Source organism: Pistacia vera, unplaced genomic scaffold (genome assembly GCF_008641045.1).
Source record: "Pistacia vera cultivar Batoury unplaced genomic scaffold, PisVer_v2 Contig609, whole genome shotgun sequence".
NCBI classification, from domain to species: domain Eukaryota; kingdom Viridiplantae; phylum Streptophyta; class Magnoliopsida; order Sapindales; family Anacardiaceae; genus Pistacia; species Pistacia vera.
Genome location: NW_022196456.1, coordinates 63,254 through 117,592, shown reverse-complemented (window position 1 = coordinate 117,592; position 54,339 = coordinate 63,254). Strand labels below are relative to the sequence as shown.

The 54,339-nt window shown below is 36.1% G+C and overlaps 8 protein-coding genes across 10 annotated transcripts; 5 read left to right on the top strand and 3 right to left on the bottom strand.

The window, feature by feature from the left end:
* Window positions 1-1,102: 1,102 nt before the first annotated feature.
* LOC116110665 (elongation of fatty acids protein 3-like) lies at window positions 1,103-2,300 on the top strand. Its single transcript, XM_031396888.1, has one exon. The coding sequence runs from the start codon at window positions 1,206-1,208 to the stop codon at window positions 2,112-2,114; it is 909 nt and encodes a 302-aa protein (XP_031252748.1). The 5' UTR covers window positions 1,103-1,205; the 3' UTR covers window positions 2,115-2,300.
* Window positions 2,301-4,916: 2,616 nt separating this feature from the next.
* On the bottom strand, window positions 4,917-6,424 carry LOC116110654 (E3 ubiquitin-protein ligase RNF185-like). Its single transcript, XM_031396871.1, has 2 exons — window positions 6,374-6,424; window positions 4,917-5,872 (listed from the first exon to the last, which is right to left on the bottom strand). The coding sequence occupies exon 2, from the start codon at window positions 5,836-5,838 to the stop codon at window positions 5,152-5,154; it is 687 nt and encodes a 228-aa protein (XP_031252731.1). The 5' UTR covers window positions 5,839-5,872; window positions 6,374-6,424; the 3' UTR covers window positions 4,917-5,151.
* Window positions 6,425-8,256: 1,832 nt separating this feature from the next.
* Window positions 8,257-9,426, top strand: LOC116110686 (elongation of fatty acids protein 3-like). The gene has a single exon (XM_031396910.1). The coding sequence runs from the start codon at window positions 8,332-8,334 to the stop codon at window positions 9,238-9,240; it is 909 nt and encodes a 302-aa protein (XP_031252770.1). The 5' UTR covers window positions 8,257-8,331; the 3' UTR covers window positions 9,241-9,426.
* Window positions 9,427-10,295: 869 nt separating this feature from the next.
* Window positions 10,296-14,679, top strand: LOC116110619 (probable 1-acyl-sn-glycerol-3-phosphate acyltransferase 4). Of its 3 annotated transcripts, none has more exons than XM_031396841.1 (5): window positions 10,296-10,602; window positions 11,721-12,335; window positions 12,569-12,699; window positions 13,518-13,771; window positions 14,656-14,679. In XM_031396841.1, exons 2-5 carry the CDS (start codon window positions 11,764-11,766, stop codon window positions 14,662-14,664), a joined length of 966 nt encoding a protein of 321 aa, XP_031252701.1. In that variant the 5' UTR covers window positions 10,296-10,602; window positions 11,721-11,763; the 3' UTR covers window positions 14,665-14,679. The 3 variants fall into 3 exon arrangements, with proteins under 3 accessions (XP_031252701.1, XP_031252700.1, XP_031252699.1); XM_031396840.1 differs by lacking the exon at window positions 14,656-14,679 and adding an exon at window positions 14,180-14,298; XM_031396839.1 differs by lacking the exon at window positions 14,656-14,679 and having other exon boundaries at window positions 13,518-14,032.
* A 1,906-nt stretch (window positions 14,680-16,585) lies between these two features.
* Window positions 16,586-17,650, top strand: LOC116110620 (pathogenesis-related thaumatin-like protein 3.5). The gene is made up of 2 exons (XM_031396843.1): window positions 16,586-16,703; window positions 16,902-17,650. Exons 1-2 carry the CDS (start codon window positions 16,655-16,657, stop codon window positions 17,582-17,584), a joined length of 732 nt encoding a protein of 243 aa, XP_031252703.1. The 5' UTR covers window positions 16,586-16,654; the 3' UTR covers window positions 17,585-17,650.
* A 1,719-nt stretch (window positions 17,651-19,369) lies between these two features.
* Window positions 19,370-20,433, top strand: LOC116110660 (pathogenesis-related thaumatin-like protein 3.5). Its single transcript, XM_031396881.1, has 2 exons — window positions 19,370-19,487; window positions 19,685-20,433. The coding sequence occupies exons 1-2, from the start codon at window positions 19,439-19,441 to the stop codon at window positions 20,365-20,367; spliced, it is 732 nt and encodes a 243-aa protein (XP_031252741.1). The 5' UTR covers window positions 19,370-19,438; the 3' UTR covers window positions 20,368-20,433.
* A 1,149-nt stretch (window positions 20,434-21,582) lies between these two features.
* On the bottom strand, window positions 21,583-28,704 carry LOC116110659 (leishmanolysin-like peptidase). The gene is made up of 17 exons (XM_031396880.1): window positions 28,227-28,704; window positions 27,289-27,642; window positions 27,061-27,201; window positions 26,825-26,957; window positions 26,583-26,696; window positions 26,412-26,485; window positions 26,255-26,329; window positions 25,678-25,770; window positions 25,483-25,543; window positions 24,803-25,135; window positions 24,219-24,345; window positions 24,025-24,124; window positions 23,614-23,683; window positions 23,385-23,537; window positions 23,205-23,300; window positions 22,726-23,048; window positions 21,583-22,179 (listed from the first exon to the last, which is right to left on the bottom strand). The coding sequence occupies exons 1-17, from the start codon at window positions 28,305-28,307 to the stop codon at window positions 21,928-21,930; spliced, it is 2,580 nt and encodes an 859-aa protein (XP_031252740.1). The 5' UTR covers window positions 28,308-28,704; the 3' UTR covers window positions 21,583-21,927.
* A 21,307-nt stretch (window positions 28,705-50,011) lies between these two features.
* Window positions 50,012-51,476, bottom strand: LOC116110687 (calcium uniporter protein 4, mitochondrial-like). Its single transcript, XM_031396911.1, has 2 exons — window positions 50,826-51,476; window positions 50,012-50,586 (listed from the first exon to the last, which is right to left on the bottom strand). The coding sequence occupies exons 1-2, from the start codon at window positions 51,426-51,428 to the stop codon at window positions 50,104-50,106; spliced, it is 1,086 nt and encodes a 361-aa protein (XP_031252771.1). The 5' UTR covers window positions 51,429-51,476; the 3' UTR covers window positions 50,012-50,103.
* Between the last annotated feature and the right edge of the window lie 2,863 nt (window positions 51,477-54,339).

Here is a 54,339-nt window from a genome sequence, read left to right as displayed (position 1 = left end):
GTCGATCTAGCCTTTTCCGGTCAGATCTACAGATCTGGCCGGAAAAGGCCAGATCTGGTCATTGACAGCTGTAGATCTGGTCGGAAAAGGCCAGATCTGGTCATTGACAGCTAAATCTGGCTATCCACTGTAGATCCTGCCAAAAAATGTCATATCGAATAATTACCGGTCAGTTCCGATCGTTTATACGTCGTTGTGACAGATTTCGGCTACCACCGACGGTGGTTGTCGGAATCTGGCAACTATAGGTGGATGGGGGTGTTTTTATTAATTTTTTTTAAATTTTTTTCTGAAGGTGTTTAATTAAATTAATAAACTTAAAGGGATTAAAATAATTAAATATAATATAATAATATTTCCTCAATAATTAAACAAACATATATTTTGAGAATAGGGTATAAAATAATAAACCAAAAGAGACCCTATATAATACATGACAATATTATGGTGTTCTATAATTTAAAATAATTGATAATTAAATATTACTTAATAATAAAAGAGTAAAATGATGTTTTATAAACTACTATTTCAATCTCTCCAACATTATAAGAATAGTAGGGGTAATTTAGAAACTTTGTTAGGGTACAAACTTTTAACCTACTTTACTTTACTGTCATATAGTCTAAACAATAATGATGATTAACACTAAATAATAATTATTGGATTGATAAATGAGATAGCGTTGATATGGACAATGAGATGATAAGCATTAATGTAAAATGACCATAAAAAACTTTAAAAACATGTTTAGCAAATGTACTAATTGATGAACAGATTTAAATTCAACTTTCACCCACAATAAAGCTGTTTTTGTACGTGAAAAACGTACATTTTCCATGACACAGACCGAGTCTTTTGTAACACAGTTACACTGGTAACTAGCGATATTCACATGACAAATTTGTCAGAATCGAATTGATCATTAATGTTTCAAATGCTAGTACTTATCCGTTTGATCAATAACATTTGAAAACTAATGACAGAAGCTTCTTCTGGTCATAAACCAAACGGAAGTGATTCCTATATATATCGCGCCGACCTCCGTTTCCGTAACAAGTCCAACTAATTCCTTGCTCACACATCTCGTTCTTACAAGTACAACAACTCAACTTTACATTGCTGTACGCTGGTTAACGGCAATATTAACCCAATATCTTTCTTTTTACTTTTCTCAAACCCATTCTTCCTCCCCAACCATTTCAAACATGCCATTTTCTACCATCCAAACAATACGATATTGGTTGTCGGAGCACCCAATCATCGTAAACTTCCGGTGGAACCACGCCCAATCATGGGGATCCACCTGGTCCTTTCTCTTTACAGCTATTGCCATCTACATAGTCGCCGCTATTTTCCTCCATCTCCTCCTCTGCCTTCTTCTCCGCCGTAACCATCGGATCCCACTCGGCCCGATCCCGGCCGTTCATAGCCTTGCTGTCTCCTTAATCTCCGTTGTTATTTTCGTCGGCATCCTCCTCTCAGCTGCAGCCGAGATTCGGGACACGCGCTGGTTCTGGCGTCGTACCAACACCACCACGTTTCAGTGGCTCCTATGCTTCCCTCTCGGGACGCGCCCCTCTGGGCGCGTCTTTTTTTGGTCCTATGTTTTTTACCTCTCACGCTTCCTCCATCTCCTCCGTACGTTCTTCAGCGTCCTCAAATACCGTAAACTGACTTTCTTTCAACTCTTTAACCAATCCATTCTTACTTTCATGTCTTTTCTTTGGCTCGAATTTTCTCAATCCTTTCAAGTCCTGGCCATATTGCTGACAACGTTATTGTACTCCGTGGTTTATGGGTACCGTTTCTGGACGGCGATTGGATTGCCTAGCGCCTGCTTTCCGTTTGTGGTGAATTGTCAAATGGTGTTGTTGGGATGCAATTTGGTTTGCCATTTTGGCGTTTTGTTCTTGCACTTGCTCAAAGGTGGATGCAATGGAATTGGTGCTTGGGGTTTCAATTCCGTGCTCAATGCTGTCATTTTGTTACTTTTCATGAATTTTTACGTGAAGATGCATTTGAAGAATAGAAAAAGTTCCCAATTGAGGACTGATGATGATGGCTCATCCAAACATTCCTCCTCTGCTCAACACCTTAAAGTAAAGGATAGTTAATTTGTGCGCTATAACTGTTGCTTTGATTTGAAGTTGGGTGTCATTCATTGGCTGGGTTTGGCTACCAGTGAATGAAAACGCCAATTTTTTTGGTTGTATTGTGTAAACTGTAAAGGCGTGATGTAATTGTAAAGCGTATATCAGAACGATGAGTCTGTTAATATTTGTCCCTTCTACCCTGTGTAATAGAGCAAGTATAATTAGGGTTTTAGCAAGGCAACATCAATGGCTTCCCAAACCAATGACTAATATGTGGGGAGTCAGGACAAGTGTTTTCTGTCTCTTTTTGCCCTTTTGTTTTGTACTCATCCTGAGATTTTTAATTGGCCTGTACTGTGTATCAAATAGTGGCGGTTAATTACACAACTCACAACTGGCTCTATTCTCTAACGAAGCTTCCAGTGAAGTTCTCATTTTCACCGTGTTGCGCATGAAAGGATATTACTACTGTTACCAAATACGATTCTAGAATATTTTGTCTAATTCTTGTACACAATATTTGTCTTAATCTATAAGAAAATTGAATTACATTCATTGAAGCCAGTATTCAACTATTCCTCAACGCCAATATAACATGTGACCACTGACCAGATAAAAGTATACCTTAAGATAGCAGTTTCAAAATTCGTGGCCATTAATGCCTTCTGAAAATATTGTTGACCTAATTTTGAGACATAAAATTTGTGAATTGATTACTAATAATAGAGTTTGAGCTAATCAGTTGGTTTAAAAGAATGTGAAAAGATTTGAATTCAATTTCAACATGAAAGCAATTTCAAATCAAGATATACTATCTATATATAAGGAATTACTGAAAACGTTTTAAATTTGTTTCCCTGATAAAATAAAAGCACCAAGTCAAACTCATTGATTCATTAGTGCCGTCTTTCTTGTTCGTGTAGTTCAAACTCCCGTAGGCCAGCTGTGTTGAGGCCCTAATTCGTTTTTGAGGACGGTGTAGAGACAACCTTACATAATGAAATTATTTATTGTTAAAAGTTAATTACGAATTGAGAACTGAGAAGTGCCTTTTATATTAGTCCCAACTGTATGATTGAGATGTCTACCAAACCAATAAACGTTGCCCCCGCGCTGTGGAAACTGTGCCACCAAAAAAACAATAAAGAGACAATTTCAAAAGGGCAATTTTTTAGACTTTGAATTCTGGAAATTTTTATATATTTTTAATAAATAATATAAATTATATCAATAACATGTTAATACTCAAAATTTCAGATTCTGTATCATGCATGCCAATATTGAATATGCGTTTCACTTGTTATTTCATACCCTATTCAAAAAATAACTATTTGTTTAATTATTTAGCAAATACTATTATATTTTTTTTAATTATTTTAGACCCTTTAAGTTTATTAATTTCATAAATACCCTAGAAAAAAAAAATTTAAAATTAATAAAAACACCCCCACCTCCCCGTAGTTGCCATATTGCGGCAATCATCGTCGATGGTAGCCAGAATATGTCAAAAAGGCCTACAAACGATCAGAATTGGCTAATAATTCATCGATCTGGCTGTTTCAGACCATATCCACAGTGGATCTAACCGGAAAATGTCAGATCTGGCCGTCGTTGACCGACAAGGACAGCCATATTTTTGCGACGGTCAAATTTGGCCTTTTGCGGTCGTTGACAGCCAGATCGATGCGCGTCTAATCAGATCCGAATGGTCTGCGTCGTACGTTAGATTCGGTGGTGGTGGTTGGAATCTAGCACTGTGGTGGATGGGGTGTTTTGTCATTTTACAAAAAAATTTATATATGGGATGTTTAGTTAAATTAGCAAACCTATGGGATTTTTTTGTAATTTTGTATTTTACTTCGTAATAATCACCATATTAACACCAAGCAGACTCATAGTATTCTATAATTTAAAATAATTGACAATTAATTATGATTGAGTAATCCATAATAAAAGGCGGCAATGATGTTTATGAACTTGTCTCTCCAACATTATAAGAGGTCGTGAAAAGAGAAAACTGCAGCAGTTTTCCAGTTGAATAACTCCCAAATATACACGCGTGTCGAACTTCTTCGAGAAAAGTATTAACACATATTTAAATTGATTGAGTTCTACAATGACCACCACCAAATTCAGCCACTGAAGGGCCTCTTAAATGTTAATTACAAAAGCAGGTAATCCAATCCAATCCCATCCATCAAAATTGCACAAATGTTAAAATCACAACTATAACTAGCAATACTTCCACATCCCTATAACACTTAAGGATTTTAGACTAATTTCAAAAGTTAACAGACACGTTAATATTTTGATAGATGAGCAGAACTTGCACGAGCTAATGTTATCAAACTTCACCATCGCCCCATCTCATTGACAAAAGGAGGAAAATTCAATTAAATTTACAACAGTTGTTAATATTTTGACGCTAGAGTCTACAGAAATATGAGTAACCCACCACTTATCTCCTACAACAACAACATGTTTACTTCAGCTTTAATTGGAATGCATATTTATAACAAACTTTTTCTGGTAAACCAAACAGTTTCCATAAGAAAATCAATATATAACTTTTTCTCTTTCTGACTATTTCCAGCACAACCAGAGCGCCACCTTCCAAATCCTCAAAAAAATAAACGAAAAGGACCACAAAGTGTTTGAAAGTAACTATAAAAATCAAATATTTTACAAACTGTTATTTGTCTAAAACTCAATGCTACACAGGGACAAATTAAATAGGGTATACTAAGCTGCTTTACTGCTGTTGATAATCGTGATCTACCATTGTAATCCATTCCAGCCATATATTGGGGGGAGAAAAATGGATCTTGAGAAACAAAAATTGCACAAGTTGCATTCCACATGCTAAGCACAAACATCAAAGAAACTACAACACTTCTAAAAGTATGATATAAACAATTTCTCAGTCACCCAAAAAGAAAAAATAATAACAATGAAAAGAGAAAAGAGTTAAGAGAATATGCACTAACAGATTTACAGACACGGCATAGATGACATGCCTCAACACCTGCTAGCCCTTGAGCTCAAATTGTTGATATACCTATTGCCAAATAAGAGCAAGAAGAACACAAAAACCAATAAACAAAAGCAGTCTCTTTAGATAATAATCTTGCTGCCCTTGACCGGTATGCAGAGGATATCCGTGTGCATGACCACCATGAAATGAATTAGTAAACCCATAAGGAAAGCCAGCAGCTGCCCCGTACATGGCAGGATCCGGGAACCCATGCACCTGAAGGTTAAACAACGAAGGAATGAGACCACCAAAAGCAGCAGATAAAGTGAAATTCCCAAATCTTGCCGTTGCCATTGGTGCAAACCCTCCCATAAAGCCAAAACCATGTTGATGTTGATGAAAATGATTTGGTTCTGGTGGAGGAGCAGTTTCTGGTCTCTGCCCTGCGGGACGATTTGGAATATTAACACCAGGGATGGATTTTGATCGCGGGTCAGCTGACGTTTTTCCCCGGCCATACAAAGGGACTAACTTCTCCTCCTCAATTACGGCCTTACATACTGGGCATTCTCGATAATTAGAGTGAATGTGGAGCCATTTGTAAAGGCACGGCCAGCAGAAAAGATGACCACATAAAGTCACAATCGGATCTTGAGCTAAGTCAAAGCAAATATTGCATTCAAAATTACCAGCATCACCATTACTGTTGCTGTTAGAGTAAGAAGGGCTTTGGGGTGACCTGCTTGTTGATTCCCCAAAACCACTGGCCATTGCTAATTTGCTACACCTCCAAACCCCCAAATACCTACGAGATCAAATTAAGACACGTATTAACACCAGGACTCTGTAAATGATAAAAATGTTCTTCAATTGGTAATACAGATTTTTTGGCATCACAATCTAAGATTTCACAAACAATTCCTCTCAAAAGATCAAAGTACTTTGAATAATGCAAATTACAACTAAAGGAAAATCAGGACCACCAATTTAAACATAGAAATATATTTAATTCCAGAAAATCGAACATTCCAGATGCGACAGAATTAAACATGAAATTTCCTACCAAATTATGAAATTTTCGGTGGTCTTTCTGATCACATAATAGCATAAACACGAAAAATTTCCAAATCACACAGACAAAACTCCACAGAATTAATTCGACCATCAATACAACAGATCTATCACGAAATTACCATGTCCATCGCACAAATACAACAAAACTCCAGCGCAGAAAGTAAAACAATATTAAAAACACTAATAAAGAGGATGCTTATCCAAGTTTAAAAGAAATTGAAAGATAACAAACCTTAAAATAGAGAGATCGAGCGAGCGACGCCAAGTCAACAGCAAGGATGAGAAAAACTCTTAAATGGTTCTAAGAATTTTGTGTTGTTATAAACGTTCCTTTTGCATTTTCAATGCTTAGCCCCCGGTTTAGGAATCTCAAGACACAGAAAAAATTGCGTAATCAATCCAGCTGGCAGAAATCTGATGGCTATTTGAACCAGATCTTTATCTTTCCGTCCGATACGTAATTCGTTTTTGATGGACGGTGTAGAGACAACCTTTACATAATGAAATTATTTATTGTTAAAAGTTAATTACGAATTGAGAACTGAGAAGTGCCTTTTTATATTAGTCCTCAACTGTATGATTGAGATGTCTACCAAACCAATAAACGTTGCCCCCGCGCTGTGGAAACTGTGCCACCAAAAAAACAATAAAGAGACAATTTCAAAAGGGGCAACTTTTTCTAGACTTTGAATTCTGGAAATTTTTTATATATTTTTAATAAAATAATATAAATTATATCAATAACATGTTAATACTCAAAATTTCAGATTCTGTATCATGCATGCCAATATTGAATAATGCGTTTCACTTGTTATTTCATACCCTATTCAAAAAATAACTATTTGTTTAATTATTTAGCAAATACTATTATATTTTTTTAATTATTTTTAGACCCTTTAAGTTTATTAATTTCATAAATACCCCTAGAAAAAAAAAATTTAAAATTAATAAAAACACCCCCACCTCCCCGTAGTTGCCATATTGCGGCAATCATCGTCGATGGTAGCCAGAATATGTCAAAAAGGCCTACAAACGATCAGAATTGGCTAATAATTCATCGATCTGGCGTTTTCAGACCATATCCACAGTGGATCTAACCGGAAAATGTCAGATCTGGCCGTCGTTGACCGACAAGGACAGCCATATTTTTGCGACGGTCAAATTTGGCCTTTTGCGGTCGTTGACAGCCAGATCGATGCGCGTCTAATCAGATCCGAATGGTCTGCGTCGTAACGTTAGATTCCGGTGGTGGTGGTTGGAATCTAGCACTGTGTGTGGATGGGGTGTTTTTGTCATTTTACAAAAAAATTTATATATTGGGATGTTTAGTTAAATTAGCAAACCTATGGGATTTTTTTGTTAATTTTGTCATTTTACTTCGTAATAATCACCATATTCAACTATCCAAGACAGACTCATAGTATTCTATAATTTAAAATAATTGACAATTAATTATGATTGAGTAATCCATAATAAAAGAGCGGCAATGATGTTTTATGAACTTAGTCTCTCCAACATTATAAGAGTCGTGGGGGGTAATTTAGAGGCTTTTTCAGGGTACAAATTTTTAACCTACTTTACTATCATATAGTCTAAACAATAATGATGATTAACAATAAATAATAATTATTGGATTGATAATTGAGATAGCGTTGATATGGACAATGAGATGATAAGCATTAAACTCAAATGACCATAAAAAACTTTAAAAACATGTTTAGCAAATGTACAAACATATGTATAACTAATTAATGAACAGATTTAAATTCAACTTTCACCCACAATAAAGCTGTTTTTGTACGTGAAAAACGAACATTTTCCATGACACAGACCGAGTCTTTTGTAACACAGTTACACTGGTAACTAGCGATATTGACATGACAAAGTTGTCAGAATCGAATTGATCATTAATGTTGCAAATCCTAGTACTTATCCGTTTGATCAATAACATTTGAAAACTAATGACAGAAGCTTCTTCTGGTCATAAACCAAACGGAAGTGATTCCTATATATATCGCGCCGACCTCCGTTTCCGTAACAAGTCCAACTAATTCCTTGCTCACACATCTCGTTCTTACAAGTACAACAACTCAACTTTACATTGCTCTACGCTGGTTAACGGCAATATTAACCCAATATCTTTCTTTTTACTTTTCTCAAACCCATTCTTCCTCCCCAACCATTTCAAACATGCCATTTTCTACCATCCAAACAATACGATATTGGTTGTCGGAGCACCCAATCATCGTAAACTTCCGGTGGAACCACGCCCAATCATGGGGATCCACCTGGTCCTTTCTCTTTACAGCTATTGCCATCTACATAGTCGCCGCTATTTTCCTCCATCTCCTCCTCTGCCTTCTTCTCCGCCGTAACCATCGGATCCCACTCGGCCCGATCCCGGCCGTTCATAGCCTTGCTGTCTCCTTAATCTCCGTCGTTATTTTCGTCGGCATCCTCCTCTCAGCTGCAGCCGAGATTCGGGACACGCGCTGGTTCTGGCGTCGTACCAACACCACCACGTTTCAGTGGCTCCTATGCTTCCCTCTCGGGACGCGCCCCTCTGGGCGCGTCTTTTTTTGGTCCTATGTTTTTTACCTCTCACGCTTCCTCCATCTCCTCCGCACGTTCTTCAGCGTCCTCAAATACCGTAAACTGACTTTCTTTCAACTCTTTAACCAATCCATTCTTACTTTCATGTCTTTTCTTTGGCTCGAATTTTCTCAATCCTTTCAAGTCCTGGCCATATTGCTGACAACGTTATTGTACTCCGTGGTTTATGGGTACCGTTTCTGGACGGCGATTGGATTGCCTAGCGCCTGCTCTCCGTTTGTGGTGAATTGTCAAATGGTGTTGTTGGGATGCAATTTGGTTTGCCATTTCGGCGTTCTGTTCTTGCACTTGCTCAAAGGTGGATGCAATGGAATTGGTGCTTGGGGTTTCAATTCTGTGCTCAATGCTGTCATTTTGTTACTTTTCATGAATTTTTACGTGAAGATGCATTTGAAGAATAGAAAAAGTTCCCAATTGAGGACTGAAGATGATGGTTCATCCAAACATTCCTCCTCTGCTCAACACCTTAAAGTAAAGGATAGTTAATTTGTGCGCTATAACTGTTGCTTTGATTTGAAGTTGGGTGTAATTCATTGGCTGGGTTTGGCTACCAATGAATGAAAACGCCAATTTTTTTAGTTGTATTGTGTAAACTGTAAAGGCGTGATGTAATTGTAAAGCGTATATCAGAACGATGAGTCTGTTAATATTTGTCCCTTCTACCCTGTGTAATAGAGCAAGTATAATTAGGGTTTTAGCAAGGCAACATCAATGGCTTCCCAAACCAATGACTAATATCTGGGGAGTAAGGACAAGTGTTTTCTGTCTCTTTTTGCCCTTTTGTTTTGTACTCATCCTGAGATTTTTAATCGGCTTGTACCGTGTATCAAATTGTGGCGATTAAATTACACAACTCATAACTGGCTCTATTCTCTAACGAAGCTTCCAGTGAAGTTCTCATTTTCACCGTGTTGCGCATGAAAGGATATTACTACTATTACCAAATACGATTCTAGAATATTTTGTCTAATTCTTGTACACAATATTTGTCTTAATCTATAAGAAAATTGAATTACATTCATTGAAGCCAGTATTCAACTATTCCTCAACGCCAATATAACATGTGACCACTGACCAGATAAAAGTATACCTTAAGATAGCAGTTTAAAAATTCGTGGCCATTAATGCCTTCTGAAAATATTGTTGACCTAATTTTGAGACATAAAATTTGTGAATTGATTACTAATAATAGAGTTTGAGCTAATCAGTTGGTTTAAAAGAATGTGAAAAGATTTGAATTCAATTTCAACATGAAAGCAATTTCAAATCAAGATATACTATCTATATATAAGGAATTACTGAAAACGTTTTAAATTTGTTTCCCTGATAAAATAAAAGCACCAAGTCAAACTCATTTATTCATTAGTGCCGTCTTTCTTGTTCGTGTAGTTAAAACTCCCGTAGGCCAGCTGTGTTGAGGCCCATGCGTGTAGTTTAGACTCACTGGCCCAATAATAGAGTAGAGTATCATTAGTTGGCATTTGGCAACGGACTTCCGGTGGCTTTCTACCACCTACCAATAGACAGCAACTATTTAACTTTTCTCATAACTTCAACCAATCATCTTCTCCTTCAAAGCAGTTGAGTAATTATTTTACTTCGTTTCTCTGCATCCGACTACATGTGATCGCTCTTTTTCTCGTGATACTCATCATCACCGTTCCCGTTCCCTAGATTCGGATTTTCCTGTTTTATTGGTCCTGCGTAGACTTTATCCCCTTCTGAAGAGACATAGAGAAACACAAGACTTGATCTCAAAGCTAAGAACAAAAAAGTTGTCTCTTTTATTTTTTGGTAACCAAAAAACTGTCTCTCACTTTACTCAGTTCGTGTCTACTCAGATACGAGGTATAACCCTACTCTTACTTTCTTTATTGTTCATTTTTAGTTTCTTATTCTGATAATTTATATTAAAAAATTTCGTTTGTTTTTCTCGCTGTAATCTAAATTTTTTAATCGGATTTGTTATGTACGACTGTTTTGGATCATAGTTCTTCTGAAAATGTTAGAATTGGATGGGATTCTATTGATTTGTTGTTTATGTCCTCAAAAAGATTAGAATCCTTGTCACTTGATCTCTTTCATCTACTCTGCGTACAAAACAAAATTAACCAAGATGTAGATTTAATTATAAAGTTACAGAGTTATTAATCAATCGTTCAATTTTCACCTACTCCTGCTTGTTAATTGTTTTCATGTTTAGATTTTTAAGATTTGACTCAGATTTCTTTACTGCAGTATGAGTTGCTTTTATTGTGTTGCTTTTTTGGTTGAACCTTTATTAAGCTCTGCTGGTTTGTTCATGGCTGATTTGAAGGAGACATGTGGCGATAAGTCCACTGGATTCTAATTGTATTGGAGGGGTGCCATTGCTAGTTTTTATTGCAGTAGTTTTAAAATATTCACATGTAGTTGATTCAATCGAAAAAGCACCCACACCCAAAGTCTTAGGCAACCATATTATGGATCAAACGAATGAACAATTTTATGGAATAAAGCTTATTGATCCATTTTGAAGCATTCATACAAGAGGATCTGTTCTGTCTTGTACCCTTCTGGTTTCTTTAAGCGATTTCAGTTACCAATTTTAAGTGAGTATTCAACCTTGACTCAACTGAATGGTTGAGCCTTAAAACTCTACTTCTCAACCTCAACTCAATATTGGCCTTACTACTTCTGACTAGATTCAGTAATCTCTAGATTTTCCTTGAGGATGCACACCACTGATCAGCCCTGGGCAATCATCTTATTTTCTAGTTGGACGGATAACACTAATTTTTATTTTTTATTTTTATTGAAATAACTTCATGTGCTACGACATTTCTTTTTCCATTAAACTTGACTAGAATTTGCATTTTTTAATTTTTAATTGACATGGATTTGTTTTGTATATTCTTGTAATTGTTCCTTTCCAATAAAACTTATTAAGAAACTGCTCAAGTAACTTTTGAGGCACATTATTGCAGCTGTTCTTAGGAGGCAGATTTTTATAGCAGTTTCTGGCAGGAAATGGAAGATTGCAGACCTCTCAAATCTGATAATAGATTAAAGCACCGTCCTTTGACTCCAATTAGGGTTTTCAGGGGTCTCTTATGTCTATTGGTGTATATTTCTACTGCTTTTATGTTTATAGTGTATTTTGGACCCATTATTGCCTTCATGTTGCGGCTTTTCAGTGTCCATTACTGTAGGAAAGCAACATCCTTCCTCTTTGGTCTTTGGCTGGCTATGTGGCCCTTCTTGTTTGAAAAGATAAATGGAACTAAAATTGTGTTTTCTGGAGATACTGTCCCAGCAAAGGAACGTGTGTTACTTATTGCCAATCACAGAACTGAGGTTGATTGGATGTACTTGTGGAATCTTGCATTGCGAAAGGAGTGCTTGGGCTACATAAAATATATCCTTAAGAACAGCTTGATGAAACTACCTGTCTTTGGTTGGGGATTTCACATTTTGGAGTTTATTTCAGTGGAGAGGAAATGGGAAACTGATGAACCGGTGATGCACCAAATATTATCCACTTTTAAGAATCCCCAAGATCCATTGTGGCTGGCAATTTTCCCTGAAGGAACTGATTTTACGTACTGTCTTTATTTCATCTACCTTCCACTAGCATGCATGTTCCATATATAATTCCCCTGCTCCTTCCTACCAATAAACTTCTATGATTATTTAGGATTGATACTTTTTCTTCATTGACCCAATGGGTCAAGAATGGCTAACAATTACAGATTACTTCATGAAATGCATCATTTAACACAAAGTGTCTTGGAGGATTTACATCGTTGTCTTTATTTCTTTTTCTTTGGTACAGTGAAGAGAAATGCAAGACGAGTAAAAAATTTGCAGCTGAAGTTGGACTTCCCGTGCTCACTAATGTGCTGCTTCCAAAAACAAGAGGTTTTTGTGTTTGCTTGGAAACTCTGCGCGACTCCTTGGATGCAGGTTTTTTTTCTACATTAGTCTCCTCTAAATGTAGTTTCTCACTGAAAGGATTGCAATATGTAGTATATAGTTGATAAGATATCATGCATGCTCATGTGCGTACCCAAAAACACTACCAACCAAACATATGATCTTTTTCCTACATGATCATGTGGCAAAATGGCCCTTTTGCTCCAAATCATATAATAAGAGCAAAACCTTTATTGATCACCTTTGTATATATTCAAGTGTTTATGCTAATTGTATACTGTATTAACTTCACTCAAGTATTTTGGAACCTATAATGCTACTTAGGATGCCATAGGAATTTATTCTACAGCTTAGAGCTTCCTTAGCTTCTTCCATTGACTGTGCTGTGATTTAGTAGTTATAGATTTTAACTCCTGACACTTCTTCTTCAGATGGGAATTCATATATTTTATTTTTGTATGGTTCTCCTTTAGGTATACCTCTAGTATTAAGTACTAGTAACAATGCAGTCTTACCATCTCAGCACTAACAAGATGATGTCAATAAATTACAAATCCCTTTTGCATCATCGTTGGGAAGTAAGTTGCTTAGCGAAAGAAATGGAGAGCTTGCTGTGGAATAAGTGAGCAACATATTAGGGGTTGGATAACCAAGTCTCCAATGATATATAATTTTAGAACAGTGGTCGGTATAGTCATACCCTTATGTATATGTGCTGGAATGGTTAATTTATCTCTTCCCTGTTTTCTATGATGTGAAAATTTTTGTTTTGCATTTTTTTTTTTTCAATAGCTGCTTCTAAAAGTTCTGTACAGCTCTCATTTTCTCACTTTCTCACAAAACTGCAGTTTATGATGTGACTATCACATACAAGCATAATTGTCCTTCCTTCTTGGACAATGTCTTTGGTGTGGATCCTTCAGAAGTTCACATGCATGTTCGACGTATCCCTGTTAAGGAGTTACCAACATCTGACTCTGAGGTTGCTGCTTGGTTAATGGATGCATTCCATCAAAAGGACCAGTTGCTTTCAAATTTCAAAGTTGAAGGCCATTTCCCTGACGAAGGCACAGAAGCAGAACTGTCGACTTTGAAGTGTTTGGTAAATTTAATTGTAGTAATTTCCTTGACTGCCGTATTTACTTATCTAACCTTTTTTTCATCCATTTGGTGTAAAATATACGTAGGTTTAGCATGTGCTTTTCTTGCTTCTGCCACTTATTATAACATTCGTCCAAGGCCAGTCCAAGACTTGGTTAAAGAGATGTTTTATTGCAAGAAAACAAATTAAATATGTTATTATAAATGACATTGAAATTGCAGATGACAACAAAAATTATTGGTCATAAACCTGATTGCTGAATGTTTGAATCTCCTGTTGTTACTTGGATTTGAAAACTTACCTAAGAAAAATTAATCCTGTCTTTGAAGATGGCCTATATGTACTATGGTTACTAACAAAACACAGACTGGGGCTCAGTTGCAAATCTAATGTGTCTTCTGGTTGCAGGAATGGTATAGTTAATTCTTCCTACAGCAGATTGTATGATTCACCTAGAAAATCCGGTAATTAATTAAGACAAACTCTTGATGGTTATAATTTTTCTCTAGTTTTTGTTAATACCTACAACTATTTTTTTTTTCCCTATATATACCTTTCATTTACTAGAAACCCAAAAAACAATATACGTTTTTCATATTGATATTATCAAAGTTTTATATTTATGTGATCTTAACATGTGTACTAAACCGTTCTTTGAATGCACACATTAAATTGTCCTAATGTCCTACACAAATATAACACTCAACGAATTGCTAAATCTAAAGTATTTCAGTACTTCTGTAAAATCACGTCGTCTAAGATTATGAGAATGTCTGAAGTTATAGCCATTCAAAAGCATTACCACATGTGAATAGTAATGACTGCAACCATACAATCCTTTGGCCCAGAAATTCAAAAGTTCATTTATTTTTTGATAAAAGCAGGAAAAGTAATTTATGAGGTCTGGTGTGTCGGTAATGGAAGACGCAGAAGAAGGTGAGCAATTATTGCCTGTTTTAGTTAATGGGTAGGAAGATAAGGCTTTACCTGCCCATGTCTTTTTCAATACTCATTTACCTATAGGTTTTGTCATCGCTTCAACATCTTGTTTACCTTGAATCCACTTTAAAACTTACCAACTATAGGTTCCTATTGCCGACGTGCAAAGTATGTATGATGATATATATGAAAAACTGGTGCAGATCATGATAGATTTTGAATTTACTGTTCATGGACTAACCAATTTGATCCATTGTTAAAAAAGTGAGACCTAAAATGACTACGATAACAAATTATGAACTCATCAATTGTTATCTAAATATTCTAAAAAAAAACTCAATAACTGTCATCTAACTGTTTGATCAATTTGGTTAAATGAAACATTTGGTTTGGTTAAACAAAACATCTGGTTTGAATTAAAAGAGTTTGTCGTCCGTCCTTACTTGTATTAGGTTTCTTACCGTTGTTGCTTGTATTAGGTTTCTTTGCTACTATAGGTAATAAGCTATATAACTTTATTTTATTTCTTTTTTACTTTCCCAAACCAGAAGAACATTCATCAGCTCTACCTCATCATCTCATGGTTACCGATTTTGGTTCAGCATATTTGTATTTTAGCTATATAATTATGTGTTAGATACCTGCTCCAATTAATCCGCAAGGTGTAGAATGGAGCTTTGACAACCTTAAGGAACAAGTTTCAATTTGGACACTTACTAAAGAAGTATAAGGTTACCGTGTTTGAATCAATGGAAGTGGACAAATTAGGTAGAGAGGCACATGAAATAAAACGCGTTTCAGTTGTATGATATTGATAGGCATAGCAGCTGATAATTGCTACGTTTCTCCTCAGTAAAAGCGATAATAATATGGAAATGTGGTGGTTGTTTACTTAAATTTGGTTTTGGTGAACAAAGGCTGTAAAAATTATCCTTGAAATGTGTTAGTTTTTTTCGTATTAATTGGTCACCAAATCTTGTCGAACTGAAGACTTTGTGTCTAAGGAACTAGATTCGTAACATAACTAACCATGTCATTGGATTAAATATCAAATTCAACCACTTGAATGATGGGGTTCACATTCATTTTATTAAAAATTATAATTTGAAAGTGTTTTCCCGTATAAACGAAATTAAATACATTTAGTTGAGGCATAATACTATATATAAAATATTTTTATAAAATATGAATTGATTTTAAATTAAAAATAAATTTTCGCCGATAATCTTTTAGAGAGAGGAAATAGGAAAAGATTACGGGGAGTGTGATGCGTGAAATGTGAAGTGGGTAAGGAGAGTGGGAGGGTGTGCAGGGAGGTGATGTTTGCCACGTGGGAGATCATCAATCTTCACACTTGGACGACACCCTTCACTGCCTCCACTGTCTAGGGATTCAGTCTTTGTCACGTGACTTGATACTTCTTCTGCACGTGCTTCCCTATCTGTTTTTTGCTCTGAATCCTTGTTATTACCCAATCTATAACTATTAAAATCTAACTCAAAAGTATTTGAATAACAATTAAAAGACTGTAGCTTGTATGATTTTGCACATTGGAAATAGGGACTACTTTGCCCTCTGCCTTGAGATCTCGTTACTGTATAACTTTTTTTCTGCTCTTTTCGGGACTAGAGGATTTAAAGAAGGATTTATTAATTGAATTATCACCAATAATATTGATCATGCAATCCAAACCCTGAAGGAAGAAATAAATTAAGGGCATGCAGAAACAGAATCAATAATTTAGTGTATACACTTAAAGAGGACCTCATCACGTAAAAATCATAGGACAAATAATTAATATGCAAGCAAGATAGGGATTAGGGAGGGACCGCTATATAAATACCACATCATCTTCTTAATTTTAACTTCCACGATCTTTCTCAACTACAACCACTCTAACCTCCATATTTATTTCTTCTTTTCTCATTCATCTCACAACCAACAATGGCGATTAACTCCACAACTTGTCTTCTTCTACTTCTCTTCTCATTTGGTAATTAATTCAACTCCCTTCCTTTCGCATTACATCCAAATCTCCCTCCTTCTACCCTTTTATATTCTAATATGCTTTACTGGATTCTGCTTTTGATCTGTTCGCTTTGGGCAAACATAATATCTTTTAATTTGACAGTTAAAAGATCATTTTTAGAATTTTATTAGCTGTTGTAATAACAATCTGCATTGTATACAGGCATTCTAGGTTCTTCAGCTACTGTTTTTACCGTCCAGAATCAATGCAGCTTTACAATATGGCCCGCAACTTTCTGTGGCAACGGCATCGCCACTCTCGGCGACGGGGGTTTCTCATTAGCCCCTGGTGCATCAGTCCAGTTCCCTGTCCCACAAACTTGGTCCGGTCGGATATGGGCTCGAACCGGCTGCAACTTCGACTCCTCAGGCAATGGTAAATGCGTAACGGGTGATTGCGGTGGTTTGCTAAAGTGCCCAGGCGGTGGCGCTCCGCCAGTCAGCCTCGTGGAGTTCACTATCGGCAAGGACGCTAATGACAAGGACTTCTACGACGTTAGTCTTGTTGACGGTTATAACGTGGGGTTAGGCGTAAAGGCAGTTGGTGGAACCGGAGATTGTCGATATGCGGGTTGTGTTACTGATCTTAACGGTAAATGTCCGGCGGAGTTACAGGTGACAGATTCAGGTTCTGTTGTTGCATGTAAAAGCGCGTGTGCGGCGTTTAACACTCCTCAGTTTTGTTGCACCGGTGATCATGCTACGCCTCAAACATGTTCACCCACACAGTACTCGCAGTTGTTCAAGAATGCTTGTCCCACGGCTTATAGTTATGCTTATGATGATGCTACTAGTACTTTTACTTGTTCTGGGTCTGATTATTTGATCACTTTTTGTCCCAGTTAGATGAATTTACTTACAAGATCTAATGTTATGTTATGTACTTATGATGCATACACTATTTTGATTTCTGGGGTTTTGGTGATTGGTTTACTGATAATTAATTACTCTTAAAAATGATAAGGAAGTTCGATTTCTGTTTGCGTTTGGTTGATTTAGTGTGATGGGAAATTAATTAATATGAAAGCATTCCTTTCACTCTTTAGTCTCATGTTATTGGAGAAGAAGACGATTTTGGGGTGTTGATGCTGGGGTTGTTGAATTGCCTTGGACTAACAAAAAGAAAACATATACCTATCCAAGTGTATAATTTAGGATTAAGGTCCAACATAATTTGAATTATTAGATTTGGCATAAATGCTCCGTTTATTATGTATTATTTTGGTAGCATTAATGCTTCTCTTTTAAGCCCCTAACCTATCACACATTAGACACTCATGCATAGACAATTATTTTGAAAACAACAAATCATGTTATTAAATTGATGAAAACATTATATATATATTAATTGGTGAGCGGATAGACTTATACATTTCTGAAATTATTGGATTATTTTGGGTAATTAATTTAAACAGAAAGGATTGGGTAAGGGTGTATGTGTTGATAGATTTGAGGAAGGCAACATTTCAGCAGTGCGCTGTGGTTAGGTCAATTGAAACATCATTATCTTAATTACATAACTAACTTAAAACTGCAAAAGTCATGTGCATTTCTTGCATTCACATTCATGTATGTATGTTTGACACAAACAATCAAGTTAGCTTATCCGATTCTTAATTGCAAAGCAAAAGCAAGTTCACGTCTTGCATGTAATCAATAATATATAACCAAGCTTCTTCAGTAGAGAGGAGGCCAGTGATTTGGAGTTTGGACAACACAGTATGTTTAACATTCTTAGCATTCTACAACAGCACGACCTTAATGAAAACTTGAGCAAGCTTCACCAAAACAAATTGATTTTGATTTAATTGCCTAGCTTGATTGACAATTTGAGACACCACATTTCAATTTTCAACTAGATCTAGCAAGATATAGGATTGGTTCACAAGATTGATAATTCTATACGAGATGCAATTTTCCAAAGTGGCTGACTAAAAAATTGCATCTAACAAAGAGCTCAACATATGGATTTTATTTTGCAACTGACTTTTGGATTTCTATGAACCATACGGATTGTGCTAATATCCCATATTCTGCATAAAACGGTACACCAGTTATGGATAATAATAATAATGCCTCCAGATAAAAACGTACGAAAGAGTGTTACTAAATACTAACAAATAAAACCTTCACTGCCTCCACTGTCTAGGGATTCAGTCTTTGTCACGTGACTTGATACTTCTTCTGCACGTGCTTCCCTATCTGTTTTTTGCTCTGAATCCTTGTTATTACCCAATCTATAACTTTTAAAATCTAACTCAAAGTACTTGAATAACAATTAAAAGACTGTAGCTTGTATGATTTTGCACATGGAGATAGGGACTTTGCCCTCTGCCTTGGGATCTCGTTACTGTATAACTTTTTTTCTGCTCTTTTCGGGACTAGAGGATTTAAAGAAGGATTTATTAATTGAATTATCACCAATAATATTGATCATGCAATCCAAACCCTGAAGGTAGAAATAAATTAAGGGCATGCAGAAACAGAATCAATAATTTAGTGTATACACTTAAAGAGGACCTCATCACGTAAAAATCATAGGACAAATAATTAATATGCAAGCAAGATAGGGATTAGGGAGGGACCGCTATATAAATACCACATCATCTTCTTAATTTTAACTTCCACGATCTTTCTCAACTACAACCACTCTAACCTCCATATTTATTTCTTCTTTTCTCATTCATCTCACAACCAACAATGGCGATTAACTCCACAACTTGTCTTCTTCTACTTCTCTTCTCATTTGGTAATTAATTCAACTCCCTTCCTTTCGCATTACATCCAAATCTCCACCTTCTACCCTTTTATATTCTAATATGCTTTACTGGATTCTGCTTTTGATTTGTTCGCTTTGGGCAAACATAATATCTTTTGATTTGACAGTTAAAAGATCATTTTTAGAATTTTATTAGCTTTTGTAATAACAATCTGCATTGTATACAGGCATTCTAGGTTCTTCAGCTACTGTTTTTACCGTCCAGAATCAATGCAGCTTTACAATATGGCCCGGAACTTTCTGTGGCAACGGCATCGCCACTCTCGGCGACGGGGGTTTCTCATTAGCCCCTGGTGGATCAGTCCAGTTCCCCGTCCCACAAACTTGGTCCGGTCGGATATGGGCTCGAACCGGCTGCAACTTCGACTCCTCAGGCAATGGTAAATGCGTAACGGGTGATTGCGGTGGTTTGCTAAAGTGCCCAGGCGGTGGCGCTCCGCCAGTCAGCCTCGTGGAATTCACTATCGGCAAGGACGCTAATGACAAGGACTTCTACGACGTTAGTCTTGTTGACGGTTATAACGTGGGGTTAGGCGTAAAGGCAGTTGGTGGAACCGGAGATTGTCGATATGCGGGTTGTGTTACTGATCTAAACGGTAAATGTCCGGCGGAGTTACAGGTGACAGATTCAGGTTCTGTTGTTGCATGTAAAAGCGCGTGTGCGGCGTTTAACACTCCTCAGTTTTGTTGCACCGGTGATCATGCTACGCCTCAAACATGTTCGCCCACACAGTACTCACAGTTGTTCAAGAATGCTTGTCCCACGGCTTATAGTTATGCTTATGATGATGCTAGTAGTACGTTTACTTGTTCTGGGTCTGATTATTTGATCACTTTTTGTCCCAGTTAGATGAATTTACTTACAAGATCTAATGTTATGTTATGTACTTATGATGCATACACTATTTTGATTTCTGGGGTTTTGGTGATTGGTTTACCTATAATTAATTACTCCTAAAAATGATAAGGAAGTTCGATTTCTGTTTGCGTTTGGTTGATTTAGTGTGATGGGAAATTAATTAATATGAAAGCATTCCTTTCACTCTTTAGTCTCATGTTATTGGAGAAGAAGACGATTTTGGGGTGTTGATGCTGGGGTTGTTGAATTGCCTTGGACTAACAAAAAGAAAACATATACCTATCCAAGTGTATAATTTAGGATTAAGGTCCAACATAATTTGAATTATTAGATTTGGCATAAATGCTCCGTTTATTATGTATTATTTTGGTAGCATTAATGCTTCTCTTTTAAGCCCCTATCACACATTAGACACTCATGCATAGACAATTATTTTGAAAACAACAAATCATGTTATTAAATTGATGAAAACATTATATATATATTAATTGGTGAGCGGATAGACTTATACATTTCTGAAATTATTGGATTATTTTGGGTAATTAATTTAAACAGAAAGGATTGGGTAAGGGTGTATGTGTTGATAGATTTGAGGAAGGCAACATTTCAGCAGTGCGCTGTGGTTAGGTCAATTGAAACATCATTATCTTAATTACATAACTAACTTAAAACTGCAAAAGTCATGTGCATTTCTTGCATTCACATTCATGTATGTATGTTTGACACAAACAATCAAGTTAGCTTATCCGATTCTTAATTGCAAAGCAAAAGCAAGTTCACGTCTTGCATGTAATCAATAATATATAACCAAGCTTGTTCAGTAGAAAGGAGGCCAGTGATTTGGAGTTTGGACAACACAGTATGTTTAGCATTCTCAGCATTCTACAACAGCACGACCTTAATGAAAACTTGAGCAAGCTTCACCAAAACAAATTGATTTTGATTTAATTGCCTAGCTTGATTGACAATTTGAGACACCACATTTCAATTTTCAACTAGATCTAGCAAGATATAGGATTGGTTCACAAGATTGATAATTCTATACGAGATGCAATTTTCCAAAGTGGCTGACTAAAAAATTGCATCTAACAAAGAGCTCAACATATGGATTTTATTTTGCAACTGACTTTTGGATTTCTATGAACCATACGGAGAGTGCTAATATCCCATAGTCTGCATAAAACGGTACACCAGTTATGGATAATAATAATAATGCCTCCAGATAAAAACGTACGAAAGAGTGTTACTAAATACTAACAAATAAAAACATGAACCAATTTCTTCTCTTTAAAGGCCTTTGGCCAAATCTTAACTCACTCTGGAGAAATAACTCACCTTTTTTTTTTTTTTTTCTCTTTTCCCTCTCTCTCTCTCTCTCTCTCTCTACAAGGGGCTTTCATCTTCGAAAGCATAATCTCACCCAATTTCTTAAATGACTTTTGGGCCCAACCACAACGAAAACCTACATCTAAGGCATTAAATGCCACCTTTTCCTACAATTAAACCCTAGAAAAATTACAAGCCAAATTATAGAAAAAAAGGGGGTAAATACTAAATCGGGCTACTTTTTACAACCATCCGAAGAACTATTTTTAAACATAAAACAAACCGACCAAACAAGGATAGTCTAACTCTAATATCACCAGATCCAGTGCACTGACCCTCTCCGTCCTCTTTACTGCTGAAGAGAGTCTGGTCTGAGCAGTCGAGCGATGCTCCACAAGCTGAATTGTATGACTCACATGCCGAATGGCATACCCGAAGCCTGTTGTCTCCATCACTGTCACACTTCTGGATAGAGATCTGGGTATTCAGAGACAACATATTAGTTGTCAGATCTAAAAGACATTATAAAATTCAGATAGCCAAAATGTCATCCATGTCTGTTACATGATAAAGAGAACAGTCTCTATTGCAAAACAAAATGCTTGAACAGAAAGTTGAAGAAAGCCTTAGTCCCTTAAAACAAGCCAAATAATTTAAATTCTTATTCTAAAGCTTTATAACCCAAAATCTTAAGAGTTTCCCGCATTAGATACCCATTCATAGGTCCTCCAGTGGCTGATGTACTAGAGACTAAACCATAAAAGGCTGAAAATAAAATACAATATGAAAGTATTCTCAGTTTTCTAAGTTACGAAAGATATGAAATGGATTGTTGGGTATAATGCCTATGAGAATATCAAATGGAGTTCTTTCATTCGTGGAGGGTATTGGAAAAAGAAAGAAACAGTGAAGTGAAAACAAATTATTTGCAAATCAAAAGATTTAAAATTTTGATGACAGAAAAAGGATGGGGAGACATGAAAACTCCTAGTAATAATACGAAACAAGAGAAAGGTCACTTACCCAGCAGGCTAGTCGCTTGGCAGCCTCATCACAGTTGCTGGTCACAAAAAGATTGAATAACTTCTGAGCCCCACCACCAGGGAACAAACGGTGGTAGTTGGGCGTCACAACAACTTCTTCCAGTTGTTGAAGTATACTTGGTTCACTGGGTGCACAGTGTTGCCCAAGGGCATCTTTCTGCAGCACATTTTTGCAAACAGAAAGACTAGAGATGAGCTTGGAACTGTTCTGACAAGTGTATCCTGCATAGTCAGAGCAACGAAATTCGCAAACTCCATTATCACAGACACCTCCATGGAGGCTACATTGTTCGTCACAGACAGCTGCAGATCACCCAAAAGCACCATGTTATTATATAATTGATATGACAAAAGGCAAACTGCGCTAATTTATTGTGCACAAACACAGTTGGACCACTGCTTAAGTTGGCTTACTAGTTGACAAATAGAATAACTTTCTAAAAAGGATATTTTCATTACCAGTAGAGCAGTCAATGCCAGTGTGCCCATTTTCACATTCACAGACCCCACTTGAAAGGCACTTGCCATGTCCATTACAATTGCCAGGGCAGGATCCTGCAAAAAGGAATAGTCTTCAGTTGAATCACAAAAATGATAACAGATAAAGAATGTATTACAGAAAAGGATATAAGGGCTCACGTTTACTACAATCATGACCATGAAACCCTAGAAAGCAGTGGCATTGTCCATCGACGCAATCTCCATTGAAATTACAAGAATCGGGGCATTGCCCAGAAATAGAAATTGGACCCGTGCTACAGAGTTCATGGTAGGCTGGGCAAATCAGTTCACCTACAGGTTCAAAACTTGACGGTTTAATAACTTAATTTTACTCGAGGGAAATCAGTAGATAGATCAGCATTGTTACCGTTGAAACCAGGAAACTGAACAGGTCCACCAGCTTCAGGACACACTTTCCAACTACCATCCACAGCAACCTAAAAAGAAAATGATCTGTGTATTATATTGCCAATGACATTGCAGCAAAGATAGTTAACAGATTTTAAGTTAAAAAATTATCCTTGCTCTATTTACCATTCTATATGAAAGGCAAAATTGGGAATTGCTTGGCCAACAATGTAGAAGATTTTGCAATGTGAAGATAATTGCAGGTTTATGAAAGCAATTGCATTTTATATATAGAAATCTGTTACTTTATCACAAAAGTCAGGAAGTAGTCATATTTGCCATAGGCTGCAAAGCCTGCTGTAATTCAACCCATGCACACTGATGAAGCATTTTATGAGAACAACATCCAAACAATAGCACCAAACTGTACCTCTAATGAGTTATTTACACATCTGTGCTGATAACAACCATTTCCTTGTGTCATAGAACCCCGTACAAACCCAGTACGTACTAATGATGAGGCCATACACCTACATATTGACGAAGAGAAACTTAGGTATTGTTGTGCAAACTTAATAATTGATTAATAAAATTTGTTAATAAATTCAAAGCACATGATCTCACCTGGAATTACTCCCTCGCACTTCACCCAACATTCTGTCAGGTGCCCTTGCACTGTTAGTGTCTGTACATGATCCATCAGAATAGGCTACAAAATATGTGCAATAATCAGCTAATGAGGACTGACCACCTGCAACAACCACAAAAATATGTTAACACCAAGGGCAAAATCAACTCACGAAAAGAGATCTGTATGCTGTAAATTATTGCATCTGTCTTATTTTATATCTATATTCTTGAACATTTATGCATATAAGATGTGTAAGAAACAGAGACAACATATTAAAACAATATACTGATTACGATCAAATGCTGAGCAGGGCAGCAAGAAATGAATTCTCAATATCCATCATAGAATCATCAAGAGACTGCATAATGAACAGACCGCTGTTGTTGTAGAAGTTGTGACCCTTTCTATCAATTACATATATATATTTTTTCAAATTCCATGCTATAAATAACAGTATTTAAGCAGCATAAACATGTTAGAATGTACAGTTATTTAACAAACATAAAAATGCCAAAAATACATATCGGAGACAAATTTATAAAAAAATAAAAATTAAATTGAATGCAGAAGAACACACCTTTGTTAGCCTGCGGAAAATAGCGAGCCCATTGAGGCAGGTCACCACTATAATTTAAAATTGGGCAATAACCCTCTGCCTCCCTGTTATATGTACATCCAGATAACTGGGTTGTATTGCAATGGTATGCACCCTTCCAGAAGTTGCAAGAGGAGGTAACAAAGTCAGTTCCTTGGTTACGACCCCAGTCGAGACGGTCTGCCATGCTATAATTAGCCTGGTACCAGCCACTATCTTCCAATAAAGCCAGTGTCATTTTTGACACCACTGATCTTGTGTCCACTGAACCTGTCATAATCTCATTCATCAGCAGCCTCTTCTCCCAGTGAGATCCTGAAGGCAGGAAACAAACACTAGTTACTAAATTGTTAGGTGTGCCTGCAAACTTAATGCACACACCATATAATTTCTGTGAGCAACAACAGTTGCAAATCTAGTAGCATACAATTTATTTCCTGTGGTGAAAGCATCTTGCATCACATAACCAAGCAAATCATATAAACACCATAACATGTCTACACCATAACATGTCTTGCTAATCAGTTTCAAGGTGATATCACCTCATGTTCATTAAAATGTTCAACAGCTATACATCTATTGACAGTTGAAATTGATTAAGCACAGCTAGGAACAGAGAACAGAAAGGAAAATAATAACAGAAAAATGAAAAAAATAAAAACCTGATGTTCCACGCCCTCCTCCATCTTCTAACTCTAAACCAGTGAAATTTTCAGAGAATGCCTGCCAATATAACACTCATCAATAGGTTGTTGATTTACAGAAGTTTAGAGCCATAACATTATACAAAGAATATTCTCAATGTATGCTTCTCAGAAGAAAGAGATATAACACTGGCTTTATGGAGTGAGAATTACCCCGTAATGATAACGTGAATGCATGATAACATGAGGAAGCACCACACGTGTCACCACCCGCCCTAGCTTTTCATCCATAACTTGTTGAGTAACCTGCAAAAGGAGGTGACAAACATAAGGAGGTTTAAAATTAAATTTAGAAGAAAAACGAGCAAGGTCCAAATTTATTTCATAAATGCATAAATAAATTAATCAGTATATTTGTGTACCAAGGCCGAGAAAACAAAGAAGAAGGGTAATTTTAAAGGCAGCACAAAACAATAAAGATTCCATCAGGCTTCAGTTTAAGGACACATTTGAATATTTTAAATTCAGTTTGGCTAAAAGCAAATATACATCACTAGAACACTGGAGCTGCAAACATTTAACAGTTTACTTTAGAAATTTTTCATCATAGATGATTTGTTAACTCCTGCTATGTATTTTAATTCATAGGAAACTGACAACATTACATCTCCAGAAATATGGTTATGAATTGTTGCAAAGCCACAAGACTTGTTTATATTAATAACCAATACATGCACATTTCTTTGTCATCATCTCTAGGTGGCTAATAGAGTAAATGCCACAATATTACCTGACCACGCCTTCTTTTCCTCTCATCCCTAAAATGGGAAAAGGCATGGGGATCAAAGCCAAGAACATGCATAACCTGGAGAAGAACCAGTATGCTGATCAGTGCAAATAGTATTTTTAATATTTCCAAATTTCATTAAATTTGAAAACCAACTGACCTCATGGATGAGAGTAGCTGAAAGCAAAGTCTCTGCTTCAGCAGTCAAATGGCGAGGAGCAACATTCACATGTCCTTCAAAGGAAAGGCACCATAGTTTTGATTTCAGAATTCTATTGTACACATAAGCAAGATATAGCTATAAAAGGAAGAATAACCATCAAATGGTTACCAGCAATTGCACGGCCCCATTGATCACGCTCACATGCCACTGCCCATGCGAGAGTATTCCCAGTGGTAGGTCTTGTCGTCACCAGAAGAACCAAGTCTGCATTAGCGACACCCTCTGGATATAAATTTAAAAACAGAATGGCCACCGGTGAGTTCTCAAATGTATACATATGAAGAAGGCCATAAGCCCAGAAAGTTAACAAGACCAACACTCTCAAAATCAACACAACTGCAGCACAATACCTTCAACATATTCATGTGGAAGTTGTACACCTCCATCTTGTCCACATGCAGAATATCCACTTAACCGCAAGTTCCCTTTTACGGGCTCAACTGCTAAGGCTCTCCTGAACCAATCTGCTGTCTGCCCTAAAGCCTTCATTAAATTGCTTCTAAAAGTTAATGTTTTTGTTTCATCATAAACTCTCTGGCAAGAGCACAACAACAGTTGGAAGCATGAAAAACATAAAAATTAAAACCTTGCGAAGACGATGCCTTTTGTCCTCCCCAGATATATCATCCAAAGTGCAGTTATACCAGCAGTCACCATAGATTGGAGGATCAGCATGAGGATTGCAAGATGGAATACCAGGAAGAGTATTAACAGGAGGCTCCCCAAGCTGATGAAAGAAAGAAAGCAAACCCAACATTAGTTAGAGTATGGCCCATGTAGAAACCAACAGTTACCAAGTTACTAACAAGCCAACCTTCACTATATCACCAACTTCTCGACAATCTCTATCAGGTGAGTGACCAACAGCATCGTAATTCAAATATATTCTAATAGGCTGCTTTACATCCTTCTGTTGTTCATGCAAATCAGAAATCTGGAGCAATGCCCTTCCTTTACGACGAAGTTTTGATCTACCAGACTCCTTATAAACTTGTGGGGTGATCGAGTACACCTTGCGACCAGGTCGCTTCCTTTGTTCAAGTATCTGGTCATGGATACATGAATGTGATACGATGTTCTCACTTCCCCGTTCTGGATCTTTCCATCGCACTTGGCGTTCTTGGGATTTAGCATATGTAGATTCAAACCATAACAATATCACTAAAATCTGAAACAAAAAAGAAAAAGAATATATGTTCTGAAAAAGCAAGAGAATTAAAACGAATTTCTGTTAGGCAGCACGAACAACAAACCCCAAACTAATTTGCCAAGAAAACACAGCAGATCTATTAAAGTAAGATGAAAAACAAGTTATCACCAGAAAAAAAAAAATATATATATATATATATCAAATTTAGTAACTTTGTCAGCTTACTGAACAAGCACATAATAAGACTAATGGTTTCAGGCTTGACCCAAAGAACAAATCAGATTACTACCCTTTTAGTTAAACCCCAAATTATAGCTTTAAAAAATCAAAACCAGCTAAAATTTCAAAAGAATGCGACAATTTCTGCCACAAAATTATCTCCTAAACTGCTAAACGAAAAAGGAAAACTGGGTTACCGAAACAACAGCTTTCCGAGTCACACTTGGTTTCAAAATTAACCCAAAATTTATTATTTCCTGAATCTGACAATTGCTCGAGAGTGAAACTCTCACAAAATAAATCTCAAATCTCTTTTACCTTCCCCAAAGTTCCAAAACCCTAAATGCCGAAGAAAGTAAAATTGAACAGCTAACTAAGCTTACCTCGAAAAGAACGGCAGCAAATCGAAGCTTACTATCAAATCTGCGTACAATACATGGACAACACCGAATAATTAACTCCATGAAATGGCGAGAATGGTAGCTCCAACACTCTGAATTCCATCAAATCGCCGGCGATTTTTCGATCGGCTTGAACACCAAAAAAAATCGCAGGCTATCCCATTTGTATCGCTTAATATGAAAATCAAAAAAATTAAATTAAATAAACCCAACAACCTAGTTTCAATCTGTACAAGTGATTCTCAATTGGAAAAGGACAATAAACATAATCGAACAAGAATTAGTAAAAATAAAAGGTCTGGAATCGTGAGAAACTTGTTGAAAATTGAATGTCTTATAAAGTAACTTAAACCCAAAGTATTTTGAGTGTTTCCAATTTCTGCTGTTTCAGAAATTATAAACAGTTACAGTAAACAAAGGAGATAGGTGACAGAAATCAAATAGATGAGCTGGTGGGGTGGGGTGGGTAGAGATGATTTTTTTATTATTATTATTTATTTATTGGGTTTTATAATAACGATAATTTATTCCCGGACAATGATTTGAAATATCAAGACATAGCTTATTAAATACCCTCTTCGTTTACTAAAATTTCAAAAAGACCAAACACTGAATTTGTGTATAATTCAAAACAAACGTTGATCAAGAATAACATTATTTTAATTACATTTCATAACAATGCGAAAAATATTAATTTAAATACCAATCACATGTTTCTGAAATGATATCCTATGGTTGGAAAATATGAAAATACCTTTTAAATGGACCATTTAATTAAAGTCCATGAGAAACACTCATATCTATTTATTCAATAAAATGACGTAATGCATTGAAAAAGGCAAATTGTACAAATTATTATAAATGGTAATAAATTTTTTTGTCAGTTTTGTACATCATTCAATCTCAAACTAAATAGTTAGATTTGAATTTATTATTACTATTTTTTTTTTAAAACACATAATAAATTTAAAATGGATGATTTTTGAAATTGTTACTTTGGAGGATCTACTTGCATGTAAGATTTATCAACAACTTGACAAGAATAGGATACTCTTACTAATCAATGTTTTAAAAAATAAATTATTGAATTATGAAGATATATTGAAAACATTTGAGAACTACTTTGAATTATTGAATGGTTTGACAAGAATTTTTTAATATATTATTCAAAAGATCTTGAGTTTGAGTGAGAAAAAAATGGTAAGATTTGTTTGTTGTAATAAATAAGAAGGAATGAAATAAAAAGCATCCAATGCGGTGATTTCAGTCATCGTTTTAAATTAAAAGCCCGCTGTGTGAGAACACGAATTATCCAGTTCCAGTGCATGAGAGGCAGGCAATAAATAAGTAAATAAGTATCACATGCCGTACGAGTGGTAGCTTTTAATAAATTTTGAAAAAACAAATATAAAAATTGGTTGGTCCACTTTTTCAGCAGCACTGATGTCAAGTTTATAAGACAACTAGCCAATTCGTATGGACCCATCGTTCTTTTATTTTATATTACGTCTTTCCTTATCCTCAAATATTAAAAAAGTTATTAGCATAATCTCCAGGTCCTTCCTGTTGGGGTTGGGGTTGGGGTTGAAGTACTGGAATTTGGGTAAGCAAGTTATGTGAAATAATAAATTAGGATTAAGAGAGTTGGTGAGGTTTGGTATTTAGATGACCTAGCCCATAAGCTAAACTTCGACGTTTTATCGATATTTTCAATTTCTTAATAACTGTATTTGTTTACCAATGTTAGTTAGAATACAGATCATCTGAAACAAAGATTTACGCGTTTGTTTAACTGCATGATTAACCTAATTAATACTGCACTAATATTCTAGTCTTAAAACCCCACCTACCCAAGGCCAAGTCTTACCGGACTCAGGCCCCCACCACCATAAATGCTTTTGAATATGCATTCCTGCTGACTATTCATCTGCATCTGATAATTAATTAAATCGAATTGGTATTATTATGACAAATGAAATTTGATCTACATATCAATTATATTAGGGAGAACAACTTATACATACCCAAGATTTATCATAACGATAAATTGGTACCCAAAAAGTTTTGAAATGATAAATAGGTACTTTCCGTCATGTTCTGTTAGTGATTTCTGTTTATTAATAGTGAAAAGACTAAAATGTCCTTAAAAGTTTGAATTTTAGTTTTTTATAAATTTAAAAATTTTAAAAAACCCCCTAAGTTTACAAATTTCACTAAATACCCCAATATATAAAAGTTTTATAAAATAACAAAAACAGCCCCCACCGGCAAGTGCCAGATTCCGGCCACAACCGCCGAAATCTGGCCGGAAAGTTGCGTTACGACACAGACCCATCAGATCTGTGTCGTAACGCGTCGATCTGGCCTTTTACGGCCAGATCCGTGGCTGATCTGGCCGGAAAAGGCCAGATCTACGGCTAGATCTGGCCGTCGACGCCGCAAAACTCCATCTGCGGCGTCGAAGGCCAGATCTGGCAGTAGATCTGGCCTTTTCCGGCCAGATCAGCCACGGATCTGGCCGAAAAAGGCCAGATCGACGCGTTACGACACAGATCCGACGGGTCTGTGTCGTAACGCAACTTTCCGGCCAGATTTCGGCGGTGGTGGCCGGAATCTGGCACTTGCCGGTGGGGGCTGTTTTTGTTATTTTATAAAACTTTTATATATTGGGGTATTTAGTGAAATTTGTAAACTTAGGGGGTTTTTTGAAATTTTTAAATTTATAAAAAACTAAAATTCAAACTTTTAAGGGCATTTTAGTCTTTTCACTATTAATAAACAGTAATAAACAGAAATCACTAACAGAACATGACGGAAGGTACCTATTTGTCGTTTCAAAACCTTTTGGGTACCAACTTGTTATTACAGTAAACTTTGGGTATGTACAAGTCGTTCGCCCATTATATTATTTATTCCTCTCATATATTGTTGTATTAATGCTCAATATCATATTACATAACAAGACCCATATGCCTGTATTTGTTTTTTGTTTGGGAAAATAGGACAAGTATGAAGTATCTCACTCTTTAACAAAATATACATATATAGTTATAAAAGTGACAGAATATGGTCGACATCATAAGATGTAGACAATTAGGATTAATTTATTTGATCAACTTATTATTGGATACTAAGGAAAGACATTCTGAAAGTGACATGGGTCTCATTATATTTCTTTTTAGATTAGGCGGTTTGCATGTTGAAACACACAATCATATCATAAATAGTAACCCAAATTGGACTTTGATATAACGACCCATATACACTTAGATGTACTTTTGCAACCAGTACTCAGCTGTATATATATATATCAACACCTTAACCACAAGTTTGATTTGTCAAGGGGGAAAGAAAAATAGAATACTTTTGCATTCAGTATTTAATGAATGCTTAAATGCTCATTGACATATATTATATATACCATCCCTAATTTTATAATTGTCAACTTTAAAAGAAAAGACAGGTTCCGGTTCCGGTCTCCCTCGGTGGTGAATGTAAAATAAAGGTTGGTGGACAAAAAAAAAGTCTGGTCATGCGGAAAAAGTTTCACAACTAGATCCACCTTCGGATGATAATTAAAGTTAATCTTCATCTTTGATAATGCTTTTTGTAACTTTTAACTTTTGGATTTTGCGAATGGGTTTCACATTATTTCAGCAAATTCTTTAACCATTAGGTTGGTTATTGTCAATAACTGGGGAGTTTCACATCCAAAAGGCTATCCCATTAGGTGGAGGGACTCTCCTTTATAAGTCCAAGACCTTCTTAATATGCTTCCAATGTGGATACTTCCAAAGTAGGATCCATGATATTCTCTCTCACGCACCCAATCCTGGGTGGACACCGAAAGACGGATCTGTGACACTATACTAGCAAAAGGCTCTAATATCATTGCCACACGCTAGGAGTTTTACACCTAATAGGTTAACTCATTAGATTGAGTGACTCCTCCGTTATAAACCCAAAATTTTCCCAATGCGCTTCCAATGTGGGATCCGTGACACTATACTATCAAGCCATGATTTTTTTTTTTTTTTTTTTAATTCTTCAATTCAATGGTTAATAAATCAAATTAACACATGTAAAGAGGTATGCGTGTCTGCGAAATTGGAAATTTCTTCTAGTAGGTGGCGCGCCATTTACAAATGTCTGCACTTTGGAGTATAATTTTGGCATGCTAAGACAAAAGGTGATCGCTTTTTCATTTTGTGGTTAAAAAGTTAAAGAATGGATGTAGGGGTGCACAATGGCTTTTTCATTTGAACAAAACCAGTGGTAATACTTTTAGGACATGAGATTCTCCAGCTTCTTTAGCTATCGGCAAAGAAGAATTAACAATTACCAAACAAAATGTGTTTATCTCTAGATTCTACAGGATGAAAGAGGAAAACATGTAATATTGCAATGGGGTATATGTATTATTGAGATAGGGGCTACAAGAAGCCAAGAATTATAGAATTTCGAAAGTTCATGTGCTGTACTACATGACAAGCCATAACTTCCAAAGAAAAATAAAATCAAATTATTTGAAACGTAGAAGGAACTGATGTTAATGCTGCCTCTTTAGCTGGCACTTCCACATAATGTCTATTTATGAGTAATGCTACGGATACCGAAATTTTACACCGAATTTTTGTATCGAAAGATATGGCAACCAATCAGACATAACCACACTGGAGTCTTTCGTGAATGAACAGCCGTCCAATATTTATGAACGTCCGCCCATATTTAATAGACTTCCGTTTATATTATATGGACAAGTGTCTATTTACTATAGATGGACGTCCATATAAGATGGACGCCCATCTAAAAAAATTTAAAAGCAAAATAATGGACGCCAGCCCATCTTATATGGACGGGTGTCCATATACCTGCTTCATGTTTTTGCTCCTAAATTAAAACCACAATGAGCAAAATTATGAAAGTGCTAGACTACTGTAAGTTGGGGTCATCTTGATTCTTGTCATTTGCAGTGATACACGGTGATTGAGCGCTCACCATGCTCGACACATCAGGTAGACACTCGTCTATGTGCATGCGCTCTCTCGCCTATTCTAATCCAATTTCCTTTTATCTTCTTATTGCCCTATAAATAATCTCTATCTAATTCTCTTTTTCTTCATCAAGAAATAGCGATAATGGGTTTGCGAACAAAGTTTTGTTTAACTTTTTTTCTCATTTCTGTTTTGGTTCTGTATGCCGGTTTAGCTCTGGCTAAGACAGACCCAAAGCTGAAACAATGCAAGCACCAGTGCAAAGTCTAGAGGCAATATGACGAGGAACATAAGGAGTAGTGTGCGAAAGAATGTGAAAAGTACTACAAAGAGAAGAAAGGACGCGAGCAAGAGGAAGAGGAAGAAGAAGATGGATGCGAGCATTAAATAAATTTAAAATTTGTTAATATTAAAAGATGGGCGCCCGTCCTCTTATGAGGACGGGCGTCCATAAACAATTTAGGCCACATTTTTTTAGTTTAAACTATGAACGGGCGTCTATTCTAGGTGGACGGCCATCCATATAATATGGACTAAAATGGACACCCGTCCATATAATATGGACAGGAGTCCATTTCAAATGAACGGCCGTCCAATAACAATGGACGGTCATCCATATTTGATGGACGGCCGTTCATTCATGAAATATTTGTTAATGTAATACGTGGCTCATCTGATTCAGTTGACACGTCGTTTAGTGTAAAAATTTGGTGCAAAGCGTCGGTGTCCGTAGCATTATTCGTCTATTTAATTAGTTTGGTACTTACGGCTCCTTTTCACTGCATAAAGTTGAAAGGTAAATCAAACTATTAGCACGTTGACTAATTCTGAGGGAGAGTAGGTACCAAGTTTTTCTCTTAAATCTTGGGAGTCGGGGGAATTTGAATTTGAGACTATGCGACTTAATCACAAGTCCCAACACCCACTCGTATCACTTGAGCTATCCAAGAGTGGATATATGACCTAGGTAAATGAGTTTTGTATAGATTTGATATCTAATAGAATTGCTTATGATGACCTACTCAATTATATACATATACATATATTTTAATTGTAAGTACTATAGGCAAATTTGTTGGAATGTAAACACTTATTGATAATTGATGAAGAAAAGGCAAGCAAGAAGGAAAAAGAATTTAAATTTTAGGCAAATTTCTAGTTTAGGAATTTGTAATTGAGAATATTTGTTTTCCTTTTACTTTGAGTTTTATTAAGAAAGAAGAATTAGTTTAGGATTTTATTTAGAGTTAAAATAGGATAATGAATTAAATTAGAGGAGTCTTATTAGGATTAAAAATATGAATACTAGTATAAAAAAAATGTCATATTTTATCTATAAATAGAAGGGTTAGAACCAATTCAAAGTTATGAGAGAGAGAAGTAAAGAAAGAGATGTAACGACTGCTTTCTACTCGTATTCTCATAAAATATGCATAGTGAAATACATGTAAAATAGCATAAAAGTTTGGCCCAAATTTTTCTTTTATTAAACATATACATTCTTTATACAGCTGTATCATATACAAAAACATCAAAGGCAGGGTGGACAGTGTAGCAATTTCCCTTCGCTTGCCGACGCCCATCCGATTGTGTCCTCCTGACCTAGGTCCTGCAAAAACATAGAAAACAACGGGTTGAGCACAACTAAGGCTCAGTAAGTAAATCCTCTACTCATCTATCCCCGTAACTCTCTCTCTGATTATTTCCTTACAATTCTCATTTACTCTCTCTTTTATAATCTCTCTGTTTTCTCTTTCTCGTAACTCTTTTCTACTAACTCTCTTTAGTAAGTCACGGCCCAATCTGACCGAAGGCACGGCTGGGACTCACTCCCACTCTACGTGACTTATACTCATTCTAGCTGATCGGACTCGGTTATGCATGGATTCAGAACCTTTGGTCATGTGAGTATATAATATATCTCTCGGGTACTCTCGGGTATAGCCCTCATCCGCATGCACTCTCACGGGCTACACCACTTCTCTCTCTTATACTCATGCCGTTCTCTCAATGCGGCGTACATGCGGGAATACTTTACCCTTACTCACAGGTTCTCCATCGCACAACCTACTCTATTCTCTTGATTAGCACTACTATCTCTTTGTTCTCTAGTGCTCAATTTCTCTTTCTCTTTACTAATAAAGAAGCTTATTCTCAACATTCTCTACTCTTTCTCAAACTAATACTCATAGTGCAACTTATACTAAAAAATCCCTACTCTCTCTCAAGCTATTACTCAATGCACAACTAATGCACATGGGTGGTTTATGCTCATTGATGCACTTAGGAAATGCCAATATGAAATGTTACAAGAATTAAGGTTCACAATTCAGGCTCACTTTTCTCTTAGGCATTTCATCAAACAATTCATGTGCATACAAAATCTCTACTATAATTACTACTCTACTACATTCTCTAGCCATCCAAAATTGGGAGAAAACTCCCTCAAACAACCATAAACCCTGTCAAGGAAAACACTTCCAAATAGGTTTACACAACATCTTCCAAACTTCAACTCAATTTCCACTTCTTAATACACATTCAAACACTTCTCATACATAAAGTATATCCAACCACCTCAAAATAGAATCTCATCTCAACTCAATTTTTCAACAAGCACAATACATACTCATACATGCATATATCTCTACTCAATTTCTACTCAAAAACTTATTCAAATCTCAACTTGGTTGAATTTACTTACCTTCTGAAAAAAGTGATTTCTCTAGCACTTTTCCTTTCCCTTGTTATCTTGTCTTCTCTCTACAACTCAAAACAACAACAATAGCAATAACAACCAAATAAGACTTCAATATAACTATAAGCAAACTCACATCTAAAGCAAGAATCATTACCTTAGGATGCTTTAAATGAAATCTCTACTTAAAATTACCTAAAAGCTCTCTTAAATCCCTTAGAAATATTGGAACAATTGAAAGCAAAATGGAGAGAATTGAGAGAATGGATATGGCGGTGGAGAAGAATGAAATTGAGGGTTTATTACACTTAGCCCTTTTTAGCTCATGAGAAAATCAACACTTCCCAACTTTGCCCTTGATCTTCTTTGAAAATTCCATCTATATCCTTTGATTCATTACACTCACACCCCCATACTAACCCATTGTCCATGAAATTTTCTTACAATTTACTCCCCACTTTTCCTGCTAATTAGGGGTAGAATGGTCATTTAACCCTTATGGAAAAATATCTAGAAATCTCAATACACATTTTAGTTGGCTTGTCGCCCCGGCGAAGAAAGACAGAGCCTACACCGCCTTACTCAAAGCCAACGTCGCCGCGGTGAAGACTACCCTTCGCCCCAACGAAGACTGAAATTCTAAAATTTCTCAAATCTCACCCAATTTCAAGGCAAACACTCAACCAACTCAACATACAAACTCAATTAAAGCTGAATCAATAAATATTTAAGCAAAACAGCAAATCTTAAATACGTACCTCAAGTGGGGCGTTACAAGAGAGAATGTGAGGATACAAGTGGTTCTAATGTAAAGGTACCATATGGTAGAAGGCTCTAGGTATTGGGTTAATATCATAGGGTATTAAACACCATAAGAACGAGATATTTGACTAAAGAATTAGAGGATCCAACGATCGCTCAGAATGAAGGTTGATAGCGTGATAAACACTTGTGTTATATTTATATTATTATAGTGAAAACCCTCTCATCTGTGCATGTAGGCGAGTTATGACTAACTACATAAAATATCGTGTGCCTTTGTATGTTGTTTTATCGTTGTTCTTTATTTTGTGTTTTATTAAGAAAGAAGAATTAGTTTAGGATTTTATTTAAAGTTAAAATATGATAATGAATTAGGGGATGTTTGTTTAAGCTTATGAAAATTAGCTTATAAAAATTTGAAATTTTAAACAATTACGTGTTTGGTTAAAGTACTTATAAATGACTGATAAGTAGTTGACGTGTTTGGTAAAATGTGGCTTATAAATACATTTTATTATAAAATGACTAAAAATGGTATTACATTAAATAAGGGTATACTATGGAATTTTAAAATTAAACAAAGATAATGTGTTAATATACTTGGTCAAACTAAAAAAAAAAAAGGGTTGGAGGGGGGGGAGGAGGGGTGGAGGTACTTTTTTTTTTTTTTTTTTTTTTTTTGCTTATAAGCTCAAAAAAGTTATAAACAAACAAGTCAGTTTAATTTTAAAGCTTATAAGCTTAGACAAACACCCCCTTAGAGGAGTCTTATTAGGATTAAAAATATGAATACTAGTATAAAAAAAATGTCATATTTTATCTATAAATAGAGGGGTTAGAACTAATTCAAAGTTATGAGAGAGGGAAGTAAAAAAAGAGAAAATGTTAGGATACAAGTGGTTCTAATGTAAAGGTACTATAGGGTAGAAGGCTCTAGGTATTAGGTAAATATCATGGGATATTAAACATTGTAAGAACGAGATGTTCGACTAAAGAATTAGAGGATCCAACGATCGCTCAGAATGAAGGTTGATGATGTGATAAACACTTGTATTATATTTATATTATTATAGTGAAAACCCTCTCATCTGTGGATGTATGAAAGTTATGTCTAATCACATAAAATATCGTATGCCTTTGTATTTTGTTTTATTGTTGTTCTTTATTTTGTGTTTTTTTGCTCCTCCAATTTCCAACAAAATTAATGTGCTTATTTTGATTTGATGAGTCGCTGCTGCCAGAGAGTGCCGAATTTAAAATCTCATAATGGAATTATAAGCATGCAAGTAGCTAAAGGCTTTGGAATCAATTGAATTGCGCATAAAATTAAATATTGAAATAATAAGAAGCTATGTCATTGTTATTGGTTTCCAAATATTGTCAAAATCCAAGTAGATAACATCACATAATATTTGGTTGGTTTGGTTTGTATCGTATCGACGAAAAAAGGAAAGAAAAGTTGGTGCATATCACATAATATTTGGTTGGTTTGGTTTGTATAGTATCGAAGAAAGAAGGAAAGAAAAGTTGGTGCTTGCTCCATTAATTGCGTGGATTATTAATGCCCTTCTGGCCTAACTATATCATCCATGGAGATGGAGGAGCTTTCCACATGCAAACTGTGACGCTTCTATCCACTACAAACCACATGACCAGTTCTAAAGTACTTCTGAATAAATGAAAGGGAAAAGGGTATCTCTATAGATCTTGATCATGCATAAAGATAGAAATTAGTGATCTCCGGGCTGTTAATCATCATCCATCAGCTTGAAAAAGAAAAACTGATAAAACTTTCAAAATAACCAAAGTGGAAGCTTATTAGTCTATGCTGTAGAATGGATGACCTAATGAAATGAAAATCCAAATAAATGGAGGGAAGAACATTCAATTATTTGTGATTAGAAAAACATGGCAGTTTCCACCAAACCTCTCTCCTTATAAGTGGGATTTCTATCTACTCCACTGAGAACTGGCTCCACGCTTGCTGCATCCGAAATGGTGGAAACCAATTCATCAAAGGTTGTTTTACACTACCATCGACAGAGCAATTAACGCTGGAAACCAAGGAAATGTTGTGACAAATTAAGATTGAGCGAGACCGTGACAAAGACAGATAAATAATTAAAATTTAAAAGTATGCACGTGGACTAGTTAGCATGGCCCATTTCTGGGACAGTAGAGGACTGCTGAGGGTTTAAGTTTGGGTCCAAGTTTCGTGGGTCAGATGAGTTAGTTGTGCATTCGAGGATGAGGTAGAGTGGGCACCAAACCTTAATAAACCCAAATGATTTTCTTCTACTCAACCTCAATGCCCCGATAAAATATAGTTGGAAGATCTTTTTCTTTAAAGAGTGATAAGAAAAAGGAACTAAGCATGGATATATCTTTCCACCGAAAGCACCTGCAAGGTTGATGAAAATAGCATTGCTTGAGCGTGTGAAATTCTGGTTAAAAGATGTTCTCAAATGATGCCTACTCAGGTCCCAAAAGAAATATATATACGCAATAAGAATTTCAGGCTCATAACTTTTGAGTTGTAGAACTCTTGTTTTCCTTAAATTTTTGGTTTCGCCTGGTTGATAAATTCGACAGTAACTTCATCAATTACTTTTCGAACCTTTGTATTGACTCTTGAGCATCCGTTTGAAATTGTAAAAGTCACCATTTTAAGCAACTAAAATTGTTTCTTTCTATTGTATGTTTATCTAGTGGTTTTTTTTTTTTTTTTTTTTTTTTTTTTATGATTGGAGATGTCCAAGTCAATTTATGCTCACCTCAACTAATCTCTTGGAATTCTAAAACTATCGGCTAGGTAAGAGCTTCAGTAGTCATTCTTATTAAGAACCAAGATGAATCAAACTCAATACCTATTGAATAAACACCCAAGAATCCTAGCTGATCACTCAACCACCCAGTGGTGGTTATCTAGTGGTTTGTTTCATTTATCTCTTATGGATATCTTTTTCTATCCCTATTCAAAATGATGAAAAAAAATATCCTAGAAATAGGTTATTTGCTTTCATCCTTAAGGTTTCAAGTATATTACCGACCTCTAGTATTATGTGATATAAACAATTTAGTCAAATTGGGTAAAATTTTCAATAAAAAGTGTACAATACCCCCATTGTCTTATACACATGATATTAAAAATTAATAAAATAAAAAAAAGATACGATAGATATGACAGAAAAAGTCATTTTTTATTAAGAGTATTGATTATATATATAATAGGGACAACTTTTAGCACATTACTTTTTTTTTTTTATATATGTATATTTTCTTTATTTCTAATAGAATTAAATAATACAATAAGGGTAATCTAGAATTTTTATTGAAAAGTCTTACTGACTGAAATAAATTGTCATACCCTATAGTATTAGAGTGAGCGTGTAAATAACCCCTTTGAAATTATATTTGAACAATTGTTTTAATGAGATGGGTTCATATATGTTGGGTTTCAAAATCGGTCTTACTCCAGAGGGCCCAATCATTTCATTGCCCACCCGGCTGTACATGCTAAAAGGGACAGGCTTAGTCACTAGTTTGTTTCTGTCATCCAAATTTTACTCTGAAATTATCACTACAATATCAAAATTGTATTACCTCCTGGGTTTTATGATAACAAAATAGCCAAAAGTAGATCAATTATGAAGAAATTTCGCCTCGATTGGACCATGCCGTTTTGCGTGATAAGATGCTGCCCTCTGATAAGATTTTGGGCTTGGGTTTTAGTATTAAGTACACCAACTTCTAGCAACGCTCCCAACTTTCAATTTGCAGTTAAGCCCAATAAGTCAATACCATGACTGACCTGTATAGATATGGGCCTTTCATTGAAGTGACCTAAATCAGTGGCTGTTAGATGTTGTCTGGGGTTTCTGGGCTTCTGTCATGGGCTGGATGATTCTTCTTAAAATGTGTTGGGGAGAATCGGTGGGGCTGATGCAGTTGTTGCGTGTAATTACAATTTTTATGTACAGATTTGTGGTATACACAGGCTAGTTATAGTGTATATTTTTTGATGGACTTTGCAAGAAAAGAGGGGATTTGGTATTGGTTCATGAATCATGGACTAAAGTGGGGTGATGTTAGTGTCCGGGACATGCAAAAGGGGTATTGCTTTGCAATGCATTTTGTTGTTTCTCTCTGTCTGCTAATTTATACGGAGGTACTCTTGGAGAGAAGCAAAATATTTTCGACATGTTCCCACCCAAGATTTAGCGAAATTCAAGGTTAGTATCCCTAGTTTCATAAATTCCAAATTCTCACCTTTAAATGAACAATGTTTTATTTCTTTTAACAATTAAAGGCTAAAACAATCTTTTACTATATTTTCAATTTCTTAAAAAAAATCTCTCCCAACTTTGTGTCTCTAGTCGACGCCGGCCCCAGTCCTTGGCACCATCTTCGGTGTCAAATTGCAACTCCCTTGCTCTAGTTCACCTCCTCGCCATCCTCCTCGTCATTCCAGGTCTGTTCATGTCGCAACTAACCCTCTTCCTCGCTCTGTAGTTAACAAACAGCTTGACAGGCATTTGGGCGAAGATTGATTGGGTTTTTGTTTAGGGCAATTTAACAAACAGTTGGTGGGAAAAATGGAGTAAGGGGAGAAAAGACTTATGGTGGTGGTCGAAAAACAAATTACAACTCAAACTCACAACCAATCAAACAAACAATCAACACACTTCCAAAATCAATCAAAACCAACACCAATTAACAACAAATCAACCTTCAATTTTACCCAAAAATCAACAAAATCGCGAAACCCTAAGTGGGGTGGTGGCTAGTGAATGGTGAGCTACCATGGTCAGGGATGATAAGGGTTTTGGTGGGGGTTGGCCGATGAACACAATGGTGGTCTCAGGGAAGGTTTTTAATGATGGAATCAACCGGCAAAGGGGAATGTTCGTGCGACACAAATGGGAGGGTGGAAGTTGACCATGGTGGGTTCAAAAAGTTGAGAAGGTTGGGAGTTTCATTTGGGAGATCAAGGGATTGAAGATGGTAAGGTCAGGTGGTACAAACGATGCCAAAATTCAGGCCAATTTGGCCTAAGATCGGCAGTCGCACGGTGAGGAAGTGGGTGTTGGAAGAAAGCCAGTCAGATTTTCTATTAAATGGGGCGGGGGAAGGTGCAAGAAAAGTTGGGGAAGAGTTCCTACCTTGATTGGTGAAGAAAATAGATTAGGAGGCAGCCAAAAGGTCGATGACCATGAAGATGAGGAGGGGAGATGAAAAAGAAGGTCTAAAGCCAATTTGGTAAAAGCCCTTCTACTTAAATGTCACAACCCATCTGTCATTAACGACATCCATTTAAGGGTGGAAATCTGAAATTTATTAAACTGAGGGTACTAACCTTGGATTTCACTAAACCTTGGGTGGGAACATGTCGTTTACTTAATGGTCAAGGAGGTTTATTCACTTCCTTGAGTTTTTGGGTTCAAAGTTCAAATCTTAAGACCACCTACCACAATAACATTATGATTTATTTGGTCTTTGGGCTTGTAGAGTGTTCAATGGATCCTGGGGATTAGTTGAGATGCGTGAAAGTTACTTAGACACCCCAGTTACCAAAAAAAAAAAATATATGTTGCCTATTTTGCATGATAATAATAACATAAATGGAGATATAGATATTGACATTGATCTTGAAAATAGGATTACTTGTAGTAAGAGGTTTATGGTTAGGACTGATAGAAGAGTTTTTTGGGATTATACTATTCCATTTTAATGTTTAGTCTGATGATTGAGGCTAGTATGTCTTTGTTGGAGAATACCCCCGAGCAAAAGAATGATTGTGATTGCAGAAAGGAAGAAAGGATTTTGATGACTAATGATTCCCCAACAGCTAGCAACATCGTGTATGGTGTTCTTAAAGCCAAAAAAGTAGTCAGGAAATTAAGATGGAGAAGGCAGTTTGGGATCTTTGGGAGTCGTAGATGGACTCAGCGTATTATTTGCTATAATCCTTTTAACATGTCAATTATGTGGAGTAGATACAGAAATTATCCGCTATTTGGCTACTAGGTTCATCTTATTTCTCGCTGGTTGGGGACTATTATTGTTGATGCGTGATTTTAACACCAACGACTCGCATGTGCAAAGTGCTAAGATGTTCTTAGAAATTACACGTGATGTGATTGATTCAAGAGTCAAGACAAGGTTAATCAATATTATTGAATGCAAAGACTGAACGATAAATGAGAAAGATGATTTTTAAAATGGTTTAGATGCTTAAAGCGATTCCTATGTCCACTGTTTCTTTTATATATGAGAGTTTACAAGAGGTCGCGTCTAACAAACAATGAACAAAGGTATAATAACTGATTATTCAGAGAGAATATCAAGTCAGTCTCTTTCTCGTAGGTTATCTTTGCTCTGAAAATAAAGATTACAATCAAAATCAGAATCAAGATCAGGATCCAAAAAATGAGAGGGGGAGTCCTCTACTTATAGTAGCTGAATTAAAGGTAATTATTACAAATCTGCAACTGGGTAGGTGCCGTGTAAGTTTTTCCTTGCCTCCCATTGACTGATAACTTAAGAAATATCCTCAAATTACGTGGGGCTTTGATAGGTGTGCAGTCTATTAGACTTTTTGCAATATGGTCCTACACGTCTCACATAATTATATTTTGGTCCTTGCTGATGAGGTCATACGGTTGTGTCTCTTGAGCAGTTGTCTTTGATAGAAAGACAACTGATATAAGAAGGAGACTTTACAGGTCCCCAGTAACGCAATTTTTATTTTTAGTTTTCAAAACCATCACTCTAAAATTGCAGTCAGTGGAAGATCCTATAATTTTTAAAGGAGCAAGAAGATCAAACAACAATTGCTATGGTTAGAGGTTTGTCATTTACTTCCGCATATATTCCATGGAGATTTTATATTGAAATTGATTGTATTATCACTTTTATATGAATATTGGAATATGAATGTATTTTTTACATTTGGTATCAGAGCATTATTTGAATCTCTGCCTAGCATGAAGTTGTTTGTTGCAAATCTGAAAGATATTGCATAAAATTTGGGATTTTTTCCATTAAAACCTGTACTGTAAATCAAGCATAACTTTTATTATAAATAGAATCTGTTTTCGATTTTGGGTCGTTGGAATCGTTGTTGAAAAAGCTTTCCAACGGTATATTATTTGTCAAAAACAGAGTTCTGGATGCAAAGTTATGCTAGTTTAAAGTTTTGGTTAGAAATTATTGTTTGGATGTTTTCGGAAGCCATTTTCGGCACCGATTTAGGACGAAATTGTCATTTGGGATGTCACCGATATAGGTTATATGTCCACATTTAAGTTTCCCCTTTAAATGCCGGAAAAATGGCTAGAAACAAGCTGTTAAAAAGTTGCGGAAAACGTGGGTAAAAAGTTGCAAAAACGAGTCAAGAAGAACCGACCCAATAGGATAAACTGGTCAAACTAACCCGATCAAAGTCAACAGTCAAAACGGGTCAACCGACCCGATCAAACAAGCCCAAAACCCGTTGGGTCAACCCACCCCGGTCAACATGGTCAACGGTCCAGACCGGTCAACGAGCAAATCGGGTCAACCCGACCAGGTCAAAACGGGTCAAATCGACCCAGATTCGGACCCGGCACGTGCTGGCGCGTGAAGGAGCTTGTGCTTGCGTCAGGCGCGTGAGGATGTGTGCCTAGGCGCGTGAAGGTTCTGTGAAGGCGCGTGGGAGTGTGTGCTGCCTTCTGGCGGCGTGTGAAGGCGCGTGGGGACACGTGTTTTAGTAACGATGGCGCGTGGAAGACAGTGACAGCTTGTATGATGGTTTTTTATGTCATATATTGCTTTGTTATGCATAAATAATGTGTTATTCTTGTATTGATTTGTGTTATATTATATAATTCATGTTATAAATTATTTGATGTTTTATGATCATATATATTTGATTAATTTAGAGTAGAAGAAGCATCTAAATTATGATAATATATGCATTAAGTAATATTATTTATGATCATATTAATGTTAATAACATCGTTTTGTAGTTAATCATATTAATATAATCATTTTACCCACAGGGAATGTTATATTTTTATTATTAATTAGGGATGAAATAGAATTTTTTCTTATTTCTTAATTAGCCCACAGGTATTATGAAATATTAATAATTTCTAGTTTCATCATTAAAGAATAATGAATCATAATATGTAATGTCTTTACCCACATGGAGATTTTATGATATGTCGATTCATTTATGATTTATTATTTGTTTTACATTAGTATGATTTATTATTTGTTTTACATTAGTAAATTTATAATTGTTATTGATGGTTTGTGCCTTATAATTTATTTAGTAAGCATGTTTATTGATATACCTACAGTTGATCAAACTTTGATGATGGTTGAGGATAAGGTTCCTAGTTTAAATGGTGATAACTACAAATCCTGGAGAGAGGCTGTCCTTCTTCATTCAGGGTGCATTGATCTTGACTATGCTCTTTGTAAGGAAGAGCCACCTATACCTACAGATACTAGTTCTCAAGCTGAGATTGCTTTGTATGAATGGTGGGAGCGATCTAACCGTTTAAGCATGATGTTCATCAAATCTCACATTACGACTAGTATCCGTGGGTTGATACCGGAGTGTGAAAATGTCAAGGATCTGATGGAGGCAATTCATGCACAGTTTGAAACATCAGACAAGGCATTAGGAAGCATCCTAATGAGTAGATTGACATCCATGAAGTTCATTGGCATTAAAGGAGTCCGTGAGCATATCATGAAAATGGGGGACATCGCTGCTCAATTGAGATCCCTTCAGATGGTGATTAATGATGATTTCCTGGTGCATTATGTCCTGAACTCTCTCTCGTCTCATTATACTCCTTTCAAGATATCTTATAACACACAGAAGGATAAATGGGCAATCAATGAGCTTTTGACCATGTGTGTTTAGGAGGAGGAGAAGAGAATGCTTCAGGAAGTGAATGAAACTGCACATCCGATGATAGGAAATGTCAAGTACACTTCAAACAAGAATAAGAAGTGGAAAAGAAAAGGCAAGCTGCATGAGGTTATGAGCAAAGGTAACAAGGACAATATCAAGTGTTTCTTCTGTAAAAAGACGGGACACATGAAGAAGGATTGTCCTAATAGGAAGGCATGGCTTGACAAGAAAGGTAACCTCTTATCTCTTGTGTATTATGAATCTAATATGATTTGTGTTTCACATAATGATTGGTGGATTGATTCTGGTTCTACAATCCATGTTTCTAATACCATACAGGGTTTTTTGGATCAAAGGAAGCCATTGGGAAGTGAATGCAGCATCTATTCAGGAAATAGGATGCCTTCACGTGTTGAAGCTGTTGGAACTTTTAGACTTATTTTAAGTACTAATTATGTTTTGGATTTGGAACGAACCTTTTATATTCCTAGTTTTTCTAGGAATTTAATTTCAGTTTCTAAACTTGTACCATGTGGATACTCTTTCAACTTTTATGGTAGTTCTTTTAATTTAATTAAGAACTCATCTATTGTTGGAAATGGTACTTTGGTTGATGGTTTGTTTAAAATTCATTTAAGTGATACTGTTCCTTATAGTCTTATGACTTCACATGCTAACACTGGTATGAAACGTACTATTATGTATGAAAACTCTTCTTTTTTGTGGCATAGGAGATTAGGACACATCTCCATTGATAGGATTAAAAGGTTGGTAAATGCTGGAGTTCTTGAAACTCTTGACTTTACTGACTTTGATACTTGTGTAGACTGCATTAAGGGAAAGCAGACTAACAAATCCAAGAAGGGTGCCAGGAAGAGTTCTGAACTTTTAGAAATCATACACACAGATATTTGTTGCCCTGACATGAGCTCTAGTGGTCAGAAATATTTCATCACCTTTATTGATGATTACTCACGATATATGTATCTCTATATGCTTTATCACAAGGATGAAGCGTTGGATGCTTTCAAAATATATAAAGCAGAAGTAGAGAAACAATGTGGAAAACAAATTAAGATCGTGAGATCTGATAGAGGTGGTGAATATTATGGTAGATACACTGGTATAGGACAAGCACTTGGTCCATTTGCTAAATTTCTTCAAGAGCAAGGTATTGTGGCTCAGTACACCTTGCCTGGCACACCATCTCAGAATGGTGTAGCAGAACGGAGAAATAGAACATTAATGGATATGGTACGGAGTATGCTGAGTAACTCCAAACTTCCTCATTCTTTGTGGATTGAAGCTCTCAAAACTGCAGCGTATATATTAAACCGAGTTCCAACTAAGGCGGTTCCCAAAACGCCATTCGAATTATGGAAAGGTTGGAAACCAAGTTTAAGTCATTTACGCATCTGGGGTTGCCCAGTTGAGGTTAGAGTTTATAATCCACAAGAACGGAAGTTAGATCCTAGGACTATTAGTGCATATTTTATTGGATATGCAGAAAAATCCAAGGGATATAAGTTTTATTGTCCTAACCATTCCAGTAGAATTGTTGAATCAAGAAATGCCAAATTTCTTGAAAATGATGTGGTCAGTGGGAGTGATCAAATCAGAGACTCAGTCTCTGAGAAAATTGATGTTTCAGACAATGCTCCTACATCAAGTAAAAGATTGGTTGTTCATCCAAACAGGGTGAATAATGAGGAACCACTCAATCAAAATCCACATTCTGATGCGATTGTTTTAGAAGATCATTTTGAACAACCTCCAATACAAGTGGAACAACCAGTTGTGCAACAGTCTCAAGAGACTGCTGATACAACATTAAGGAGATCTACTAGAACAAAGAAATCAGCAATTCCTACTGATTATGAAGTGTATATGCAAGAGTCTGACTGTGACATAGGTATTGAGGATGATCCAGACACGTTTTTACAAGCTATGAACAGCAGTAAATCTGAATTGTGGTATAATGCCATGATTGACGAGATGAATTCTATGGCGGATAATAAAGTTTGGGACCTTGTTGACTTGCCTACTGGAAAGAAACCTATTGGTTGTAAATGGGTATTTAAAACCAAAAAGGATTCATTAGGCAACATTGAGAGATACAAGGCTAGACTTGTTGCCAAGGGGTTCACGCAAAAGGAAGGAATAGATTACAAAGAAACATTTTCTCCAGTTTCTAAAAAGGATTCCTTTCGTATCATAATGGCATTAGTTGCCCATTTCAATTTAGATTTACATCAAATGGATGTGAAAACAGCTTTTCTCAATGGAGATTTGGAGGAAGAGGTTTATATGAAACAGCCTGATGGGTTTATTTCAAGTGATGGTGAGCATTTGTTTTGCAAGCTTAAGAAGTCCATTTATGGACTTAAACAAGCCTCCCGACAGTGGTATTTAAGATTTCACACTGTTATCTCTTCATTTGGTTTTGTAGAGAATGTCATGGATCAGTGTATATACCACAAGGTCAGTGGGAGTAAAATCATCTTTCTTGTGTTATATGTAGATGATATTCTCCTTGCAACCAATGATTTGGGTTTGCTACATGAGGTGAAACAATTTCTCTCTCAACATTTTAGTATGAAGGATATGGGTGAGGCGTCTTATGTCATTGGCATTAAGATTCATAGGGATAGGTCTCAACATGTTTTGGGACTATCTTAGGAAGCCTATATTAATAAAATTCTTGAGAGATTTAGGATGAAAGATTGTTCACCCAGTGTTGCACCTATTGTTAAGGGTGACAGGTTCAATCTGAACCAATGTCCTACACTTGAGATTGAAAAGGAACAAATGCAAACTATTCCTTATGCTTCAGTTGTTGGAAGCCTAATGTATGCTCAAGTCTGTACTAGACCTGACATCGCTTTTGCAGTTGGCATGTTAGGAAGATATAAAAGGGACTTACTGCTATGATTCATGTAATTTCCCCTTTCTAATTGAACATACAGCATATACATCTCTTGTATTCTGGATTATATTATACAAGTTTGGACCAAGTGGGAGAATGTTAGACTTTTTGCAATATGGTCCTACACTTCTCATATAATTACATTTTGGTCGTTGCTGATGTGGACTGGTGTGGTCATACGATTGTGTCTCTTGAGCAGTTGTCTTTGATAGAAAGACAACTGATATAAGAAGGAGACTTTACAGGTCCCCAGTGACGTAATTTTTATTTTTAGTTTTCAAAACCATCACTCTAAAATTGCAGTCAGTGGAAGATCCTGTAATTTTTAAAGGAGCAAGAAGATCAAACAACAATTGCTATGGCTGGAGGTTTGTCATTTACTTCCGCATATATTCCATAGAGATTTTATATTGAAATTGATTGTATTATCACTTTTATATGAATATTGGAATATGAATGTATTTTTTACACAGTCCTCATTCACTTATAGACAAAATCTAAATTTGTTGGATTGATGACAGTCGTATTCTTTCTGTCTTGAGGTGACGTGACAACTCCTGTACAATGCAAAGCTTTTCTTAACTTTGATTGATACTTGTTGATATAAGCTTACGTCAGTCGTGGTTTTTTAGACATAACAATTACTATAGGAAATTCCCTCATGAATGCAAGGTCTGCAGTTGGAGTTAATTTTTGTATAACTTCTTGCTGTCCCAAAGTGTATCTTGGTGATATGTTATTTGTTTTGACACGGCTCATTTTCTAGGGCCCAGTTTTAGGCTCTTTTTGAATCCTTGTTTTGTTGTCTCTCAGGCTGGTTGCCTGTGCTGCACCTTGTCTGGTTATTTTGTCCCTGGGCCTGCCCAAGGATTTGAGCTGCAAAGGGGAATCCCGTACATTTTTTATTCTTTATAAAATTATCTTTCCAAAAAAAAAATCTGGGCCGGGGTCAATTTGGATGACACATAAGCCAAATTAAGTACAGCTTAAATTGCCAACTTTTCAATCTTCCTCCCTAATCATGTAAGGAAAAAATATAAAAGTACGATCAAAATAATTTAGCAAAATACAAGGATGATGAAAAGAATTTGGCAATAACTTTATTTGCAAATATTTCGATGTTATTATATTTTGACTACCATTTAACACAAGATTTGTTTTGTGATTGCACTTTCTGCCTTGATACTGTGTTGATTAAGTTACCGTTAATAACACAAGATCATTAAAGTATTGTGTTGTCTGGGAATAGGCCGGAACTCACAAACCTGTTCCTATATTCTTCCAAATAAATAGAATTCTTTATGTATCTTATTAACAACGCCAATTAAGAGTTGACAAATAAACTTTGTTTCAATTTTGGCATTGGTAATAGCATCATCTCGGCTCTAAAATTTTGCCGTTCTCTGTATCGTTTACAAAGAAGATATGTATATCACTGTACAAGATCCTTACCAAGCAAAAGGGCTATATGCTAATCAGATTGTTGAACGAAAATTACTGGTTCGATTTAAAAGTTCATTCTAACCACTAGCATTTTTCATCAGAATCAAATTCTAAAATTTGTCGGTCTATTTACTGAACATAAGAGCTCTCCCTTCTTCATGATTTAAAGATTTAAAACAATCCAAGTTTGGCAAACTTTCAGGATAAAAGAGTTTGCGGAGGTGGTTGTATTTATCCACATCAAAGTTGTGGACCTTCATGAGTTTGTCTTGCTTAGCCTTGAATCGTCGGTGAAAGAAGCCTTCAAAAGTAGGTTCTGTCGAGGTTCTCAGGAAGAAACCATAGGCAATCGCAAAGTGAAGCGATGTGACAAAGAAGCATATGGGCTCCATAACATCCCAACTTAGTTCCCAGAAGGTGAGTCTCATGAACCCAAGTGTTTGGACCACCAAAAAGCCCAACCCACAATACAGTTCTCCTCGAACAAGGGCTTTAGCTTTCTGGTCAATTATGGCCTTTTGCTTTTCCATCTGCTCCAGTTGTTCTCTCCTCCGGTCATTTGGGGTTGCTACAGATTCCGAAATTAATGTCTCCATTGATTTTGCCACCTGTGGTCATTACATAACATTCAAAACATTAATTTCTACTGAATCAGCCGATAATCAAGTTTCATGATAGGAAGACAAAGTCCAAATTGTCTAGAAGAAGCTTTGAAAGTTTTAAGATATTTTTTGGCACTGAGTGAGAGACGCAACTCTGTCTGAAACCGTTTAAGAATAAAAAAAACTGTTTGTGACGCCTTTCAATACTAAAAATAAGTAAAAAGGTGAAAGGAAAAATTTAATACCTGCTCCGGTCGGAGATAAACTATGTTTCCTAAAACGATGACGGTCCCAGACTCATCCAACAGCTTAGCAAACTCAGTCCCTTGGTCTTCATTCTCACAAAAATCAACACAGATCCGTACAAACTCATGGTGCGAAATCGAACTCTTCTGAATTTCTCTCAGCTTCAGTTTTAGCTTTTCCACTTGAGACAGCCGCAACAGCTTCCTCGCGTCACGAACCGTGAAGCCGTACGGAACATCCGTCGCCGGTGTGTCGGGAACATTAGGTGCGAGTCCTTCCAACCGGAGGCGATCTCCGGCAATGTTAATGCCTTTCAGTTTCTCTCTGAGCTTGTCACCGATAGGCAGGGAGAGAAACTCGGGGATTCTGGTGGCCGACTGGTTAATTCCTCTCCGCTGGAGAAATTTACGGAAAAAGCCTTTCCCCGATAATTCCGGAGACGTTATGTACTCACGGTGGAAGTTTGTTTGAAGGGCATTTGGGGGAACAAGACTGTGGGCGTGAGTTGAAGGTGAGTGTTCTAGAGTTACAGCCGGTGAGGAGAGTCTATAGCCGTAACTCTTAGTAATCAGACGCTTGACGAGGGCTTTATGAAGCTCCATTGAATATTGAGAGAAAGAGGAAGGAGCTAAGGGGGGAGGTCCGACGATCAAGGGCTTAAAAGTTTGATAAGAGGAGGTGGGGGTGGTGATGGTACATATATAGGGTCCAAGGATGAAGGAGAATCTTGAGTTTTTCAGAATCTCAGGGTTAAAATCGCGATATCTCTTATTAATTACAAGCAGTGAGAAGAAGGTAAACACCGTATAGATTCTAATGACTAAACTGGAAGATACCTTTTTTAACATAACTCAGTATTTTTGTTTAAATAAACTTTTCACACCTTAAACGCCACGTGGGTACGTATGTTTTGATGGTGTTAGTCACGGCGTGAACATTCGCATAGTAATAGGGACTTTTTGGGTGTTAGAAAATAACATCACCATATGTCAATTGTCCGATGTGTTCCGGGAGACGAAATTACCCCTAATAAGTTACTTTTCCTATTTGGAGGCTGCGCTGCGGAAAGAGGAAAATAACATTACCATATGTCAATTGTTTGATATGTTTATGTTTTTCTTATTTCCATCAATACACACAAAATAATAATAATCAGGAGATTTGTATAGCCAATTCTTTCATAGACAATTTATCCCTGTAAAAATTAAAGATTAATGGATAATGTTATGCCTGAAAAAATAGGGCTGATATGGAGTCTTGTCAGTATGAGGTGGTCAAAACATGGGAAGGTTTTGTGACTGTTCAGACGCAGCCACACCACGTGATGGCGTAAGTGGCACGCCCTTGTCAGTGTAGTGGGTGAGTGTCAGGTTAGCAGATGGTTGGAAATCGTCCATGTGTCCAAGCCTTGCATAAGTCGAGGAAATCACTCGGGTAAGTGAGCAATGAGACGTAGAGAAAGATTTACACGGTATCTACCAAATTGCAGATTTAGTAATCATTACCTTGGTTTATCCCAATATAAATAGGGGTCTTTCCTCCTGTTTGCAAGATTGACTAATTTTCTCTCTCTCTCTCTCTCTTTTGTATTCTCTCTAAACAGTAGCTCAGTTTGCTAAACGCGACCTGACATTTACCCTCTTATTAATACAATAGCAGTGGAAATATGATTTACTTTTGAGCATCCGAACCACTTTAAACATTGTCTTTTATTCTTTATTTAACTAAATATTCACATATTACGTGTGACGTCTAAGTTCGCTTAATATTTCACACATACAAGTAGTTGGTGTCAAAAATCAAACATCAGGTAAGATGAAAAGTTTAAAAAGGTTGACATTGTCATTTGAGCGTAAGTAATAAGTAATAGTAGTTATCAATTTATCCCACGAGAAGATAAAAAAAAAAATTGAGATGGGAAGAGGAGAAATAAATGATGAAGGGGTATCTGCCAGATTTAGAGGACAGTAATAATTAAAGTTAAGAGTATGCATAACTGGACAGGTTTATATGGTCAGCCTTTAATTTAGTAACGTTCGTGCAGAGTCAGTCCAGAGCATCGTCACCAAACCTTGCTCACAACAACTCGCTCATTACATGTCGCTCAGTAGGCCTTATCTTTTGCATGTTTGCCTTGTCAACACTCTTTACATGCTTGCCATTTGCCTTTGCATTGGCATTATAGGGACTAGGGAGAAGTCTTCGTCTTTACATTTACAAGGAGCAAGCAATAATAGCTAATTAATTAGCCTGTCTCCAGTCTGCATTAGAGTTAATTAAGCATCTTTTTATACCAATTATATTGTCAAATCGCGTATCATGTATCGAAAGTTTAATTTTTTAAATTATATATAACATATCGTATAGTAAGTTATGCCTTTTTAAAGCAATTTAATCTATATATTAGCAATTTGAAAAAAAGGCGTATCCTAAACAGTTTTAGCTTTTCCACTTGACCAATTACCCACAACTAGCAATTTAATCTGTATACTTGATCCAAATCCAATCATCTTTCAAAGTTTCAAACTACTATATATGGTTGCGTGAATACTAATTAACTCCACAGTTCTTCACGGAAGTCTCTAGTTACTAGTTCATCACTACCTAACTTTTTGTTTTTATTATTATTTTAAGGCTACGGAATATTACTGATTAAAACGTTGTCGTATCGCATCAGAAATGCTAATTACTTAATAATGGGTAAGTTAATCTACTGATAGTGATTGATTATAACCTTACTTGTGACAGTTAGCGTTAAATAAGGTAAAGGTGAAACCATTATCAGTATTTTCCACGCGAGTGGGCCATCAATAAAATATTTGGATATTAATTAGAAAAAAGTAATTATATTTATAATATTTATTAAGCTGCATAAAGAAATAACTTATTTTCAGAATTCTTTAGAAAAGGATATTAGTGATGTCAGATAAATATTTGAGATTCTTGGTTCAAGTGTGATAAAATATTCCTAGCTCTACGAGATGGGTAGAGACTAAGTTATATTCAGACTCATGAACCAAATCCATTCAAGAACATGAATACTTTTTTAGAATTAAAGAATCCCAACAAATTGGGAATGTGGGAATCAAATTGAAATTCGTAAGAGGAATTATTGAGACACTAGTGCAACTCTACCTACTGCCTCCACATTTTCTCTTTGCATACTGTACATATATGTATATGTTTCTCGTGGGTTGTTATATTAAAATACATGAAAAAACTGTGTTATATAGTCACATTTAATCATACATTTTTCTACTATGTGTTAGAATTAAACTTATTCAAAAAAAAAAAAAAAAATTAACAGTAGATTTTAAGCCCATTCAATCTTTTCACAGAATCTTATTATAATATAAGGAAACTTTGCGAAGAAAATAATAATTTCAGAAATAAGAAGGATTCGTAAGAAGCAAGTGGAAATCTAGTAACATGCGACTCCATGGCAAATTCAACCGCCCACAAGTAGAAGCATTACGTGGGTTGCCCAGTTGCCCTACACTACACAAAGAATCC

Bases quoted from the DNA above. Each gene is read 5' to 3' on its own strand.
- LOC116110620 (XM_031396843.1), top strand. From the start codon at position 16,655: ATGGCGATTAACTCCACAACTTGTCTTCTTCTACTTCTCTTCTCATTT. The intron at 16,704-16,901 runs GTAATTAATTCA...CATTGTATACAG, and splicing joins TCTACTTCTCTTCTCATTTG to GCATTCTAGGTTCTTCAGCT.
- LOC116110619 (XM_031396839.1), top strand. From the start codon at position 11,764: ATGGAAGATTGCAGACCTCTCAAATCTGATAATAGATTAAAGCACCGT. The intron at 12,336-12,568 runs GTACTGTCTTTA...TCTTTGGTACAG, and splicing joins CCTGAAGGAACTGATTTTAC to TGAAGAGAAATGCAAGACGA. The intron at 12,700-13,517 runs GTTTTTTTTCTA...ACAAAACTGCAG, and splicing joins GCGCGACTCCTTGGATGCAG to TTTATGATGTGACTATCACA.
- LOC116110665 (XM_031396888.1), top strand. From the start codon at position 1,206: ATGCCATTTTCTACCATCCAAACAATACGATATTGGTTGTCGGAGCAC.
- LOC116110687 (XM_031396911.1), bottom strand. From the start codon at position 51,428: ATGGAGCTTCATAAAGCCCTCGTCAAGCGTCTGATTACTAAGAGTTAC. The intron at 50,587-50,825 runs GTATTAAATTTT...TAATGACCACAG, and splicing joins TTTATCTCCGACCGGAGCAG to GTGGCAAAATCAATGGAGAC.
- LOC116110686 (XM_031396910.1), top strand. From the start codon at position 8,332: ATGCCATTTTCTACCATCCAAACAATACGATATTGGTTGTCGGAGCAC.
- LOC116110660 (XM_031396881.1), top strand. From the start codon at position 19,439: ATGGCGATTAACTCCACAACTTGTCTTCTTCTACTTCTCTTCTCATTT. The intron at 19,488-19,684 runs GTAATTAATTCA...CATTGTATACAG, and splicing joins TCTACTTCTCTTCTCATTTG to GCATTCTAGGTTCTTCAGCT.
- LOC116110654 (XM_031396871.1), bottom strand. From the start codon at position 5,838: ATGGCCAGTGGTTTTGGGGAATCAACAAGCAGGTCACCCCAAAGCCCT.
- LOC116110659 (XM_031396880.1), bottom strand. From the start codon at position 28,307: ATGGAGTTAATTATTCGGTGTTGTCCATGTATTGTACGCAGATTTGAT. The intron at 25,771-26,254 runs GTAATATTGTGG...CTCCTTTTGCAG, and splicing joins GGAAAAGAAGGCGTGGTCAG to GTTACTCAACAAGTTATGGA. The intron at 25,136-25,482 runs GTTTTTATTTTT...TCCTGCCTTCAG, and splicing joins AGGAGGGCGTGGAACATCAG to GATCTCACTGGGAGAAGAGG.